This window comes from Aulostomus chinensis, chromosome 1 (genome assembly GCF_037954235.1).
Source record: "Aulostomus chinensis isolate RoL2024-O1b breed Wild chromosome 1, RoL_Achi_v1.0, whole genome shotgun sequence".
Classification (NCBI taxonomy): domain Eukaryota; kingdom Metazoa; phylum Chordata; class Actinopteri; order Syngnathiformes; family Aulostomidae; genus Aulostomus; species Aulostomus chinensis.
This window is the reverse complement of record NC_141320.1, coordinates 49,360,562-49,432,650: the sequence shown is the minus strand read 5'-3', so window position 1 is coordinate 49,432,650 and position 72,089 is coordinate 49,360,562. Positions and strand designations below refer to the sequence as shown.

Genomic DNA, 72,089 nt, shown 5'->3' with positions numbered 1-72,089 from the left:
CAACGCGATGCTGAGGCAGGATTTTTTGGAGGCGCGTGTCAGGCTACGGCGGAGGTATGAATACTACTAATGAATACTACTCGACGCAGAAGCATAAATCAGGCTTTATAGTCCAACAGGAAGTTAGTATGTCAGGGATGAGACACCCTTATCGTCCAACAGGAAGTTAGCATGTCAGGGATGAGACACCCGCTAAACGTCATGTGAGCGGACCAATCATAGTCCGTTGACGTTCACGTCACTACGCGTCGACGCGACACGTAGTCAGGATTTTTTGGAGGTGCACGTCGGGCTATGGCGTAGGGGTCTGCGTTGACGGCGTAGGTACGGCGTAGGTACGGCGTAGGTACGGCGTAGGTACGGCGTCGCCACGACGCAGACGCATAAATCAGGCTTAATTCAGGCTTTATAGTCCAACAGGAAGTTAGCATGTCAGGGATGAGACACCCTCATAGTCCAACAGGTAGTTAGCATGTCAGGGATGAGACACCCTTATCGTCCAACAGGAAGTTAGCATGTCAGGGATGAGACACCCTTATCGTCCAGCAGGAAGTTAGCATGTCAGGGATGAGACTCCCTTATAGTCCAACAGGAAGTTAGCATGTCAGGGATGAGACACCCTTATCGTCCAACAGGAAGTTAGCATGTCAGGGATGAGACACCCTGATAGTCCAACAGGAAGTTAGCATGTCAGGGATGAGACATCCTGATAGTCCAACAGGAAGTTAGCATGTCAAGGATGAGACACTCTTAGAATCCAACAGGAAGTTTGCATGTCAAGGATGAGAAACCCTTATAGTCCAACAGGAAGTTAGCATTTCAGGGATGAGACACCCTGATAGTCCAACAGGAAGTTAGCATGTCAGGGATGAGACACCCTGATAGTCCAACAGGAAGTTAGCATCTCCATGGTTCCCTTGACCAGAAGCCAGTGGGATCATTCCATTCTGACATCTTGATTGACATTTGTCCTTCTCTTAGCTAAATAGCTGGCAATCATTTGAAAAAAACCTTGATTTACTTTTTGTATTTTGATCTTCAGCTCATTTGCATACTTTTGTTAAAATTCTCCCCTTTTTGTTTTGTTTTTTTTATTTTTTTTTTCCTGCTGTTTTTAGCACAAAGTCCACCTGGTGCCTAAAGACCAGTTCAGCATGGACTACGTTGAACCTTCAGTCCGCTGCATCAGCACCCATGGACGGTTCCCCCCTGACAGGTGGATTCTGGTGAGGAACATTAGTGGGACAGCGCTCTTGTTAGAACGGTTCTGATCCACCTTCCCTCCCCCTGTAGCTCCTCCTGTGTCCCCTCAGCGCTCTTGTTAGAACGGTTCTGATCCACCTTCCCTCCCCCTGTAGCTCCTCCTGTGTCCCCTCAGCGCTCTTGTTAGAACGGTTCTGATCCACCTTCCCTCCCCCTATAGCTCCTCCTGTGTCCTCTCAGCGCTCTTGTTAGAACGGTTCTGATCCACCTTCCCTCCCCCTGTAGCTCCTCCTGTGTCCCCTCAGCGCTCTTGTTAGAACAGTTCTGATCCACCTTCCCTCCCCCTGTAACTCCTCCTGTGTCCCCTCAGCGCTTTTGTTAGAACGGTTCTGATCCACCTTCCCTCCCCCTGTAGCTCCTCCTGTGTCCCCTCAGCGCTCTTGTTGGAACGGTTCTGATCCACCTTCCCTCCCCCTTTAGCTCCTCCTGTGTCCCCTCAGCGCTCTTGTTAGAACGGTTCTGATCCACCTCCCCTCCCCCTGTAGCTCCTCCTGTGTCCCCTCAGCGCTCTTGTTAGAACAGTTCGGATCCACCTTCCCTCCCCCTGTAGCTCCTCCTGTGTCCCCTCAGCGCTCTTGTTAGAACGGTTCGGATCCACCTTCCCTCCCCCTGTAGCTCCTCCTGTGTCCCCTCAGCGCTCTTGTTAGAACGGTTCGGATCCACCTTCCCTCCCCCTGTAGCTCCTCCTGTGACCCCTCAGCGCTCTTGTTAGAAGGGTTCTGATCCACCTTCCCTCCCCCTGTTGCTCCTCCTGTGTCCCCTCAGGTTTCCAAACTCCCTCCAACTGGCTGGTGTTGAAGGAGGGCCAGAGCTCCTCCTACAGGAGCCCATCCTGGCCTCCCCCGCTGATGCTCCTCCACTGCCCTCCCACCAGAGAGATGAGCCCCCTGGTTCAGAGGTGACAGACCACCTCTGGGAGCAGACAACAGAGACCACATCAGGCTGGACTCCGTGCAGGTACGGAGGCTGACGGCTGCTGAGTGAGTGAGTTTACGACGCTCCCACCACTGCTGCTGGATTGATTTAACACATCTGGAATATTTAGATTTATTCTGGGTCAACATCTGCATCTGTTGAAGTCCTCAGTTTCCATGCAGGTGGTGTTGTTCCAGATAAAAGGTCTCAATAACAGCATCACTCCAGGTGAAACCATTCCAAAGAAGGCTCAGTGGAGCTGGCATATCAGCCACCAATGGAAGCCTGCTGCTGCTGCCAAGCTCTCCATGTCATCATGGAAAAGTTGATTGTTCAACTCAATGTTTTTCCCATTGGGAGGAGATTTGTTGTTCCACCATGAAGTCTTTTCTTGGGATGAGTTTGTGTGTTGTAGTAGCATGAAGATATCTTGTTATCATGATCAACTCATCTGGCCTGGTGGAAGAACGCTGCTGTGTTTGGATTCAGACGAGTCAAATCTGAACCAGGGACTAGTAGTTTTATCCTTGGTCCCCGGACTCATAAAATGGAGACCGGCCCAGTTTGACACTTTTGAACTCCTCCATGAGGTTCAAATCTCATGACTGAGATTCGTGATTGGAAACATCGGCGGTTCAGGAAAGAAAACATGTACCATTGAACATCGCTCTCATCCTTCTACTCAGAACGCTGCGATGGACTCCACCGTGTCCAGGCTTTGGGCAGATACGTCTTCATCCTCCACCACCACCAGCCGCTCCACTCCACCCACCCTGTGCAGGTCTACATTACCAGGGTCGGATCTGGCAGGGTGGAGGATCTTTGATTCATCTTAGCTTTCCTGCTCCGGCTGTTTGAGAAACATTCAAATCTTTCAGGCCACGCCAACGCCTCCTTCTGTCCCCACGCTTACGGCTGCCGAAACGTGCCGGTGTCTGAAAACCAGATCATTCTGGATGAGCCGGACCACCAGGTCCTCCTCACCTGCAGGTTCCTGCAGGCAGAGCCCTGTGGTGGTAGGTTTCCTGCTCCTCTGCTGGACTGATACCCTCTCCCTCTCCCGACACGTATCTGCTGTTTCTACTCTGTGCCTCCTTCTCCTCTGTCAGGCCTGGACTTCTTCCTTCTGTCTCTCCAGGATTACGTCCTGGTGGTGCCTGAGAGCAGCTCCAGCTCCAGCTCCCTGAACCAAGAACCACTGGAGAAATCTGACCACTTCATCAGCAACTGTGGCCTCAACAGCTTTCATGTCAAGTCGGTGTCTCTCAGCCTGAGTCGGTCCCTGTTCTGTATCCCTGAATGTTCTAGAGGAACTAAACTGGGCCTGACTGGGACGCTTCTGTCTGCTCAGATTTGGGTTGTGAATGCATTCAGATGTCATTTACAAGCATTGGAACTAAAGACCTGAGCCTCAAGAATATTTAGTTCTTGATTTACTTTCTCTTGCAGGGTTTCATTTTGTGCTAATTTTCTTTTGAAGATCTTTGTTTTTTTGTTGTCCTTCCATTTAGCAAGTTTGGCTAGCAACTCTTACTACATGACTGTCAGCATCACTTTGAGGTTATTCGAAACTTTCACCACATTACTGTTAGCATCATCTTGAGTTCATTAGCAATTCTTACGACATCACTGTCCCATCAGTTTGAGATCATTACCAATTCTTCTGACATCACTGTCGCATTATTTTGAGGTTCGAAGCAACTCTTACTACTTTACCGTTGCATTTTTTAAGGTTCGTAGCAACCATTACTACATGACTGTCAGCATCACTTTGAGGTTGTTCGAAACTCTTACTACATTACTGTAAGCATCACTGATTTTATTAGCAAGTATCACTACATTACTGTTAGTATCATTTTGAGGTCAGAAGCAACTGTTACTACATGACTGTCAGCATCACATTGAAGTTGTTCGAAACACTTACTACATTACTGTAAGCATCACTGAGTTGATTAGCAACTATCACTACATTACTGTTAGCATCATTTTTAGTTCATTAGCAATTCTTCCGACATCACTGTCGCAATATTTTGAGGTTCGTCGCAACTTTTACTACATTACTGTCGCATTATTTTGAGGTTCGTAGCAACTCTTAGTACATGACTGTCAGCATCACTTTGAGGTTATTCGAAACGTTCACTCCATTACTGTTAGCATCATTTTGAGTTTATTAGCAATTCTTACGACATCACTGTAGCATTAAATTTAGTTCATTAGCAACTCTTACCACATGACTGTCAGCATCACTTTGAAGTTGTTCGAAACACTTACTACATGACTGTCAGCATCACTTTGAGGTTGTTCGAAACTCTTCCTACATTACTGTAAGCATCACTGAGTTAATTAGCAACTACCACTACATTACTGTTAGCATCATTTTGAGTTCATTCGAAATTCTTCCGACATCACTGTCGCAATATTTTGAGGTTTGTAGCAATTCTTACTACAAGACTGTCAGCATCACTTTGAGGTTATTCCAAACACTTACTACATTACTGTAAGCATCACTGAGTTGATTAGCAACTATCACTACATTACTGTTAGCATCATTTTGAGTTCATTAGCAATTCTTCCGACATCACTGTCGCAATATTTTGAGGTTCGTAGCAACTTTTACTACATTCCTGTCGCATTATTTTGAGGTTCATAGCAACTCTTAGTACATTACTGTCAGCATTACTTTGAGGTTATTCGAAACGTTCACTCCATTACTGTTAGCATCATTTTGAGTTTATTAGCAATTCTTACGACATCACTGTAGCATTAAATTTAGTTCATTAGCAACTCTTACTACATTACTGTCAGCATTACTTTGAAGTTGTTCGAAACACTTACTACATTACTGTAAGCCTCACTGAGTTAATTAGCAACTACCACTACATTACTGTTAGCATCATTTTGAGTTCATTAGAAATTCTTCCGACATCACTGTCGCAATATTTTGAGGTTCGTAGCAACACTTACTACATGACTGTAAGCATCACTTTGAGGTTATTCAAAGCTTTCACGACATTACTGTTAGCATCATTTTGAGTTCATTCGCAATTCTTACTACATTACTGTCGCATTATTTTTAGATTCGTAGCAACTCTTAGTACATGACTGTCAGCATTACTTTGAGGTTATTCGAAACGTTCACTCCATTACTCTTAGCATCATTTTGAGTTCATTAGCAATTCTTACTACATCACTGTCGCAATATTTTGAGGTTCGTAGCAACATTTACTACATTACTGTCGCATTATTTTTAGGGTCGTAGCAACTCTTAGTACATGACTGTCAGCATTACTTTGAGGTTATTCGAAACGTTCACTCCATTACTTTTAGCATAATTTTGAGTTCATTAGCAATTCTTACTCAATCACTGTCGCATCATTTTGAGATCATTAGCAATTCTTCTGACATCACTGTCGCATTATTTTGAGGTTCGTAGCAACTCTTACTCCATTATTTTTGCATTATTTTAAGGTTCGTAGCAACTCTTACTACATTACTGTCAGCATCACTTTGAGTTTATTAGCAACTATCACTACATTACTGTTAGCATCATTTTGAGTTGTTGAGCAATTCTCACGACATCACTGTAGCATTAAATTGAGGTCATTAGCAACTCTTACTAAATGACTGTCAGCATCACTTTGAGGTTGTTCGAAACTCTTACTACATTACTGTAAGCATCACTGAGTTTCTTAGCAACTATCACTACATTACTGTTAGCATCATCTTGAGTTCATTAGCAATTCTTCCGACGTCACTGTCGCAATATTTTGAGGTTCGTAGCAACTTTTACTACATTACTTTCGCATTATTTTGAGGTTTGTAGCAACACTTACTACATGACTGTCAGCATCACTTTGAGGTTATTCGAAAGTTTCACTTCATTACTGTTAGCATCATTTTGAGTTCATTAGCAATTCTTATTACATCACTGTCGCATAATTTTGAGATCATTAGCAATTCTTCCGACATCACTGTCGCATTATTTTGAGGTTCGTAGCAACTCTTCCTACATGACTGTCAGCATCACTTTGAGGTTATTCGAAACACTTACTACATTACTGTAAGCATCACTGAGTTTCTGAGCAACTATCACTACATTACTGTTAGCATCATTTTGAGTTCATTAGCGATTCTTCCGACATCACTGTCGCAATATTTTGAGGTTCGTAGCAAATTTTACTACATCACTGTCACGGTTTTTCGAAAGTTTCACTCCAATACTGTTAGCATCATTTTGAGTTCATTAGCAATTCTTCCGACATCACCGTCGCAATATTTTGAGGTTCGTAGCAACTTTTAGTACATGACTGTCAGCATCACTTTGAGGTAATTCGAAAGTTTCACTCCATTACTGTTAGCATTATTTTGAGTTCATTAGCAATTCTTACTACATTACTGTCGCATTATTTTTAGATTCGTAGCAACTCTTAGTACATGACTGTCAGCATCACTTTGAGGTTATTCGAAACGTTCACTCCATTACTCTTAGCATCATTTTGAGTTCATTAGCGATTCTTCCGACATCACTGTCGCAATATTTTGAGGTTCGTAGCAAATTTTACTACATCACTGTCACGGTTTTTCGAAAGTTTCACTCCAATACTGTTAGCATCATTTTGAGTTCATTAGCAATTCTTCCGACATCACCGTCGCAATATTTTGAGGTTCGTAGCAACTTTTAGTACATGACTGTCAGCATCACTTTGAGGTAATTCGAAAGTTTCACTCCATTACTGTTAGCATTATTTTGAGTTCATTAGCAATTCTTACTACATTACTGTCGCATTATTTTTAGATTCGTAGCAACTCTTAGTACATGACTGTCAGCATCACTTTGAGGTTATTCGAAACGTTCACTCCATTACTCTTAGCATCATTTTGAGTTCATTAGCAATTCTTACTACATCACTGTCGCAATATTTTGCGATCATTAGCAATTCTTCTGACATCACTGTCGCATTATTTTGATGTTCGTAGCAACTCTTACTATAAGACTGTCAGCATCACTTTGAGGTTGTTCGAAACGTTCACTCCATTACTGTTCGCATCATTTTGAGTTCATTAGCAATTCTTCGGACATAACTGTTGCATTATTTTGAGGTTCGTAGCAACTCATACTAAATGACTGTCAGCATCACTTTGAGATTATTCGAAACGTTCACTCCATTACTGTTATCATCATTTTGAGTTCATGAGCAATTCTCACGACATCACTGTAGCATTAAATTGAGTTCATTAGCAACTCTTACTAAATAACTGTCAGCATAACTTTGAGGTTGTTCGAAACACTTACTACATTACTGTAAGCATCACTGAGTTTCTTAGCAACTATCACTATATTACTGTTAGCATCATCTTGAGTTCATTAGCAATTCTTCCGACATCACTGTCGCAATATTTTGAGGTACGTAGCAATTTTTACTACATTACTGTCGCATTATTTTGAGGTTCGTAGCAACACTTACTACATGACTGTCAGCATCACTTTGAGGTTATTCGAAAGTTTCACTCTATTACTGTTAGCATCATTTTGAGTTCATTACAATTATTACTACGTCACTGTCGCATCATTTTGAGTTCATTAGCAATTCTTCTGACATAACTGTTGCATTATTTTGAGGTTCGTAGCAACTCTTACTACATGACTGTCAGCATCACTTTGAGGTTGTTCGAAACGTTCACTCCATTACTTTTAGCATCATTTTGAGTTCATTAGCAATTCTTTCTAAATCACTGTCGCATCATTTTGAGTTCATTCGCAATTCTTCTGACATCACTGTCGCATTATTTTGAGGTTCGTAGCAACTCTTACTACATGACTGTCAGAATCACTTTGAGGTTGTTTGAAACACTTACTACATTACTGTCAGCATCACTTTAAGTTCATTAGCAACTATCACTATATTACTATTAAAATCGTTTTGAGTTATATAGCAATTCTTACGATATCTATACGATACGATATATATGACTGTCAGCATCATTTTTAATGTACTCACGACTCAAACCACATGACTTTCAGCATCACTTTGAGGGTATTCGAAACTTTCACTCCATTACTGTTAGCATCATTTTGAGTTCATTAGCAATTCTTCTGACATAACTGTCGCATTATTTTGAGGTTCGTAGCAACTCATACTAAATGACTGTCAGCATCACTTTGAGGTTATTCAAAAGTTTCACTCTATTACTGTTAGCATCATTTTGAGTTCATTACAATTATTACTACGTCATTGTCGCATCATTTTGAGTTCATTAGCAATTCTTCTGACATAACTGTTGCATTATTTTGAGGTTCGTAGCAACTCTTACTACATTATTGTTGCATTATTTTAAGGTTCCTAGCAACTCTTACGACATGACTGTCAGCATCACTTTGAGTTTATAAGCAACTATCACTACATTACTGTTAGCATCATTTTGAGTTTATGAGCAATTCTCACTACATCACTGTAGGATTGAATTGAGTTCATTAGCAACTCTTACTAAATGACTGTCAGCATCACTTTGAGGTTTTTCGAAACTCTTACTACATTACTGTAAGCATCACTGAGTTTCTTAGCAACTATCACTACATTACTGTTAGCGTCATCTTGAGTTCATTAGCAATTCTTCCGACATCACTGTCGCAATATTTTGAGGTTCGGAGCAACTTTTACTACATTGCTGTCGCATTATTTTGAGGTTTGTAGCAACACTTTCTACATGACTGTCAGCATCACTTTGAGGTTATTCGAAAGTTTCACTCCATTACTATTCGCATCATTTTGAGTTCATTAGCAATTCTTACGACATCACTGTCGCATCATTTTGAGATCATTAGCAATTCTTCCGACATCACTGTCGCATTATTTTGAGGTTCGTAGCAACTTTTACTACATTACTGTCGCATTATTTTGAGATTCGTAGCAACTCTTACTACATGACTGTCAGCATCACTTTGAGGTTATTCGAAACGTTCACTACATTACTGTTAGCGTCACTTTGAGATCATTACCAATTCTTCTGACATCATTGTCGCATCATTTTGAGATCTTTAGCAATTCTTCCGACATCACTGTCGCATTATTTTGAGGTTCGTAGCAACTCTTCCTACATGACTGTCAGCATCACTTTGAGGTTATTCGAAACACTTTCTATATTACTTTAAGCATCACTGAGTTGATTAGCAACTACCACTACATTACTGTTAGCATCATTTTGAGTTCATTAGCAATTCTTCCGACATCACTTTCGCAATATTTTGAGGTTCGTAGCGATTTTTACTACATTACTGTCGCATTATATTGAGGTTCGTAGCAACTCTTACTACATGACTGTCAGCATCACTTTGAGGTTATTCGAAACACTTACTACATTACTGTAAGCATCACTGAGTTGATTAGCAAGTATCACTACATTAGTTTTAGCATCATTTTGAGTTCATTAGCAATTCTTACTAAATCACTGTCGCATCATTTTTAGATCATTAGCAATTCTCCTGACATCACTGTCACATTATTTTGAGGTTCGTAGCAACTCTTACTACATTATTGTTGCATTATTTTAAGGTTTGTAGCAACTCTTACTACATTTTGTCAGCATCACTTTGAGTTTATTAGCAACTATCACTACATTACTGTTAGCATCATTTTGAGTTTATGAGCAATTCTCACGACATCACTGTAGCATTGAATTGAGTTCATTAGCAACTCTTACTAAATGACTGTCAGCATCACTTTGAGGTTGTTCGAAACTCTTACTACATTACTGTAAGCATAACTGAGTTTCTTAGCAACTATCACTACATTACTGTTAGCATCATCTTGAGTTCATTAGCAATTCTTCCGACATCACTGTCGCATTATTTTGAGGTCCGTAGCAACTCTTAGGACAAGACTGACAGCATCACTTTGAGGTTATTCGAAACATTCACTCCATTACTGTTAGCATCATTTTGAGTTTATGAGCAATTCTTACTAAATCACTGTCGCATCATTTTGAGATCTTTAGCAATTCTTCTGACATCACTGTCGCATTATTTTGAGGTTCGTAGCAGCTCTTCCTACATGACTGTCACCATCACTTTGAGGTTATTCGAAACACTTACTATATTACTTTAAGCATCACTGAGTTGATTAGCAACTACCACGACATTACTGTTAGCATCATTTTGAGTTCATTAGCAATTCTTCCGACATCACTTTGGCAATATTTTGAGGTTCGTAGCGACTTTTACTACATTACTGTCGCATTATATTGAGGTTTGTAGCAACACTTACTACATGACTGTAAGCATCACTTTGAGGTTATTCGAAACACTTACTACATTACTGTAAGCATCACTGAGTTGATTAGCAACTATCACTACATTACTGTTAGCATCATTTTGAGTTCATTAGCAATTCTTCTGACATCACTGTCGCAATATTTTGAGGTTCGTAGCAACTTTTACTACATTACTGTCGCATTATTTTGAGGTTTGTAGCAACTCTTAGTACATGACTGTCAGCATCAATTTGAGGTTATTCGAAACGTTCACTCCATTACTGTTAGCATCATTTTGAGTTCATTAGCAATTCTTCTGACATCACTGTCACATTATTTTGAGGTTCGTAGCAACTCTTCCTAATGACTGTCACCATCACTTTGAGGTTATTCGAAACGTTCACTCCATTACTGTTAGCATCATTTTGAGTTCATTAGCAATTCTTACTAAATCACTGTCGCATCATTTTGAGATCATTAGCAATTCTTATGTCATCACTGTAGCATTGAATTGAGTTCATTAGCAACTCTTCCTAATGACTGTCACCATCACTTTGAGGTTATTCGAAACACTTACTACATTACTGTAAGCATCACTGAGTTGATTAGCAACTATCACTACATTACTGTTAGCATCATTTTAAGTTCATTAGCAATTCTTCCGACATCACTTTCGCAATATTTTGAGGTTCGTAGCGACTTTTACTACATTACTGTCGCATTATATTGAGGTTCGTAGCAACTCTTACGACATGGCTGTCAGCATCACTTTGAGGTTATTCGAAACACTTACTACATTACTGTAAGCATCACTGATTTGGTTAGCAACTATCACTACATTACTGTTAGCATCATTTTGAGTTCATTAGCAATTCTTCCGACATCACTGTCGCAATATTTTGAGGTTCGTAGCAACTTTTACGACATCACTGTCACATTATTTTGAGGTTCGTATTAACTCTTACTACATTACTGTCAGCATCACTTTGAGGATATTCGAAAGTTTCACTCCATTACTGTTAGCATCATTTTGAGTTTATTAGCAACTATCACTACATTACTGTTAGCATCATTTTGAGTTCATTAGCAATTCTTCTGACATCACTGTCGCAATATTTTGAGATCTTTAGTAATTCTTCAAACATCACTTTCGCATTATTTTAAGGTTCGTAGCAACTCTTAGTACATGACTGTCAGCATCACTTTGAGATTATTCGAAACGTTCACTCCATTACTGTTAGCATCATTTTGAGTTCAAGAGCAATTCTTACTAAATCACTGTCGCATCATTTTGAGATTTTTACCAATTCTTCTGACATCACTGTCGCATTATTTTGAGGTTCGTAGCAACTCTTCCTAATGACTGTCACCATCACTTTGAGGTTATTCGAAACACTTACTACATTACTGTAAGCATCACTGAGTTGATTAGCAACTATCACTACATTACTCTTAGCATCATTTTGAGTTATTTAGCAATTCTTCAGACATCATTGTCGCAATATTTTGAGGTTCGTAGCAACTCTTACTACAATACTGTTGCATTATTTTGAGGTTCGTAGCAACTCTTAGTACATGACTGTCAGCATCACTTTGAGGTTATTCGAAACATTCACTCCATTACTGTTAGCAACATTTTGAGTTCATGAGCAATTCTCACGACATCACTGTAGCATTAAATTGAGTTCATTAGCAACTCTTACTAAATGACTATCAGCATCACTTTGAGGTTGTTCGAAACTCTTACTACATTACTGTTAGCATCACTGAGTTTCTTAGCAACTATCACTACATTACTGTTAGCATCATCTTGAGTTCATTAGCAATTCTTCCGACATCACTGTCGCAATATTTTGACGTTCGTAGCAACTTTTACAACATTACTGTCGCATTATTTTGAGGTTCGTAGCAACTCTTACTACATGACTGTCAGCATCACTTTGAGGTTATTCGAAACTTTCACTCCATTACTGTTCGCATCATCTTGAGTTCATTAGCAATTCTTCCGACATCACTGTTGCAATATTTTGACGTTCGTAGCAACTTTTACTACATTACTGTCCTAATATTTTGACGTTCGTAGCAACTTTTACGACGTTACTGTCGCATTATTTTGAGGTTCATAGCAACTCTTACTACATGACTGTCAGCATCACTTTGAGGTTATTCGAAATTTTCACTCCATTACTGTTAGCATCATTTTGAGTTCATTAGCAATTCTTACGACATCACTGTCGCATCATTTTGAGATCATTAGCAATTCTTCTGACATCACTGTCACATTATTTTTTAGGTTCGTAGCAACTCTTAGTACATTACTGTCAGCATCACTTTGAGTTTTTCAGCAACTATCACTACATTACTGTTCGCATCATTTTGAGTTTATGAGCAATTCTCACGACATCACTGTAGCATCATTTTGAGTTCATTAGCAATTCTTACGACATCACTGTCGCATCATTTTGAGATCATTAGCAATTCTTACGACATCACTGTCGCATTATATTGAGGTTCGTAGCAACTCTTACGACACAACTGTCAGCATCACTTTGAGTTTATTCGAAACATTTACTACATTACTGTAAGCATCACTGACTTGATTAGCAACTATCACGACATTACTTTTTGCATCATTTTGAGTTTATTAGCAATTCTTCCGACATCACTGTCGCAATATTTTGAGGTTCGTAGCAATTTTTACTACATTACTGTCGCATTATTTTGAGGTTCGTAGCAACTCTTACCTCATGACTGTCAGCATCACTTTGAGGTTATTCGAAACTTTCACTCCATTACTGTTAGCATCATCTTGAGTTCATTAGCAATTCTTCTGACATCACTGATGCATTATTCTGAGGTTCGTAGCAACTCTTAGTACATGACTGTCAGCATCACTTTGAGGTTATTCGAAACTTTCACTCCATTACTGTTAGCATCATTTTGAGTTCATTAGCAATTCTTCCGACATCACTGTCGCAATATTTTGAGGTTCGTAGCAACTTTTACTACATCACTGTCACATTATTTTGAGGTTCGTATTAACTCTTACTACATTACTGTCAGCATCACTTTGAGGATATTCGAAAGTTTCACTCCATTACTGTTAGCATCATTTTGAGTTCATTAACAATTCTTACTAAATCACTGTCGCATCATTTTGAGATCATTAGCAATTCTTCCGACATCACCGTCGCAATATTTTGAGGTTCGTAGCAACTCTTACTACATTATATTTGCATTATTTTAAGGTTCGTAGCAACTCTTACTACATTACTGTCAGCATCACTTTGAGTTTATTAGCAACTATCACTACATTACTGTTAGCATCATTTTGAGTTCAAGAGCAATTCTTCTGACATCACTGTCGCAATATTTTGAGATCTTTAGTAATTCTTCAAACATCACTTTCGCATTATTTTAAGGTTCGTAGCAACTCTTAGTACATGACTGTCAGCATCACTTTGAGATTATTCGAAACGTTCACTCCATTACTGTTAGCATCATTTTGAGTTCAAGAGCAATTCTTACTAAATCACTGTCGCATCATTTTGAGATTTTTACCAATTCTTCTGACATCACTGTCGCATTATTTTGAGGTTCGTAGCAACTCTTCCTAATGACTGTCACCATCACTTTGAGGTTATTCGAAACACTTACTACATTACTGTAAGCATCACTGAGTTGATTAGCAACTATCACTACATTACTCTTAGCATCATTTTGAGTTATTTAGCAATTCTTCAGACATCATTGTCGCAATATTTTGAGGTTCGTAGCAACTTTTACGACATCACTGTCACAATATTTTGAGGTTCGTAGCAACTCTTACTACAATACTGTTGCATTATTTTGAGGTTCGTAGCAACTCTTAGTACATGACTGTCAGCATCACTTTGAGGTTATTCGAAACATTCACTCCATTACTGTTAGCAACATTTTGAGTTCATGAGCAATTCTCACGACATCACTGTAGCATCAAATTGAGTTCATTAGCAACTCTTACTAAATGACTATCAGCATCACTTTGAGGTTGTTCGAAACTCTTACTACATTACTGTTAGCATCACTGAGTTTCTTAGCAACTATCACTACATTACTGTTAGCATCATCTTGAGTTCATTAGCAATTCTTCCGACATCACTGTCGCAATATTTTGACGTTCGTAGCAACTTTTACAACATTACTGTCGCATTATTTTGAGGTTCGTAGCAACTCTTACTACATGACTGTCAGCATCACTTTGAGGTTATTCGAAACTTTCACTCCATTACTGTTAGCATCATCTTGAGTTCATTAGCAATTCTTCCGACATCACTGTTGCAATATTTTGACGTTCGTAGCAACTTTTACTACATTACTGTCCTAATATTTTGACGTTCGTAGCAACTTTTACGACGTTACTGTCGCATTATTTTGAGGTTCATAGCAACTCTTACTACATGACTGTCAGCATCACTTTGAGGTTATTCGAAATTTATACTCCATTACTGTTAGCATCATTTTGAGTTCATTAGCAATTCTTACTACATCACTGTCGCATCATTTTGAGATCATTAGCAATTCTTCTGACATCACTGTCACATTATTTTTTAGGTTCGTAGCAACTCTTAGTACATTACTGTCAGCATCACTTTGAGTTTTTTAGCAACTATCACTACATTACTGTTAGCATCATTTTGAGTTCATTTGCAATTCTTACGACATCACTGTCGCATCATTTTGAGATCATTAGCAATTCTTACGACATCACTGTCGCATTATATTGAGGTTCGTAGCAACTCTTACGACACAACTGTCAGCATCACTTTGAGTTTATTCGAAACATTTACTACATTACTGTAAGCATCACTGACTCGATTAGCAACTATCACGACATTACTTTTTGCATCATTTTGAGTTTATTAGCAATTCTTCCGACATCACTGTCGCAATATTTTGAGGTTCGTAGCAATTTTTACTACATTACTGTCGCATTATTTTGAGGTTCGTAGCAACTCTTACCTCATGACTGTCAGCATCACTTTGAGGTTATTCGAAACTTTCACTCCATTACTGTTAGCATCATCTTGAGTTCATTAGCAATTCTTCTGACATCACTGATGCATTATTCTGAGGTTCGTAGCAACTCTTAGTACATGACTGTCAGCATCACTTTGAGGTTATTCGAAACGTTCACTCCATTACAGTTAGCATCATTTTGAGTTCATTAGCAATTCTTCTGACATCACTGTCGCATTATTTTGAGGTTCGTAGCAACTCTTCCGACATGACTGTCAGCATCACTTTGAGGTTAATCGAAACACTTACTACATTACTGTAAGCATCACTGACTTGATTAGGAACTATCACTACATTACTGTTCGCATCATTTTGAGTTCATTAGCAATTCTTCCGACATCACTGTCGCAATATTTTGAGGTTCGTAGCAACTTTTACTACATTACTGTCGCATTATTTTGAGGTTCGTAGCAACTCTTACTACATGACTGTCAGCATCACTTTGAGGTTATTCGAAACTTTCACTCCATAACTGTTAGCATCATTTTGAGTTCATAAGCAATTCTTACTACATCACTGTCGCATCATTTTGAAATCATTAGCAATTCTTCTGACATCACTGTCACATTATTTTGAGGTTCGTAGCAACTCTTACTACATTATTGTTGCATTATTTTAAGGTTCGTAGCAACTCTTACTACATTACTGTCAGCATCACTTTGAGTTTTTTAGCAACTATCACTACATTACTGTTAGCATCATTTTGAGTTGTTGAGCAATTCTCACGACATCACTGTAGCATCATTTTGAGTTCATTAGCAATTCTTCCGACATCACTGTCGCAATATTTTGAGGTTCATAGCAACTTTTACTACATTACTGTCGCATTATTTTGAGGTTCGTAGCAACTCTTACTACATTACTGTCAGCATCACTTTGAGGTTATTCGAAACTTTCACTCCATTACTGTTAGCATCATTTTGAGTTCAATAGCAATTCTTACTACATCACTGTCGCATCATTTTGAGATCATTAGCAATTCTTCTGATATCACTGTCACATTATTTTGAGGTTCGTAGCAACTCTTACTACATTACTGTCAGCATCACTTTGAGTTTTTTAGCAACTATCACTACATTACTGTTAGCATCATTTTGAGTTCATTAGCAATTCTTCCGACATCACTGTCGCAATATTTTGAGGTTCGTAGCAACTTTTACTACATTACTGTCGCATTATTTTGAGTTTCGAAGCAACTCTTACTAAATGACTGTCAGCATCACTTTGAGGTTGTTCGAAACTTTTACTACATTACTGTAAGCATCACTGAGTTTCTTAGCAACTATCACTACATTACTGTTCGCATCATCTTGAGTTCATTAGCAATTCTTCCGACATCACTGTCGCAATATTTTGAGGTTCGTAGCAACTTTTACGACATTACTGTCGCATTATTTTGAGGTTCGTAGCAACACTTACTACATGACTGTCAGCATCACTTTGAGGTTATTAGAAAGTTTCACTCCATTACTGTTAGCATCATTTTGAGTTGTTGAGCAATTCTCACGACATCACTGTAGCATTAAATTGAGTTCATTAGCAACTCTTACTAAATTACTGACAGCATCACTTTTAGGTTGTTCGAAACACTTACTACATTACTTTAAGCATCACTGATTTTCTTAGCAACTATCACTACATTACTGTTAGCATCATCTTGAGTTCATTAGCAATTCTTCCTACATCACTGTCGCAATATTTTGACGTTCGTAGCAACTTTTACTACATTACTCTCGCATTATTTTGGGGTTCGTAGCATCTCTTACTACATGACTGTCAGCATCACTTTGAGGTTATTCGAAACTTTCACTCCATTACTGTTAGCATCATCTTGAGTTCATTAGCAATTCTTCCGACATCACTGTCGCAATATTTTGACGTTCGTAGCAACTTTTACTACATTACTGTCGCAATATTTTGACGTTCGTTGCAACTTTTACTACATGACTGTCGCATTATTTTGAGGTTCGTAGCAACTCTTACTACATGACTGTCAGCATCACTTTGAGGTTATTCGAAATTTTCACTCCATTACTGTGAGCATCATTTTGAGTTCATTAGCAATTGTTACGACATCACTGTCGCATTATTTTGAGGTTCGTAGCAACTCTTAGTACATTACTGTCAGCATCACTTTGAGTTTTTTAGCAACTATCACTACATTACTGTTCGCATCATTTTGAGATTATGAGCAATTCTTCCGACATCACTGTAGCAATATTTTGAGGTTCGTAGCAACTTTTACTACATTACTGTCGCATTATTTTGAGGTTCGTAGCAACTCTTACTACATGACTGTCAGCATCACTTTGAGGTTATTCGAAATTTTCACTCCATTACTGTTAGCATCATTTTGAGTTCATTAGCAATTCTTACTACATCACTGTCGCATTAAATTGAGTTCATTAGCAACTCTTACTAAATGACCGTCAGCATCACTTTGAGGTTGTTCGAAACTCTGACTACATTACTTTTAGCATCACTGAGTTTCTTAGCAACTATCACTACATTACTGTTAGCATCATTTTGAGTTCATTAGCAATTCTTCCGACATCACTGTCGCAATATATTGAGGTTCGTAGCAACTTTTACTACATTACTGTCGCATTATTTTGAGGTTCGTAGCAACTCTTACTACATGACTGTCAGCATCACTTTGAGGTTATTCGAAATTTTCACTCCATTACTGTTAGCATCATTTTGAGTTCATTAGCAATTCTTACTACATCACTGTCGCATCATTTTGAGATCATTAGCAATTCTTCTGACATCACTGTCACATTATTTTGAGGTTCGTAGCAACTCTTACTACATTATTGTTGCATTATTTTCAGGTTCGTAGCAACTCTTACTACATTACTGTCAGCATCACTTTGAGTTTTTTCGCAACTATCACTAGATTACTGTTCGCATCATTTTGAGTTATTGAGCAATTCTCATGACATCACTGTAGCATTAAATTGAGTTCATTAGCAACTCTCACTAAATGACTGACAGCATCACTTTTAGGTTGTTCGAAACACTTACTACATGACTTTAAGCATCACTGAGTTAATTAGCAACTATCACCACATTACTGTTAGCATCATTTTGAGTTCATTAGCAATTCTTCCGACATCATTGTCGCAATATTTTGAGGTTCGTAGCAACTTTTACTACACTACTGTCGCATTATTTTGAGTTTCGTAGCAACTCTTACTACATGACTGTCAGCATCACTTTGAGGTTATTTGAAACTTTCACTCCATTACTCTTAGCATCATTTTGAGTTCATTAGCAATTCTTACTACATCACTGTCGCATCATTTTGAGATCATTAGCAATTCTTCTGACATCACTGTCACATTATTTTGAGGTTCGTAGCAACTCTTACTACATTACTGTCAGCATCACTTTGAGTTTTTTAGCAACTATCACTACATTACTGTTAGCATCATTTTGAGTTCATTTGCAATTCTTCCGACATCACTGTCGCAATATTTTGAGGTTCGTAGCAACTTTTACTACATTACTGTCGCATTATTTTGAGTTTCGTAGCAACTCTTACTAAATGACTGTCAGCATCACTTTGAGGTTGTTTGAAACTCTTACTACATTACTGTAAGCATCACTGAGTTTCTTAGCAACTATCACTACATTACTTTTTGCATCATTTTGAGTTCATTAGCAATTCTTCCGACATCACTGTCACAATATTTTGAGGTTCGTAGCAACACTTTCCACATGACTGTCAGCATCACTTTGAGGTTATTAGAAAGTTTCACTCCATTACTGTTAGCATTATTTTGAGTTGTTGAGCAATTCTCACGACATCACTGTAGCATTAAATTGAGTTCATTAGCAACTCTTACTAAATGACTGACAGCATCACTTTTAGGTTGTTCGAAACACTTACTACATTACTTTAAGCATCACTGAGTTTCTTAGCAACTATCACTACATTACTGTTAGCATCATCTTGAGTTCATTAGCAATTCTTCCGACATCACTGTCGCAATATTTTGACGTTCGTAGCAACTTTTACTACATTACTGTCGCATTATTTTGAGGTTCGTAGCATCTCTTACTACATGACTGTCAGCATCACTTTGAGGTTATTCGAAACTTTCACTCCATTACTGTTAGCATCATCTTGAGTTCATTAGCAATTCTTCCGACATCACTGTCGCAATATTTTGACGTTCGTAGCAACTTTTACTACATTACTGTCGCAATATTTTGACATTCGTAGCAACTTTTACTACATTACTGTCGCATTATTTTGAGGTTCGTAGCAACTCTTACTACATTACTGTCAGCATCACTTTGAGGTTATTCGAAACTTTCACTCCATTACTGTTAGCATCATTTTGAGTTCATTAGCAATTCTTACTACATCACTGTCGCATCATTTTGAGATCATTAGCAATTCTTCTGACATCACTGTCGCATTATTTTGAGGTTCGTAGCAACTTTTACTACATTACTGTCGCATTATTTTGAGGTTCGTAGCAACTCTTACTACATGACTGTCAGCATCACTTTGAGGTTATTCGAAATTTTCACTCCATTACTGTTAGCATCATTTTGAGTTCATTAGCAATTCTTACTACATCACTGTCGCATTAAATTGAGTTCATTAGCAACTCTTACTAAATGACTGTCAGCATCACTTTGAGGTTGTTCGAACCTCTGACTACATTACTTTTAGCATCACTGAGTTTCTTAGCAACTATCACTACATTACTGTTACCATCATCTTGAGTTCAGTAGCAATTCTTCCGACATCACTGTCGCAATATATTGAGGTTCGTAGCAACTTTTACTACATTACTGTCGCATTATTTTGAGGTTCGTAGCAACTCTTACTACATGACTGTCAGCATCACTTTGAGGTTATTCGAAATTTTCACTCCATTACTGTTAGCATCATTTTGAGTTCATTAGCAATTCTTACTACATCACTGTCGCATCATTTTGAGATCATTAGCAATTCTTCTGACATCACTGTCACATTATTTTGAGGTTCGTAGCAACTCTTACTACATTATTGTTGCATTATTTTCAGATTCGTAGCAACTCTTACTCCATTACTGTCAGCATCACTTTGAGTTTTTTAGCAACTATCACTAGATTACTGTTCGCATCATTTTGAGTTATTGAGCAATTCTCATGACATCACTGTAGCATTAAATTGAGTTCATTAGCAACTCTCACTAAATGACTGACAGCATCACTTTTAGGTTGTTCGAAACACTTACTACATGACTTTAAGCATCACTGAGTTAATTAGCAACTATCACCACATTACTGTTAGCAAAATTTTGAGTTCATTAGCAATTCTTCCGACATCACTGTCGCAATATTTTGAGGTTCGTAGCAACTTTTACTACATTACTGTCGCATTATTTTGAGTTTCGTAGCAACTCTTACTACATGACTGTCAGCATCACTTTGAGGTTATTCGAAACTTTCACTCCATTACTGTTAGCATCATTTTGAGTTCATTAGCAATTCTTACTACATCACTGTCACATTATTTTGAGGTTCGTAGCAACTCTTACTACATTATTGTTGCATTATTTTAAGGTTCGTAGCAACTCTTACTACATTACTGTCAGCATCACTTTGAGTTTTTTAGCAACTATCACTACATTACTGTTAGCATCATTTTGATTTGTCGAGCAATTCTCATGACATCACTGTAGCATTAAATTGAGTTCATTAGCAACTCTTACTAAATGACTGACAGCATCACTTTTAGGTTGTTCGAAACACTTACTACATGACTGTAAGCATCACTGAGTTAATTAGCAACTATCACTACATTACTGTTAGCATCATTTTGAGTTCATTAGCAATTCTTCCGACATCACTGTCGCAATATTTTGAGGTTCGTAGCAACTTTTACTACATTACTGTCGCATTATTTTGAGTTTCGTAGCAACTCTTACTAAATGACTGTCAGCATCACTTTGAGGTTATTAGAAAGTTTCACTCCATTACTGTTAGCATTATTTTGAGTTGTTGAGCAATTCTCACGACATCACTGTAGCATTAAATTGAGTTCATTAGCAACTCTTACTAAATGACTGACAGCATCACTTTTAGGTTGTTCGAAACACTTACTACATTACTTTAAGCATCACTGAGTTTCTTAGCAACTATCACTACATTACTGTTGGCATCATCTTGAGATCATTAGCAATTCTTCCGACATCACTGTCGCATTATTTTGAGGTTCGTAGCAACTTTTACTACATTACTGTCGCATTATTTTGAGGTTCGTAGCAACTCTTACTACATGACTGTCAGCATCACTTTGAGGTTATTCGAAATTTTCACTCCATTACTGTTAGCATCATTTTGAGTTCATTAGCAATTCTTACTACATCACTGTCACATTATTTTGAGGTTCGTAGCAACTCTTACTACATTATTGTTGCATTATTTTAAGGTTCGTAGCAACTTTTACTACATTACTGTCGCAATATTTTGACGTTCGTAGCAACTTTTACTACATTACTGTCGCATTATTTTGAGGTTCGTAGCAACTCTTACTACATGACTGTCAGCATCACTTTGAGGTTATTCGAAATTTTCACTCCATTACTGTTAGCATCATTTTGAGTTCATTAGCAATTCTTACTACATCAATGTCGCATCATTTTGAGATCATTAGCAATTCTTCTGACATCACTGTCGCATTATTTTGAGGTTCGTAGCAACTCTTAGTACATTACTGTCTGCATCACTTTGAGTTTTTTAGCAACTATCACTGCATTACTGTTCGCATCCTTTTGAGTTAATGAGCAATTCTCACGACATCACTGTAGCATCATTTTGAGTTCATTAGCAATTCTTACGACATCACTGTCGCATCATTTTGAGATCATTAGCAATTCTTCCGACATCACTCTCGCATTTTATTGAGGTTCGTAGCAACTCTTACGACACAACTGTCAGCATCACTTTGAGGTTATTCGAAACACTTACTACATTACTGTAAGCATCACTGACTTGATTAGCAACTATCACTACATTACTTTTTGCATCATTTTGAGTTCATTAGCAATTCTTCCGACATCACTGTCGCAATATTTTGAGGTTCGTAGCAACTCTCACTTCATCACTTTCAGCATCATTTTGAGGATAGTAGCAACTCTCACGACATCACTGTAAGCATCATTTTTAGGTTAGTAGCAACTCTCACGACATCACTCTTGCATCATTTTGAGGTCGGTCACAACTCTCACCACATCACTGTAGCATCATTTCTTAGGTACATAGCAACTTTCACAACATCACTTTAGCATCATTTTGAGATTAGTAGCAACTCTCACCACATCACTCTAGCATCATTTTGAGGTCGGTAACAATTCTCACCACATCACTGTAGCATCATTTCTTAGGTACATAGCAACTGTCACAACATCACTTTAGCATCATTTTGAGATTAGTAGCAACTCTCACTACATCACAGTGGCATCATTTCTTAGGTTTGTAGCGACTCTCACCACATCACTGTAGCATCATTTTGAGGTTCGTAGAAACTCTCACGACATCACTTTCAGCATCATTTTGAGATTAGTAGCAACTCTCACCATATAACTTTAGCATCATTTTGAGGATAGTAGCAACTCTCACGACATTACTGGAGCCTCATTTTTAGGTTTTTAGCAACTATCACTACATCACTGTGGCATCATTTCTTAGGTTTGTAGCAACTCTCATTACATCACTGTAGCATCATTTTGAGGTTCGAAGAAACTCTCACGACATCACTGTCAGTATCATTTTAAGGTTAGCAGCAAGTCTCACTACATGACTGTCACCATCATTTTGAGGTTAGTAGCAACTCTCACCACATCACTGTAGCATCATTTCTTAGGTTAGTAGCAACTCTCATTACATCACTTTAGCATCATTTTGAGATTAGTAGCAACTCTCACCCCATCACTGTGGCATCATTTCTTAGGTTAGGAGCAACTCTCATTACATCACTGTCAGCATCATTTTGAGGTTTTTAGCAACTCTCACTACATGACTGTAGCATCATTTTTTAGGTTAGTAGCAACTCTCACCACATCACTGTGGCATCATTTTAAGGTTTTAAGCAACTCTTACTGCATCACTGGAGGATCATTTTGAGATTTGAAGCAACTCTCAACACATCACTTTAGCATCATTTCTTAGATTAGTAGCAACTCTCACTACATAACTGCAGCATCATTTTGAGGTTTTTAGCAACTCTTCCTACATCACTGTAGCATCATTTTGAGGATAGTAGCAAATCTCACTTCATGACTGTCAGCATCATTTTGAGGTTCGTAGCAACTCTTACTACATCACTGGAGCATCATTTTGAGTTTTTTGAAACTATTACCACATCACTGTCACATCATTTTGAGATTTTTAGCAACTGTCACGACATCACTGTAGCATCATTTGGAGGATAGTAGCAACTGTCACTACATGACTGTCAGCATCATTTTTAAAGGTTTTAAGCAACTCTTACTGCATCACTGGAGCATCATTTTGAGGTTTTTAGTCAACCGAATACATTACTGTAGCATCATTTTGAGGATCGTAGCAACTCTCACTACATCACTGTCGCATCATTTTGAGGTTTTTAGCAACCTAATACATTACTGTAGCATCATTTTGAGGATCATAGCAACTCTCTCTACATCACTGTAGAATCATTTTGAGGTTCGTAGCAACTCTCACCACATCACTGTAGCATCATTTCTTAAGTAAGTAGCAACTCTCATTACATCACTTTGGCATGATTTTGAAATTACTATCAACTCTCACCACATCACTGTAGCATCATTTTGAGGTTCTTAACAACTCTCACTACATTACTGTCAGCATCATTTTGAGGTTTTAAGCAACTCTTACTGCATCACTGGAGCATCATTTTGAGGTCCGTAGCAACTCTCACTACATCACTGTAGCATCATTTGAGATTTTAAGCAACTCTTACTACATCACTGTAGCATCATTTGGAGGATAGAAGCAACTCTCACCACATCACTGGAGCATCATTTTGAGGTTCGTAGCAACTCTCACCACATTACTGTCAGCATCATTTTGAGGTCTTTTGCAACTCTCACAACATCACTGTCGCATCATTTTAAGATTTTAAGAAACTCTCACCACATCACTGTAGCATCATTTTGAGATTTGAAGCAACTCTCACTACATCACTTTAGCATCATTTCTTCGATGAGTAGCAACTCTCACTGTATCACTGTAGCATCATTTTGAGGTTTTTAGCAACTCTCACTACATCACTGTAGCATCATTTTGAGGGTCGTAGCAACTCTCACTACATTACTGACAGCATCATTTTGATTTTTTTTTTCAACTCTCACCACATCACTTTAGCATCATTTTGAGATTTTTAGCAACTCTTACCACATTACTGTCGCATCATTTTTAGGTTCGGAGCAACTCTCACTACATTACTGGTGCATCATTTTGAGGTTCGTGGCAACTCTCACTACATCACTGTAGCATCATTTTGAGGATTTTAGCAACTCTCACCACATCACTTTAGCATCATTTTGAGATTTTTAGCAACACTTACAACATTACTGTAGCATTATTGAGGTTCGTAGCAAGTCTCACTTCATTACTTACAGCATCATTTTGAGATTTTTAGCAACTCTTACCACATCACTGGAGCATCATTTTGACGTTCGTAGCAACTCTCACTACATCACTGTAGCATCATTTTGAGGTTTTAGCAACCTAATACATTACTGTAGCATCATTTTGAGGATCGTAGCAACTCTCTCTACATCACTGTTGCATCATTTGAGATTTTAAGCAACTCTCACTACATCACTGTAGCATCATTTGGAGGATAGTAGCAACTCTCACCACATCACTGGAGCATCATTTTGAGGTTCGTAGCAACTCTCACTATATCACTTTAGCATCATTTTGAGATTTTTAGCAACTCTCACCACATTACTGTCAGCATCATTTTGAGGTCTTTCGCAAGTCTTACCACATCACTGTCGCATCATTTTGAGATTTTAAGAAACTCTCACCACATCACTGTAGAATCATTTTGAGGTTTTAAGCAACTCTTACTGCATCACTGGAGCATCATTTTCAGGTCCGTAGCAACTCTCACTACATCACTGTAGCATCATTTTGAGGTTTTAAGCAACTCTCACCACATTACTGTTGCATCATTTTGAGCTTCGTAGCAACTCTCACTACATTACTGTAGCATCATTTTGAGGTTCGTGGCAACTCTCACTACATCCTGTAGCATCATTTTGAGGATTTTAGCAACTCTCCCCCCATCACTTTCACATCATTTTTAGATTTTTAGTAACTCCTACTACATTACTGTAGCATCATTTTGAGGTTCGTAGCAACTCTCACTACATCACTGGAGCATCATTTTGAGGTTCGTAGCAACTCTCACTACATTACTGACAGCATCATTTGAGGTTTTGAGCAACTCTCATCACATCACTTTCGCATCATTATGAGATTTTTAGCAATTCTCACCACATCACTGTAGCATCATTTTGAGGATAGTAGCAAATCTCACTTCATGACTGTCAGCATCATTTTGAGGTTCGTAGCAACTCTGACTACATCACTGGAGCATCATTTTGAGTTTTTTGAAACTATTACCACATCACTGTCACATCATTTTGAGATTTTAAGCAACTCTCACTACATCATTGTAGCATCATTTGAAGGATAGTAGCAACTCTCACCACATCACTGTCGCATCATTTTGAGATTTTAAGCAACTCTCACTACATGACTGTCAGCATCATTTTAAGGTTTTAAGCAAATCTTACTGCATCACTTTAGCATCATTTTGAGATTAGTAGCAACTCTCACCCCATCACTGTGGCATCATTTCTTAGGTTAGTAGCAACTCTCATTGCATCACTGTCAGCATCATTTTGAGGTTTTTAGCAACTCTCACTACATGACTGTAGCATCATTTTTTAGGTTAGTAGCAACTCTCACCACATCACTGTGGCATCATTTTAAGGTTTTAAGCAACTCTTACTGCATCACTGGAGCATCACTTTGAGGTTTTTAGTCAACCTAATACATTACTGTAGCATCATTTTGAGGATCGTAGCAACTCTCACTCCATCACTGTAGCATCATTTTGAGGTTTTTAGCAACCTAATACATTACTGTAGCATCATTTTGAGGTTCGTAGCAACTCTCACCACATCACTGTAGCATCATTTCTTAAGTAAGTAGCCACTCTCATTACATCACTTTGGCATGATTTTGAAATTACTATCAACTCTCACCACATCACTGTAGCATCATTTTGATGTCATGAGCAACTCTTACTACATCACTGTAGCATCATTTTGAGGTTTTTAGCAACTCTCATTACATCACTTTAGCATCATTTTGACATTAGTTGCAACTCTCACTACAACACTGTAGCATCATTTCTTAGGTTCGTAGCATCTCTCATTACATCACTTGATTATCATTTCTTATGTGAGAAGAAACTCTCACTACATCACTGTAGCTTTATTTTCAGTTAAGAAGAAACTCTCACTACATCACTGTAGCTTTATTTTCAGTTAAGAAGAAACTCTCACTACATAACTGTAGCTTTATTTTCAGTTAAGAAGAAACTCTCACTACATTACTGTAAGCATCAATTTGAGGATAGTGTCAACTCTTACTTCATCACTGCATCATTTTGAGGTTCGTAGCAACTCTCACTCCATGACTTTAGCATCAATTTTTAGGTTTTAAGCAACTCTCACTACATTACTGTCAGCATCATTTTGAGCATCCTAGTAACTCTCACTACATCACTGTCGCATCATTTCTTAGGTTCGGAGCAACTCTCATTACATCACTTTAGCATCATTTTTAAATTAGTAGCAACTGTCATTACATCACTTGAGCATCATTTTGAGGTTCGTAGAACTCTCACCACATCAGTGTAACATCATTTTGAGGTTAGTAGCAACTCTCACTACATCACTGAAGAATCATTTTGAGAATAGTTGAAACTCTCACTACATCACTGTAGCCTTATTTTGAGTTTAGCAGAAACTCTCACTACATTACTGTCAGCATCATTTTGAGGTTTTTAGCAACTCTCACCACATCACTGGAGCATCATTTCTTAGGGTAGTAGCAACTCTTACTACATCACTGAAGCATCATTTTGAGGATAGTAGTAACTCTTACTACACCACTGTCGAATCATTTAAAGGTTCGTAGCAATTCTCACTACATTACTGTCAGCATCATTTTGAGGTTCGTAGAACTCTCACCACATCACTGTAGCATCCTTTCTTAGGTTAGTAGCAAGTCTCATTACATCACTTCAGCATCATTTTGAGGTTCGTAGCAACTCTCATGACATCACTATCAGCATCATTTTGAGGTTAGTCGCAACTCTCACTACATTATTGTGGCATCATTTTGAGGTTTTTCGCAACTCTCACTACATCACTGTAGCATCATTTGTTTGGTTAGTGGCAATTCTTATTACATCACTGTAGCATCATTTGAGCATCGTAGCAACTCTCACGACATTACTGTTGCATCATCTTGCGGTTTTTAGCAACTCTCACCACATCACTGCAGCATCATTTCTTAGGTTTTTAGCAACTCTCACTACATCACTGTAGCATCATTTTTAGGTGAGTTGCAACTCTCAATACATTACTGTAATCATCATTTTGAGGTTTTTAGCAACTCTCACCACATCACAGTGGCATCATTTCTTAGGTTAGTAGCAACTCTCATTACATCACTGTCAGCATCATTTTGAGATTAGTAGCAACTCTCACTACATCACTGTAGCATCATTTTGAGGATTTTTGAAACTCCCACTTCATGAGTGTCAGCATCATTTTGAGATTAGTAGCAACTCTCACTACATCACTGTAGCATCAGTTTGAGGTTTTTAGCAACTCTCACTATATCACTATCAGCATCATTTTGAGGTTGGTAGCAACTCTCACTACATCACTGTAGCATTATTTTGAGTTAACAGAAACTCACACTACATTACTGTCAGTATCATTTTTAGGTTTTTAGCAACTCTCACTAAATGACTTTAGCATCATTTTGAGGTTCGTAGCAGCTCTCATGACATCACTTTGGCATCATTTTGAGGTTTGTAGCAACTCTCACTACATTACTGTAGCTTTATTTTGAGTTAAGCAGAAACTGTCACTACACTACTGTCAGTGTCATTTTTAGGGTTTTAGCAACTCTCACTACATCACTGTAGCATTATTTTGAGATAAGTAGCAACTCTCACTACATCACTGAAGCATCATTTTGAGATTTTTAGCAACTCTCACCACATCACTGTAGCATCATTCATAGATTTTAAGCAACTCTCACTACATAACTGTAGCATCATTTTGAGGATAGTAGCAACTCTCACTACATCACTGTAGCATCATTTGGAGGATAGTAGCAACTCTCACTACATCACTGTAGCATCATTTGGAGGATAGTAGCAACTCTCACTAAATGACTGTCAGCATCATTTTAAGGTTTCAAGCAACTTTTACTGCATCACTGGAGCATGATTTTGAGGTTAGTAGCAACTCTCACTACATCACTGTAGCATCATTTTGAGGTTTTTAGCAACTCTCACTACATTACTGTAGCATCATTTTGAGGTTTTTCGCAACTCTCACCACATCACTGTAGCATCATTTTGAGGTTCGTAGCAACTCTCACTACATTACTGTTAGCATCATTTTGAGGTTCGTAGCAACTCTCACTACATTACTGTAGCATCATTTTGAGGTTCGTAGCAACTCTCACCACATCACTGTAGCATCATTTTGAGGTTCGTAGCAACTCTTACTACATCACTGAAGCATCATTTTGAGGATAGTAGTAACTCTTACTACACCACTGTCGAATCATTTAAAGGTTCGTAGCAATTCTCACTACATTACTGTCAGCATCATTTTGAGGTTCGTAGAACTCTCACCACATCACTGTAGCATCCTTTCTTAGGTTAGTAGCAAGTCTCATTACATCACTTCAGCATCATTTTGAGGTTCGTAGCAACTCTCATGACATCACTATCAGCATCATTTTGAGGTTAGTCGCAACTCTCACTACATTATTGTGGCATCATTTTGAGGTTTTTCGCAACTCTCACTACATCACTGTAGCATCATTTGTTTGGTTAGTGGCAATTCTTATTACATCACTGTAGCATCATTTGAGCATCGTAGCAACTCTCACGACATTACTGTTGCATCATCTTGCGGTTTTTAGCAACTCTCACCACATCACTGCAGCATCATTTCTTAGGTTTTTAGCAACTCTCACTACATCACTGTAGCATCATTTTTAGGTGAGTTGCAACTCTCAATACATTACTGTAATCATCATTTTGAGGTTTTTAGCAACTCTCACCACATCACAGTGGCATCATTTCTTAGGTTAGTAGCAACTCTCATTACATCACTGTCAGCATCATTTTGAGATTAGTAGCAACTCTCACTACATCACTGTAGCATCATTTTGAGGATTTTTGAAACTCCCACTTCATGAGTGTCAGCATCATTTTGAGATTAGTAGCAACTCTCACTACATCACTGTAGCATCAGTTTGAGGTTTTTAGCAACTCTCACTATATCACTATCAGCATCATTTTGAGGTTGGTAGCAACTCTCACTACATCACTGTAGCATTATTTTGAGTTAACAGAAACTCACACTACATTACTGTCAGTATCATTTTTAGGTTTTTAGCAACTCTCACTAAATGACTTTAGCATCATTTTGAGGTTCGTAGCAGCTCTCATGACATCACTTTGGCATCATTTTGAGGTTTGTAGCAACTCTCACTACATTACTGTAGCTTTATTTTGAGTTAAGCAGAAACTGTCACTACACTACTGTCAGTGTCATTTTTAGGGTTTTAGCAACTCTCACTACATCACTGTAGCATTATTTTGAGATAAGTAGCAACTCTCACTACATCACTGAAGCATCATTTTGAGATTTTTAGCAACTCTCACCACATCACTGTAGCATCATTCATAGATTTTAAGCAACTCTCACTACATAACTGTAGCATCATTTTGAGGATAGTAGCAACTCTCACTACATCACTGTAGCATCATTTGGAGGATAGTAGCAACTCTCACTACATCACTGTAGCATCATTTGGAGGATAGTAGCAACTCTCACTAAATGACTGTCAGCATCATTTTAAGGTTTCAAGCAACTTTTACTGCATCACTGGAGCATGATTTTGAGGTTAGTAGCAACTCTCACTACATCACTGTAGCATCATTTTGAGGTTTTTAGCAACTCTCACTACATTACTGTAGCATCATTTTGAGGTTTTTCGCAACTCTCACCACATCACTGTAGCATCATTTTGAGGTTCGTAGCAACTCTCACTACATTACTGTTAGCATCATTTTGAGGTTCGTAGCAACTCTCACTACATTACTGTAGCATCATTTTGAGGTTCGTAGCAACTCTCACCACATCACTGTAGCATCATTTTGAGGTTCGTAGCAACTCTCACTACATTACTGACAGCATCATTTTGAGGTTTTTAGCAATTCTCACTACATTACTGTAGCATCATTTTGAGGTTTTAAGTAACTCTCACTACATTGCTGTAGCATCATTTTGAGGTTTTTAGCAACTCTCACCACATCACTGAAGAATCATTTTGAGATTTTTAGCAACTCTTACTATTTCACTGTAGCATCATTTTGAGGAAAGTAGCAACTCTCACTTCATGACTGTCAGCATCATTTTAAGGTTTGAAGCAACTCTCACTACATCACTGGAGCATCATTTTGAGGTTTTTAGCAACTCTCACAACATCACTGAAGCATCATTTTGAGATTTTTAGCAACTCTTACGATATCACTGTAGCATCATTTTGAGCTTCGTAGCAACTCTCACTACATCACTGTAGCATCATTTTGAGGTTTTAAGCAACTCTCACTAAATCACTGTTGCATCATTTCTTAGGTTTGTAGCAATTCTTTTTACATCACTGGAGCATCATGTCTTAGATTAGTAGCAACTCTCACTACATTACTGGAGCATCATATTGAGGTTCGTAGTGTCACGTCCCCATGGTCACGGGCATGGGGGCGTTGCATTATTTTTGACTTCCTTCCCTTCTCAGGTTCGAGCTTCATGGGGCGGAGCTGCTGACTAATTGGGAGCACCTGGGCCCGGCGTCTCCCAGCTATAAAGCAGGCGATCAACCTGGCCGGTTGTCTCTCGCTCACTCCTCCTGGCCCACGTCGGAGCGATGGTTGTGTTTCTTGAGTTATGTCTTGTTTAGTTCTCTGCATCCATCACACCGCACACATACACCCCCTGTACACTCATGCACACACTCGCACTCACCACTGACACTACTGATAACCACACTCCACTGTACGTTATGGTTTGCCTTGTGTTGATTTTGCGTTACTAATAATAAATTATTAGTTGTGTTTCACGTTTAGTCTGCGTCTCCCTCCTTCGATGTCACGATTTCTGAGCCGGGTCGTGACAGAAGCAACTCTCACCACATCACTGTCGCAATATTTTGAGATTTTAAGCAACTCTCAGTACATCACTGGAGCATCATTTTGAGGTTCATCGAAACTCTCACTACATAACTGTAGCATCATTTGGAGGATAGTAGCAACTCTCACTACATGACTGTCAGCATCATTTTAAGGTTTTAAGCAACTCTCAGTACATCACTGGAGCATCATTTTGAGGTTCATCGAAACTCTCACTACATCACTGTAGCATCATTTTGAGGATAGTAGCAACTCTCACCACATCACTTTCGCATCATTTATTAGGTTAGAAGCAACTCTCATGACATCACTTTCGCATCTTTTTGAAATTAGTAGATACTCTCATTACATCACTGTCAGCATCATTTTGAGTTCATTATTATCATTGAGGTTATTCGAATCTTTCACTGCATTACTGTTAGCATTATTTTGATTTCATTAGCAATTCTTACGACATCTCTGTCGCATTATTTTGAGGTTATTAGCAACTCTTCCTACATCCCTGTAGCATTGTTTTTGAGGTCGTTAGCAACTCTTCCTACATCACTGTAGCATTTTTTGAGGTTATTCGCAAATCTTACGACATCACTCTCAGCATCATTTTGAGATCATTAGTAACTTTAATTACATCACTGTAGCATCGTTTTGAGGTTCGTAGCAAATATTACTAATTACTATTACTAAGACTGTCAGCATCACTTTGAGGTTATTCGAAACTTTCACTACATTACTGTCAGCATCACTTTCAGTTTGTTAGCAATCCTTAGAACATCACGGTAGCATCATTTTGAGGTTCGTCGCAACTATTTCTACAATAATGTCAGTATTATTTTGAGTTTATTAGCAATTCTTACGACATCAGTTTCGCATTATTTTGAGTTTTTTAGCAACTCTTACTAGATTACCGTCAGCATCATTTTGAGTTCATTAGCAATTCTTACAACATCACTGTCGCATCATTTTGAGTTCATTAGCAATTCTTACGACATCACTGTCGCATCATTTTGAGGTTATTAGCAACTATTACTACATTACTGTCAGCATCACTGAGTTTATTAGCATCTATCACCACGTGACTGTTAGCATCGTTTTGAGTTCAATAGCAATTCTTACGACATCACTGTCATCATCATTTTTAGGTTACTCGCAGCTCTAACCACATGACTGTCAGCATCACTTTGAGGTTATTCGAAACTTTCACTACATTACTGTTAGTATCATTTTGAGTTTATTAGCAATTCTTACGACATCACAGTAGCATTATTTTGAGTTTCGTAGCAACTCTTACTACATGACTGTCAGCATCACTTTGAGGTTATTCGAAACACTTACTACATTGCTGTAAGCATCACTGAGTTGATTAGCAACTATCACTACATTACAGTTAGCATCATTTTAAGTTCATTAGCAATTCTTCCGACATCACTTTCAGCATCATTTTGAGGTTATTACCAATTCTTCTGACATCACTGTCGCATTATTTTGAGGTTGTTAGCAACTCTTACTACATTACTGTTGCATTATTTTAAGCAACTCTTTCTAACTGACTGTCAGCATCACTTTGAGGTTGTTCGAAACACTGACTACATTACTTTAAGCATCACTGAGTTAATTAGCAACTATCACTACATTACTGTTAACATCATTTTGAGTTCATTAGCAATTCTTCCGACATCACTGTCGCAATATTTTGAGGTTCGTAGCAACTTTTACTACATTACTATCAGCATCACTTTTAGGTTATTCAAAACTTTCACTCCATTACTGTTAGCATCATTTTGAGTTCATTAGCAATTCTTACTACATCACTGTCGCATCATTTTGAGATCATTAGCAATTCTTCCGACATCACTATCGCATTATTTTGAGGTTCGTAGCAACTCTTTCTACTTTACTGTTGCATTATTTTGACGTTATTAGCAGCTCTCACTACATTACTGTCAGAATCATTTTGAGGTTATTAGCAGCTCTCACTAGATTACTGTCAGCATCATTTTGAGTTCATTAGCAATTCTTACTACATTACTGTTGCATTATTTTGAGGTTAGTAGCAACTCTTACTACATGACTGTCAGCATCACTTTGAGGTTGTTTGAAACACTTACTACATTACTGTAAGCATCACTGAGTTTATTAGCAACTATCACGACATTACTGTTAGCATCATTTTGAGTTTATTAGCAATTCTTACGACATCACTGTATTATCAATTTGAGGTTAGTTTCAACTTTTCCAAAATTACCGTCAGCATCATTTTGAGTTCATTAGCAATTCTTCCGACATCACTGTCGCATTATTTTGAGATTATTAGCAATTCTTCCGACATCATTGTCGCATTATTTTGAAGTTCATAGAAACTCTTACTACATGACTGTCGGCATTACTTTGAGGTTATTCGAAACTTTCACAACATTACTTTTAGCATCATTTTGAGTTCATTAGCAATTCTAATGCGGCTCGAGGCCACGCTGGTTCATCGAGCGACAAGGTGAGCCTTGAAAACGGCATCGGCCGAGCTTCCCGGGCTTTGGATACCCTGGTGAATTCCCCAAATGTGGGAGTCTCAACTGCATAATTTCTGACAGTGGGGGACTGCGTCCGCGCAGTGTTTCCAGGAGTGGTGTAATGCCCTGCATTTCTCGTCGGAAATAAAACAAGCCTCCGCCAGGCACTCGCTCACCTGCTCCACCCAAAGCCGGACCAGGGTTCTCCTCCTGCACTGCAGCTTTTCCTCAGCCTGCGGCCGCAATGGCCTTCCAGGAACGGTGCGGGCCCCTCCCCTTTAGTCAGGAGCAAATCCCGTGCTCTTCAGGCCAACTCTCGAGTTCTGCACATGAGGCCGGGGCTGGATTTCCGCCCGCGCTGCCGCTGGGCGTCAAGTTGTGGCTCCGTTTGCACTCCAGATAAGGATGGAGGTCCGCTGACGGCACTGCTCTCGGAGCCTTTCCCAAAAGGCTTTGGAATGCACTCTGAAAGACCTGAACCTTCAATGTGCCTGAGCTTCCCGGGCTTGGGATATCCGACATCCGGCATCGTTGTGAGAAACAAAGGGGGCTGCGCACGCGGCAGATTGGCACAAGGTAGGAAAGATCAGGCGCTGTGTCGGCCTCCCTGCCTGTCAGTCAGAAGGCTGTGTCCCTGGAGCTCATGTCTGTTCCTAAGCTCAGCGAGTCATACTTACCTGGCAGGGGAGATACCATGATCAGCAAGGTGGTTCTCCCCGGGTGAGGCTCAGCCATTGCACTGGGGCTGTGCTGACCCTGGTGAATTCCCCAAATGTGGGAATCTCAACTGCATAATTTCTGACAGTGGGGGACTGCGTCCGCGCTCTCCCCTGTGATCGTGTGAAAAAAGGAAAGAAAGAAAGAAAGGCCGACCACGGCGGCAACAACAACTACGGTGACCGCCTGTCCCGGCCAGTTGGCGGTCTCCTCTTGTGCTGGCCAGCCTGAGGAGACCGCGGAGGACGTAGCCTCGATGAGCTCCCAGTATCTCTCACACCTTCCAGCCCTGAATGAAGAGGGCAGGGTTTCTGCCACATTTAGTTGAGGGTCATGGTATCTGACAAGCCCTGAGCTCAGGACAATACATCCACGGCTCGTCTTCGCAGTAAGTGGAATGATACCAGAGAATTCATGCGTGGGAGGAGATCAACTTGGAAAACCCCGACTCCAGGATGAGTCGCTGGCTTGTGGCTTTGAACACCGCTTTGTTTTTCTTTGAGTCGCCCCACTAGCATAGCAGGGTGAAGGCACCGATTGCCTTTGCTTTGGATAGCAGTGGGGACAACCAGTGTGCCAGATGTAGTGTTTATGGCACTGCATTTTGTGTCGCCACCCAAAATGTTGCAGTTCCTGCCCACAGCCGCGGCCGGGATTGGCTGTACCGGGGGTGCTGACTCTCACGTCGGGTGGCTGACGGGCATCGCTTCTCGGCCTTTTGGCTAAGATAAAATGTAGTATCTGTTCTTATCAGTTTAATATCTGGTACGTTCCCTATCCGGGAACCATATATTAAATTGCTTTTTGGAACAGGGAGATGGCTCGGGAGCTTGCTCCGTCCTTTCCACGCATCAACCTGGTATTGCAGTGTTTCCAGGAGTGGTGCAATGCCCCGCATTTCTCGTCGGAAATAAAACAAGCCTCCGCCAGGCACTCGCTCACCTGCTCCACCCAAAGCCGGACCAGGGTTCTCCTCCTGCACTGCAGCTTTTCCTCAGCCTGCGGCCGCAATGGCCTTCCAGGAATAGTGCGGGCCCCTCCCCTTTTGTCAGGAGCAAATCCCGTGCTCTTCAGGCCAACTCTCGAGTGCTGCACATGAGGCCGGGGCTGGATTTCCGCCCGCGCTGCCGCTGGGCGTCAAGTTGTGGCTCCGTTTGCACTCCAGATAAGGATGGAGGTCCGCTGACGGCACTGCTCTCGGAGCCTTTCCCAAAAGGCTTTGGAATGCACTCTGAAAGACCTGAACCTTCAATGTGCCTGAGCTTCCCGGGCTTGGGATATCCGACATCCGGCATCGTTGTGAGAAACAAAGGGGGCTGCGCACGCGGCAGATTGGCACAAGGTAGGAAAGATCAGGCGCTGTGTCGGCCTCCCTGCCTGTCAGTCAGAAGGCTGTGTCCCTGGAGCTCATGTCTGTTCCTAAGCTCAGCGAGTCATACTTACCTGGCAGGGGAGATACCATGATCAGCAAGGTGGTTCTCCCCGGGTGAGGCTCAGCCATTGCACTGGGGCTGTGCTGACCCTGGTGAATTCCCCAAATGTGGGAATCTCAACTGCATAATTTCTGACAGTGGGGGACTGCGTCCGCGCTCTCCCCTGTGATCGTGTGAAAAAAGGAAAGAAAGAAAGAAAGGCCGACCACGGCGGCAACAACAACAACGGTGACCGCCTGTCCCGGCCAGTTGGCGGTCTCCTCTTGTGCTGGCCAGCCTGAGGAGACCGCGGAGGACGTAGCCTCGATGAGCTCCCAGTATCTCTCACACCTTCCAGCCCTAAATGAAGAGGGCAGGGTTTCTGCCACATTTAGTTGAGGGTCATGGTATCTGACAAGCCCTGAGCTCAGGACAATACATCCACGGCTCGTCTTCGCAGTAAGTGGAATGATACCAGAGAATTCATGCGTGGGAGGAGATCAACTTGGAAAACCCCGACTCCAGGATGAGTCGCTGGCTTGTGGCTTTGAACACCGCTTTGTTTTACTTTGAGTCGCCCCACTAGCATAGCAGGGTGAAGGCACCGATTGCCTTTGCTTTGGATAGCAGTGGGGACAACCAGTGTGCCAGATGTAGTGTTTATGGCACTGCATTTTGTGTCGCCACCCAAAATGTTGCAGTTCCTGCCCACAGCCGCGGCCGGGATTGGCTGTACCGGGGGTGCTGGCTCTCACGTCGGGTGGCTGACAGGCATCGCTTCTCGGCCTTTTGGCTAAGATCAAGTGTAGTATCTGTTCTTATCAGTTTAATATCTGGTACGTTCCCTATCCGGGAACCATATATTAAATATCTTTTTGGAACAGGGAGATGGAGCGGGAGCTTGCTCCGTCCTTTCCACGCATCAACCTGGTATTGCAGTGTTTCCAGGAGTGGTGCAATGCCCCGCATTTCTCTTCGGAAATAAAACAAGCCTCCCCCAGGCACTCGCTCACCTGCTCCACCCAAAGCCGGACCAGGGTTCTCCTCCTGCACTGCAGCTTTTCCTCAGCCTGCGGCCGCAATGGCCTTCCAGGAACAGTGCGGGCCCCTCCCCTTTTGTCAGGAGCAAATCCCGTGCTCTTCAGGCCAACTCTCGAGTGCTGCACATGAGGCCGGGGCTGGATTTCCGCCCGCGCTGCCGCTGGGCGTCAAGTTGTGGCTCCGTTTGCACTCCAGATAAGGATGGAGGTCCGCTGACGGCACTGCTCTCGGAGCCTTTCCCAAAAGGCTTTGGAATGCACTCTGAAAGACCTGAACCTTCAATGTGCCTGTTTTGCCCAGAGATGGGTTGTGAACTTGATGTTGAAATGTGAAACCCCAGCTTGCTGCCTTCAGTCTTTCGGAATTGGGCCGCTTGCGTTGACAGCTCTCATGGTCGCGACGCTCCATCCAAGGGTGAAAGCGGACGGAGATTGTTTTTTTTACTGCGAGGCACGATGCGTGCGGTTAGAGGCCACGCTGGTGCCCCCAGCGAGAAGGTGAGCCTTGAAAACGGCATCGGTCGAGCTTCCCGGGCTTGGGATATCCGACATCCGACATCGTTGTGAGAAACAAAGGGGGCTGCGCACGCGGCAGATTGGCACAAGGTAGGAAAGATCAGGCGCTGTGTCGGCCTCCCTGCCTGTCAGTCAGAAGGCTGTGTCCCTGGAGCTCATGTCTGTTCCTAAGCTCAGCGAGTCATACTTACCTGGCAGGGGAGATACCATGATCAGCAAGGTGGTTCTCCCCGGGTGAGGCTCAGCCATTGCACTGGGGCTGTGCTGACCCTGGTGAATTCCCCAAATGTGGGAATCTCAACTGCATAATTTCTGACAGTGGGGGACTGCATCCGCGCTCTCCCCTGTGATCGTGTGAAAAAAAGAAAGAAAGAAAGAAAGGCCGACCACGGCGGCAACAACAACAACGGTGACCGCCTGTCCCGGCCAGTTGGCGGTCTCCTCTTGTGCTGGCATGCCTGAGGAGACCGTGGAGGACGTAGCCTCGATGAGCTCCCAGTGTCTCTCACACCTTCCAGCCCTAAATGAAGAGGGCAGGGTTTCTGCCACATTTAGTTGAGGGTCATGGTAGCTGACAAGCCCTGGGCTCAGGACAATACATCCACGGCTCGTCTTCGCAGTAAGTGGAAGGATACCAGAGAGAATTCATGCGTGGGAGGAGATCAACTTGGAAAACCCCGACTCTCAATTCTGACGACATCACTGTCGCATCATTTTGAGATCATTAGCAATTCTTCTTACATCACTGTCGCATTATTTTTAGTTTCATAGCAACTCTTACTACATTACTGTGTCATTATTTTAAGGTTTTTAGCAACTCTTCATAAATTACTGTCAGCATCACTTTGAGTTTATTAGCAACTATCACTACATTACTGTCAGCATCATTCTTGAATTCATTAGCAATTCTTCCGGCATCACTGTAGCATAATTTTGAGATCATTAGCAAGTCTTACTACATCACTGTCACATCATGTTGATATCATTAGCAATTCTTACGACATCACCGTAGTATTATTTTGAGGTTCGTAGCAACTCTTACTACATGACTGTCAGCATCACTTTGAGTTCATTAACAATTCTTCCGACATCACTGTAGCATTATTTTGAGGTTATTAGCAACTCTGACTACATTACTCTCCACATCATTTTTAGGTTACTCGCAACTCTAACCAGGTGACTGTCAGCATCACTTTGAGGTTATTCGAAACTTTCACTACATCACTGTCGCATCATTTTGAGATCATTAGCAATTCTTCTGACATCACTGTCGCATTATTTTGAGGTTCGTAGCAACTCTTACTGCATGACTGTCAGCATCACTTTGAGGTTATTCGAAACTTTCACTACATTACAGTTAGCATCATTTTGAGTTCCTTAGCAGTTCTTACGACATCACTGTCGCATTATTTTGAGGTTCGTAGCAACTCTAACTACATGACTGTCAGCATCACTTTGAGGTAGTTCGAAACACTTACGACATTACTGTAAGCATCACTGAGTTTATTAGCAACTATCGCTACATTACTGTTGGCATTATTTTGAGTTCATTAGCAATTCTTACTACATGACCGTCACATCATTTTGATATCATTAGCAATTCTTACAACATCACTGTAGCATCATTTTGAGATCATTAGCAATTCTTCCGACATCGCTGTCGCATTATTTTGAGTTTTGTAGCAACTCTTACTATATGACTGTCAGCATCACTTTGAGGCCATTCGAAACTTTCATTCCATAACAGTTAGCATCATTTTGAGTTCATTAGCAATTCTTGCTACATCACTGTCGCATCATTTTGAGACCATTAGCAATTCTTCCAACATCACTGTCGCATTATTTTGAGGTTCGAAGCAACTCTGACTACATGACTGTCAGCATCACTTTGAGGTAGTTCGAAACACTTACTACATTACTGTTAGCATCATTTTGAGTTTATTAGCAATTCTTATGACAACAGTGTAGCATCATTTTAACGTTAGTTTCAACTCTTCCTACATTACCGTCAGCATCATTTTTAGTTTTTTAGCATCTCTTACTACATCACTGTAGCATCATTTTGAGTTCATTAGCAACTCTTCCGACGTCACTGTCGCATTATTTTGAGTTTAGTAGCAACTCTTACTACATGACTGTCAGCGTCATTTTGAGGGAGTTTGAAACTCTTACTACATTATTGTAAGTATCACTGAGTTTATGAGCAACTATCACTACGTTACTGTTAGCATCATTTTGAATTTATTAGCAGCTCTTACTAGATTACCGTCGCATCATTTTGAGATCATGAGCAATTCTTCCGACATCACAGTCGCATTATTTTGTGGTTTTTAGCAACTCTTACTACATGACTGTAAGCATCACTGAGTTTATTAGCAACTATCAATACATTACTGTTTGCATCGTTTTGAGTTTATTAGCAATTCTTACGACATCACTGTCGCATCATTTTAGATCATTAGCAATTCTTCTGAAATCACTGTCGCATTACTTTGAGGTTCGAAGCAACTCTTACTACATTACTGTCAGCATCACTTTGAGGTTAATCGAAACTCTAACCACATGACTGTCAGCATCACTTAGTTTATTAGCAACTATCACTACATTACTGTTAGCATCATTTTGAGTTCATTAGCAATGTGGGGCTTTGATTGGGAATTGTAAGAAAAATCCCTGAATGAACAACACAAACACAGACTGTGTCTGAAATTCCACACCTGCACCCGAAACCAGTGTGGAATCAATTGTATCCACTATCCATACTGATTCTGGAGAAATTTCTTTGTGTGTTTTGATGGACGCGAGCCAAGCAGAAATTTCCCACAATGCAATAGGGCGGCGTTTGGTCAGTGTTGAGCAGGCGTCAGTCTGACAATGATGTCATATTATTGTGTCATCACTTGACCAGACCCAAAAGTAGGCTCAGGTATCAGGTTCTTCTCAATGCTAATGTCTGCTAGCTTAGTCTGCTACTTTGATGGCTCTGCCTGCTCAAAGGTCCAGACCCAAAAGTAGGCTCAGGTATCAGTTTCTTCTCAATGCTAATGTCTGCTAGCTTAGTCTGCTACTTTGATGGCTCTGCCTGCTCAAAGGTCCAGACCCCTGGATGTGGTGGTTCCTACCTGAATGTAGATTCTGTCAGCTCATGTTGTTAAATCAACTCACCAGGAACACCAGTAGATTTCAATGGACTGACAATGAGTCTCATTGAATGGGTGTCTTGTCCAATGAGAAACAATCAGTCTCAGGTTGAAGCTCATCAATGAGGTCTTGTGGATCAGTGGCTTGCATGAATGAATGAGTTGGAAGACTTCTTGGAAATTAAAGAGGATTTAATACAATTAAGAAAACACTTAAGACAGAGTGATAATTCCAGCAGAGTAATTAAGGCCCATATTGAGTAGCAGGTATGAATTAGCCTGGATTTATCTGAGCTTCAAGTAGACGGCTAAGAGGCAGGTGGAAAGGTGTGTAGGATGAACGATGGTGACCTCCAACCAAATGAAGAGGACTGAGTGGAGGCTGACCAGCTCTACGGAGTCAGGCGGAGTTTGGCAGCGAGACAGGAGTCCAGGCCTGAATCGGTGAAAACCAACGTAACCGGCTTACGTTCTCAGCTGGATTCTCCCATCGATGTACGACGCCTCTCCAACGAACTGGTGGGAGGACGGCCTCCAAAGCCTCCACCTCGTCGACCGTGGCTCTCGCTGAGATTCGCTCGATGAAGAAGGGAAGCGCGTTGATTGGCTACCCTCTGGTCTCAGGCTGCTGGCTGCCTGGACTAAGCTGCTCTTCTCCAACACAAAGGTGGCTTCTCTCTCTTCAAGGCTCACAGGAGGTCAAGAGTGTAGCGACCGTGAGCCGAGATCGATGATGAATTACAAAAATAGAAAATCAAAAAATAAATTAGAGGAATAGAAAAGGGGGGGGGGGGCGGACCAGCTGCTCTAGGAGCTCACACACAAAGGGCAGAAACAAGAAGCACTGAAGAGAGCGCCAGCAGTGGATGGTGCCACCACTGTTACAGTAAACTGGTCCGCCTCAGAGCAGTGACCTTTGACCTGTGAGGGGTTGTTGGCCAATCAGCACACTTTGCTGTCTTCAGTCCTTCTCAGATATCAACAAATGAAGCTGGTTGAACAGACAGCAATCATCATCACTCAGAGACATCACCTGGAGAGGAAGACTGCTCCGAGTTCTGACAATGACAGTGAAGAGGCAAGGAGAGCTGGACAACCACAGACAGTGAAACATTCGGAACATCATGTTGATGCACGTGTGTGTGTGTGTGTGTGTGTGTGTGTGTGTGTCAGAATCGGAATCAGAATCTTTTATTTTCGTTGTAGGGGGGGGGGTACAGTGACAATAGTTAGAGCGCTCTTCCAGAGCCACCGTGCACCACAGAATGCAGATACAAAGAAAAGATAGAAAAGATAAAAGCAAGATAAAAGACACTGTTAGAACAGAAAGATCCATCAACCCACCAACCAGAGGTGTGTCTGGTACAGATGTGGAATTATTGGCTCACACAATGTTGAGGACACTGGAAGAAGACAAACAAAAAAGGCTGGTGTGATCCAGACCTTCATCAAAAATGGTCCTGGAGAACTGTTCAATGTGTCAGGACTTCTGTCCATTGTCTTCTGCTTATCCTGTTCAGGGTCATGAGGGGGTGGAGCCTATCCCAGCAGCTTTTGGGCGACAGGCCGTGTTCACCCTGGACAGGTCACCAGTCCATCACAGGGCCAACACATCCACAGACAAACATTCCAAGCCAGACTCAGGAGGATCTCTCCACCCTACAGACTGTAAAGGAACCATCAAAGATGGCAGTTGGAGTTCTGTGGATATGTGCTGGATTCCTCGTCCTCACGGACCAGAAGTCTGTCTGAAATACTGCACTGATTGATGATCTTTTCATGAATCTGGAAAAGCTTCTAAAATGAAAGGAAAACAATCCTATCTTCTTCATGCCTCAAGCCAAATCAAACCAAGAGTTCTTTTATCATATTTTTTTAACCGGACGTCTGCTTTGACTGGTTGGTTGTTGAAAGAGAGCAGGACAGGACAGACAGCAGAAGACAAATATAGAGAAGGAAAGACAAAAGACAGAGAGAAAGGAGGGAGAGAATGACAAAAAGATGGGAACAAGATGAGGGTGAAAGACAAGCAGAGAGAAAGACAGAGGGACAGGGGGATGGAAGACAGACACACAACCAACAACAGCAGCAGCAATAATAGTAAACTAGCTGCCAATGATAACATCTCCTGGTCGCTGAAGCAATCAACTTCATAATAGGAGGATTGAAGAGCCAGGAAATAAAATATTAGCACAATACTGATGTGAATGTTCGTGCAATACTGAGAACACTGATATGTAGACGACTAGTAGGGGCGGCACGGTGGTGCAAGAAGACAAACAAAAAAGGCTGGTGTGATTCAGACATCCATCAAAAATGGTCCTGGAGAACTGTTCAATGTGTCAGGACTTCAGAAGCTCCAATCCTCTCTAAGGTCCAGTGAGAGTGGAAGAGATTATAAATGAGAGAAGCAGGGCCCTCACTCAGAACTGAACCAGCTCAGTTGGGAGAGCCTTAGACTGAAGATCTAAAGGTCCCTGGTCCGATCCCAGCTTTCAGCAGAGGAGCAGCATTGACTTTACTTTCCAGTGGAGGAACTGCAGACATGAAGGAAACTAACATCTTGTCCTGTGCATTCTTGTGACATTCAGGACATTTTTGGAGCCTCTTGATGGATTTTGCCACAGAGAATCAGAGTCAATCAAAAGCATGGTGGACTTCAACATGGAGGACTGAACAAGTCAAGAAAGCATCAGTTTGACCTTCACAGGTGTTTCTGTTCCTGTCTCAATGCTGTAGAAAGAGCCTGAGGAGCTCAGACGGTAGAGCATCAGACTTTTAATCTGAGGGTCCAGGGTTCAAGTCCTTGTTCAGGTGCTGTGGAGGTTCCAGTGTTTGACAACATGGTACTGGATGAAGTTTAGTGTTGAACAAACTGTCATCATCAAAAGTAGAAGTGTTCTTGTCTTGCCACTGTGAGACTGTTGCTAGGAAACTGACCAATAATAATTTCATGTGGCATGCAATTAACAAAACACCTACATTGATGGTCGAGGGGGGTGGAGCCTATCCCAGCATCTACGGGCCAGAGGCGGGGTTCACCCTGGACAGGTCACCAGTCCATCACAGGGTCAACATACAGAGACGAACAACCATTCACACTCACATTCATACCTACGGTCAATTTAGAGTGTCCAATCAGCCTCGTCCCCAATTACATGTCTTTGGACAGTGGGAAGGAGCCGGAGCACCAGAGAGAACCCACGCATTCATGGGGAGAACATGCAGGCTCTACACAGAAAGATTCCCCACCCGAGCCTGGACTCAAACCAGAACCTTCTTGCTGTGAGGCCACAGTGCTCACCACTGCACCATCATGCTACCATGCTCTCTTCTACTTTCCTCAATTGTGTTTCTTTCATGTCCTCCTGAGATCAAAGACAGAATTCTAGCTACTGTCAAAGCCCTGATGACATCATCAGGAATTCTGACTTTGATCTGGAGACTCTTGCTTTAATCTGAATTTGACCTGACTAATGTTTAAGTTTAGGTTGCATGATACCGACCACCTCATTTCTCCTGATGGACTGGTGACCTGCCCAGGGTGAACCCTGCCTCTTGAACAACGTCACCTGGGATCGCCCCCCCCCATGACCCCATACCCCCTTCCCTCATGTGACTCTTTCATGCGGGCCTCTCAAAACAAAAACATGGCGGCCGCTCCTGTCATTTTCGGAGGAAAGTGCCTTCTTCCAAGATAATTTTGATTCAATAAAGCATTCTGATGACATTTCTAGAGAGAAATATGCATTTTGTCATCATCTTCGCTCAGTTCTTGTGTTTAATCTTTGGTTTGTTCGTTATTACGATGAATCTTTCACCTCTCGGAAGAGAGTCGTGACAGTGTCACATTTCTACTGTTGCTATGTTGGTTGCTAAGGATGCCATTACGGACGAGTGTCATTTCAAGATAGGTTTGATTTTTAAAAAGCATTTTAAGGACATTTCTGGCGAGAAATATAAATTTTATTTCCATAATATTCGCTGTTCAATAAAGAATAATATGAAATGGATTTTAGTGCCCCAGGAATTACAAACATCTGCTTCCGTGGAAGTCGGCCCCGTTCTTCTGTGAGAAAATCCGGTAGTTGTCGCTCACTCCGAGGAAAAAAAACAAATATTTTGAATACTTCATCTTTTGATTAATAAGACAATCTACAAATTCATTTAATTTCTGCATGTTTATTCTACCTACGAAGTCCATTTGTCACCATTATAGATCGACCAATCAGCATTAAGAATATAAACAATGACTCAAACTAATGGCGGTCTGCTGACGTCACATCCGTCACAGAGGCTCACTCCTGCACTCAGAGGTGGCCTTTTAGTTCCATCACTTCACGCTGTATTTACAGATTTATTATTGAGGGGAACAAACCACTCTGATGTCTGGGTTCATCAAGGATATCATTAAAGAAATCCTAACTATCTGGCCAGTTAAATTGATCCTAACTGTTCTTCAGATGTTGTGCTGGTAATGTCATGTAGTTTCTTTTCCAATGTAACTTTGTCGTTCTGATGTGTGTATTTTTACTGCTCCAACAAAGCTGTTCCTCTTCTGGGGAAATCAATCATTCAGGCAATCAATAACTGAGTGTCTCTGATGCTGTACTGTAGTATTGCAGTACAACAACACTCTGATCCTTCCTTTTCAAATGTTTTTATTGTGTTTCTCTCATCAGGTGTTCAAAATGATGACAATAAAAATCAATAATTGATATTCAGCTTTGTTTCAACAATAATAACTGATCAGAAATGAGGCCTGATGGCTGCAATAGCAGCTTTGTGCTGTTCAGTGACTCCTGCTATAAAAAGGAGTCAAGGCGGTCTTAAAGATGTGAAAATGTTCCAAAGATCCTTCTTCATGTTGGTCCTGAACAAGATTGGTGTCAGGCCTTTTTTCAAAGGAGCTCCAAAAGGCTCACTTAACCCTTTGAGGCCTGGCTGAGACATGAGGCCTGTTGACCTTTGACCCTGTTGCTCTTTTGCTCTCATTGGCCTCTCCAGTGGGTACAGACCTGAAACTTTATGAAATCCTAATCTGGTGGAATAATTCTAGAACCCCCTCCCAAACAGGAAGTGGCTTCAGGAAGGAGGTGGGGCTTCAAAATTTTAAATATTGGTTTCTGGCAGAGGTGTGAACTCCTCCCAGAAAGCTCATCTCATTTGGAGCAACTTTGACCAGTTATGATGCTTCATTGATAGACTTTACTGGACTTTGCCACGCCCTTTACGGACAGCAGAAAGGACTTAGGGGGGTCAAACCAGCACAGATGCGATCCTTCAAGAACAGAACAACACACTCAAATTTCAACTTCCTAGGTTCAAAGAGAAAAAACTATCCCTTTGTGAAACTGGGCAAAATCAGGGTCTGGGACTTCTGCACTCCGAGAGCCTTTTGGAGCAGAATTGAGGATCAAATCTGGGTTCTGGTGTTTGTACTTGGGCTACATCCACCAAACTTTACACACATAGTGTGATGCCCCAGAGTAGCATGTGCTGGGAATTTCAGCCATCTAGGTGCTAAGGGGCCCAAGCACGGTCCGGGGGCATCCACTAACCCTCAGGGGCTCCTCAAAGTCTGGCCCCTCTTCCCTGGTTTCATTTGAGCTGAAGCCACCAAAAGTCACACCAATGGTTGATGTCAGTGAGAGGACTGATTCTGACATTTTCAGCCATCCAGAAGTTACAGAGCTGAAACACAAGACCCCAAAGCCCCTTCCATGTTTGTTGCCAGAGATATCGTAGTCATGACTGTGCACCTCCTTTATGAAGAAAAACAAAACAACTACTGCTTTGGGGCTTGTGTTCAGGGTTATTATATTATATTATTATATTATATTATGTGTGTAAAGTTTGGTGGATGGAGCCGGATGGGCCGGTGTGAGCAGGCATTTCAAAATATATATTTCTGGTAAAAACGCAGAAACAGCGGTTAGTTTGTTTTTGTGTTAAAATGAGAAACAGACCCATCCAGTTGTAGTGCCACCACTCAGCGGCCGCCTTGCAGTCAGAAGCCATGAAGAATGTTGCCCAGTAAGAGGAAGGAGAAAGGAGGAGCCGAAAAAGAGAGACACTCACGAGAAGAAAAGCAGACGAATTTCCAAAACTCGACGCGTTCTTTCCAGGGCTGGACTGGGAAGAAGAGACGTCAGGTGTTGGAACGTGTAGTGGAAGAAGAAGGTCTCTGAGTAGTGAAAGAGTATCACTCTTTTAACATGGTTACTGTCTTCCATGTAGAATACTGCACTTTATTTTAATTTTTGAAACTTCAAAATGTGCGCATACATCCTCTGGTATGGCGTGTGCTTACACATATCGTGTAAATAACCATGGAGGGCTGCCAGGGATGAAAAATGCCAGGGCCATTTTTTGGTCCCAGTCCAGCCCTGCTTCTTAACCTGCTCACGGTGTCCTGTCAGCTGTCTTCCCTCAAGGAGGTGGCCAGTCTTGCTCTGGAGCAGTTTCAAAAATAGGCCTCAGCACACTGCCTCTGTGCCATGCCTCTCTCATGCTCCTCTACTCTTTGGTGCACATGCCTCCAGTCTGTCAGGCCTCTAATGAAGACACTTGGATCACTGGGCTTGCTAAAAGCAGGGCAAACAAAACAAAACAAAGCATGACGTTGACCACAATAAGTCAGCCATTTCCACGTCGTGTCGTCCGTTCTAACGAAGAGCCTCTGGACGACAGGGTTTATGGAATCTTGTTGAGGATGAAACTTTAAAAAATCAGTCCTCTGTGTGGAAGAAGGGCGACTAAAATAGTCTCCAACTGTCTGATCTGACTCCTCCACTTCCATTGCAACAGCATGGCTTGACTAAGAGAAAGAGAGAGAGCTGAGAGATTTCATTGGACGAGCCCAATGTCCTTCCAGGAAATCAACCAATGGGCCGCGTTTCGCGTCTCCGATACCGTTACTGTCGATTAAAAACTATACACTTTTGAAAAAAAAATTATGACAGTTATGGGCCGGCCCAAAGATGTGCATCGGCCAGGTGGCCAGTCCAGCCCTGGGTTCACCCTTGATGGGTCACCAGTCCATCCCAGGACCAACACACACAGACAGACAACCATTCACACTCACAGTCATTTAGAGTGTCCAGGTAACCACTACCCTCTTGATGTCTTTGGACTGTGGGAGGAAGCTGGAGTACCAGAGAGAACCCACACAGAGACAGGGAGAACCTGCAGGAGGGGTGGAGATCGATGAGTCCTGGAGACGTTCAATAATGTCCACAACTTTGGCACCAGGAAGACAGCAGGTGATGGCACCTGGGAGTTCAACAGACCTGATGATTGAACCACCAATCACAAGGATTTCAGCCTCCATTGTAAACAGAGAGTTTAGATGAGAGAGAACCTGCTGTCAGCCTCACCAGTCAGGGCAGTGGCAGAGGCAGCAGAGTTGAATGAAGCAGGACCACCTGGCAGGTCTCAGCTGGAGGTGATGACATCACTGGCCTCAGTCCTCACCAGTGCTCTGCCTAGCAACAGGGACGATGGGGAGAAACCAGTAGAAGCGCTCTGAGAGTTGGAGACAGCAGGAGAGAGACCACGACAGTGTCACCCATGGGAAACTGTTGGATCCACTCAGGACAGGCTGGACAGACACAGATCAAAGACAGAATTGATGATGATGTCATCAGGAGGCTTTGATAGTGTTTTTATTTGTACCTAGAATTCTGTCTTTGATGTCAGGAGGACATGAAAGAAACCCAATTGAGGAAAGTAGAGGGGAACATTCAGCTTCATTAGAAACACTTGAACTGTTGAACAGTAGAATTTGTTTGAAACAGTTTACAACACAGTGACAGGATTGAAGAGGGAAGGTTTTTGTGTTTTCAGTTTAATTCTAACTTAAAACTGGGCATGAACATTTTTAGTCGTTCATATTCTAACATACAGAGGAAGTCATGACATTCCCTTTTTTTTAACCTGTCCTGTTCAGGAAATGGAAATGGAAATTTAGCTGCTATGTTGAATCAGAAAAACCTTTTGAAGTCTACTTTTGCTTCAGTCAGAAAGTGGACTGTTGTTAACTCTCACAATGGTTGGTGATTGTGGAGGAAGGAAGAATCCTTATGAACCTCTTTTTAACAGACACACATTTCTAAAGATGAAGGTTCATTTTATTTTGTTCTTTTAGCAGAGGATGGTTTCGATCCATCGACCTCTGGGTTCTGGGCCCAGCACGCTTCCTCTGCACCACTCTGCTCTACCATTGATGGTGCCAGGAGGCCTAAAAACACAAAACACCAATTCAATCCAGGACCTTGGAGCCTAAACTGAAACTCCATCACCCGGTGGCTCTGCTGGGGCTCCCACAGGTGAGTGAGGCTGAGCTCCAGTCTGCTCTGAGGAGGCAGCAGACATCTGCACCACTCAGAGGTTTGGTTGGTGTCTTTGACAAAATCCCAACAAACTAAAATCCTGTTGAAGCAGGAAGTTCTAGTTGAACTCTCATCCACGTCACATGACCAAGAAAACCTCCTCTTTCATTCAGACCAGAACAGACAAACATAGAAACATTGTTTCAGCTTCTGATCAAACAATAACATGTTCTTGTTTGTTTGTCATGTTCTATTAATCAGACTGATGATCTCTGGATGTTCTAGGAGGGGGGTCTGTTTCTGATGAAGCCTGTTTGGTCTGGGGGGGTTAAGATGGTGGGGCTGTTTCAGTTCTAGTGCTGAAGGCTTTCACCATGACAGTCAGACTCTCCTCTGTCCTTCATGGTCCCTCAAATGTGCAGTGTGGACCTCACACACTGAATTTAGCCTGAAAACTCTTCATGAAAAGCAGTGACTCAGAGTCTCTGTGGCGCAATCGGTCAGCGCGCTCGGCTGTTAACCGAGAGGCTGGTGGTTCGAGCCCACCCAGGGACGATGAACAGGCTCTACTGGTGCTTAGGAGTCGCTGTGTTAATGATCTGAATGTGGACGGACAGATTGACCCTCCACAGCAGACTCATGTGACAGATCTCTGGATGAGACGCTTCAGTGTTAAATTTAGTTGTCGTGTGTCATGCAGTGTTGAGGAGGCCTGCTGGCTGTGGGTAAAGTGGGGGCTCAGAGTTTGTGGAGTCGGCTCTGGAATGAAGGGGGTCACTGTTTGGTTCTCAGATGCTCCAGCTCAGGTTAGCGAGGTGGTGGAGAAACCAGTGAGAGCTCTGCCAGCTGGAGCCTCTTGGGTCCTGGGAGGCTTCACTCCTGGAGGTGGAAATGATGAGGAGTTTTAAAATCTGCTCCTCTTTCACGCTGACTTGTTTTCTTGGGTTCCCTCTTTTATTCATGTGTGATTTTAGTCTCAGCTCTCTAAACCTGAATGGAGCCAGAACCCATTTTAAAAGAGCTGCTCTTTTAAACTCCTGGAGATCAAGAGGATCCTGCCATGTTTGTCCAGGAGACCCACAGCACAACAGTCAGTGAATGGGGATGCAGGCAGGCTTTTAATGGGGGTCATTTGAAGTCCCAAGTCCAGTTGGAGCAGAGGGTGGAGTTTGATTCTCCAGGAGTTTTTGTTGTTGTTTTTTTCACCAGTTTCTTTTGATTTGGAGGAAATCATTCCAGGTGTTTGAAAGAAGGTGAGAGCAACTTTGGAAAATGTTCAACTGGTGTTTTTAAATGTCTTTGCACCAACAAATGGTGGACAGGACAGCTTTTGAGACATTTTAATGCCACCGTTTAACAGTGAATCTGCTGGTTTCCTGTTTTTAGGAGCTGATGGGAGCTGCACAGAGAAGCTCTTTGAGACAGGAAGCATTCAGAGCTCCACCCTGCTTCTTCCAGCAGGATCCACAGATCCACCAACACACCAGCTGTTTGATGAGTGGAGGCTTTTGACCAGGATTCCTAGACAGCACAGCTGGACTCACGCAACAGCTAACTTGTTAGCACCGACTAGACAGGAGCGCTTCTATGGTTTTACTCAGTGGTTCAATATTTTTAAGAGATGTCCCATTCAGCCTGTGGGTTTGAGTGATCACTCTTCAGTCTCCTGTTCTGTTTTATTAAAATATTCATTTAAAAGCTCCTGAGAGAGAGAGAGGGAGAGGGAGGGAGAGAGAGAGAGGGAGAGAGAGAGATAGAGGGAGGGAGAGAGAGAGGGAGAGAGAGAGAGGGCGGGAGGGAGGGAGAGAGAGAGGGAGAGAGAGAGAGAGAGAGAGAGAGAGGATCAAACTGATCTCAAACTTGACTTCAAAATTCTGATTATAATCATTTTTACTCCTTGATAGATTCATCACTGCAGTGTCATAGAGGGTCCATTACTATTGCAGTATATTAAAGAATATAAGAACGAGGTTACCATCCATGTAAATATAGTATTTCATGTATTGCAGTATATTTTCAAAGATATAACACTTTAATTTTTTTTAATAAGAGAGGCTTTAATGTCTGTCTTTGATGTCTAAACTCTGACTCTGATGTCATTGGTGGTGACTGAATTCTACCCCCTGACAGACTGGGAAGGCTCCTATTGGTGATGTCATCATAAATACATGAAGGTCTTGTTTCAATGTTTTAACATTAAAGCTCATCTTGGTAAAACAATCAAGTTACCTGAACTAAGTTCTTGAAAAAAATGACTGTCACTGACTTAAATAAATCAAATCTACTTCAAAGTTCCTTCTGTTGTCATAAGTCGGCCATTTTAAGTGTACTTGTAGTTCCAGAACATTCCAAGAGGAGATGATATGAATCATGTTGTTAGATGAACTCTGTTCCTCTGCTTTGATGTTGGTGGACTGAGGGGAGTTTGCCTGAACCTGCTTGGACCTGCTGGCTCCTGCTCAGTCCCTCACTCAGCCTCACTCAGCCTCAGCAGCACGGCTCCACTGAGGACTGATTCAGGTTCCTTGCAACCAAATAGGAGGAGAGCTGAACCTTCTTGCTGGGAGGCCACAGTGCTGACCACTGCACTATTGTGTCCCCTGAAAATGCCACCACCTTGTTGGGCTTTTCTGTAACAGCAAGCACACATGAACATAGCAGCTTCTTCACAGGGCTGGTGGCGCAATGGATAACGCGTCTGACTACGGATCAGAAGATTCTCGGTTCAACTCCTGGCCAGCTCGCTTTGAACTTTATACTGAGAAGATGAAGTGAGAACCACTGATCAAAGTCAGTGAAGTCCTCCCAGGTTCCCTCCTTGTCTGCTGGAAACATGAACACATGAATGATCCTGCTACCTCTCATGTTAAGCTGCACTTGACAGTGACAGCAGGAGAACAAAAATCCCAGTGTGTCATCAACATTTCCTGTCAAATCAATGATAGAAGCTGTTGAATTTCTGGATCAGAACAAGGAGAAACCCACCCCTAGCAGCCAGAAAAGCAATCTGCATCTGACAGCGTATACCAGTGAGGCCTGCACGGATCTCTACATAGGGGAAACCAAACAGCCCCTCAACAAGCGCATGGCCCAACATAGAAGAGCCAACTCTGGAGGACAGGACTCAGCGGTTTTCCTCCACCTCAAGGAGGAAAGCCACTCCTTCCAGGACGACCATGTCCAAATACTCGACAGAGAGGACAGATGGTTTGAAAGAGGAGTTAAAGAAGCCATCCACGTCAGGATAGAGAAACCATCTTTGAACAGAGGAGGTGGACTGCGACATTTCCTTTCACCTATTTCCAACCAAGTCCTTTCAAAACTTCCCCAAAGAGCTCAGCTGAAAGACCCATGTGGAACGGCTGATGCCAGCACGGCCCATTAGCATCTGAGTGGTCGGTGAAACTCCCTAATGACCACCCCTGAAACTCCCTGACACCTCACAACGACTGTCGTTTGGGGAGGCCAGGTGAGTCTCGGGAGGGTCGTTTCCACCACAATAGCACTGACCACTACCACATAGGTTTATAAGCTGGAGCTTCCACACTCTCCACTAGAACTGATGAAGCCTCTCGGATGAGAGGTGAAACGTCTTCAAGATAACTTACGTCCAGTTGACCAGATTTTACTTCGCTTCGATCTACGATGACCTGGATGAATGAGAAACTACACATACATTACTGTCAGCATCACTTTGAGTTTATTAGCAACTATCACTACATTACTGTTAGCATCATTTTGAGTTTATTAGCAATTCTTACGACATCACTGTAGCATTAAATTGAGTTCATTAGCAACTCTTACTAAATGACTGCCAGCATCACTGTGAGGTTGTTCGAAACACTTACTACATTACTGTAAGCATCACTGAGTTGATTCGCAACTATCACTACATTACTGTTAGCATCATCTTGAGTTCATTAGCAATTCTTCCGACATCACTGTCCCATCAGTTTGAGATCATTACCAATTCTTCTGACATCACTGTCGCATTATTTTGAGGTTCAAAGCAACTCTTACTACATTACTGTAAGCATCACTGAGTTAATTAGCAACTATCACTACATTACTGTTAGCATCATTTTGAGTTCATTAGCAATTCTTCCGACATCACTGTAGCAATATTTTGAGGTTCGTAGCAACTTTTACTACATTACTGTCGCATTATTTTGAGGTTCGTAGCAACTCTTACTACATTACTGTTGCATTATTTAAAGGTTCGTAGCAACTCTTACTACATGACTGTCAGCATCACTTTGAGGTTATTCGAAACTTTCACTCCATTACTGTTAGCATCATTTTGAGTTCATTAGCAATTCTTACTACATCACTGTCGCATCATTTTGAGATCATTAGCAATTCTTCTGACATCACTGTCACATTATTTTGAGGTTCGTAGCAACTCTTACTACATTACTGTAAGCATCACTGAGTTAATTAGCAACTATCACTACATTACTGTTAGCATTTTTTTGAGTTCATTAGCAATTCTTACGACATCACTGTCCCATCAGTTTGAGATCATTACCAATTCTTCTGACATCACTGTCGCATTATTTTGAGGTTCGAAGCAACTTTTACTACTTTACTGTTGCATTATTTTGAGGTTCATAGCAACTCCTACTACATGACTGTCAGCATCACTGAGTTTATTAGAAACTATCACTACAATACTGTTAGCATCATTTTGAGGTTAGAAGCAACTGTCACTACATGAGTGTCAGCATCACTTTGAGGTTGTTCGAAACTCTTACTACGAATCTAACAGTAATGGAGTGAAACTTTCGAATAACCTCAAAGTGATGCTGACAGTCATGTACTAAGAGTTGCTACAAACCTCAAAATAATGAGACAGTAATGTAGTACAAGTTGCGTCGAACCTCAAAATATTGCGACAGTGATGTCGGAAGAATTGCTAATGAACTCAAGATGATGCTAACAGTAATGTAGTGATAGTTGCTAATCAACTCAGTGATGCTTACAGTAATGTAGTAAGTGTTTTGAATAACCTCAAAGTGATGCTGACAGTCATGTAGTAAGAGTTGCTACGAACCTCAAAATAATGCGACAGTAATGTAGTAAAAGTTGCTACGAACCTCAAAATATTGCGACAGTGATGTCGGAAGAATTGCTAATGAACTCAAAATGATGCTAACAGTAATGTAGTGATAGTTGCTAATCAAGTCAGTGATGCTTACAGTAATGTAGTAAGTGTTCCGAATAACCTCAAAGTGATGCTGACAGTCATGTAGTAAGAGTTGCTACGAACCTTAAAATAATGCGACAGTAATGTAGTAAAAGTTGCTCCGAACCTCAAAATATTGCGACAGTGATGTCGGAAGAATTGCTAATGAACTCAAAATGAGGCTAACAGTAATGTAGTGATAGTTACGAATCAACTCGGTGATGCTTAATGTAATGTAGTAAGTGTTTCAAATAACCTCAAGTGATGGTGACAGTCATGTAGTAAGAGTTTCTACGAACCTCAAAATAATGCGACAGTGATGTCAGAAGAATTGCTAAAGATCTCAAAATGATGCGACAGTGATGTCGTGAGAATTGCTCATAAACTCAAATAATGCAAACACTAATGTAGTGATAGTTGCTAATAAACTCAAAGTGATGCTGAAAGTAATGTAGTAAGAGTTGCTACGAACCTCAAAATAATGTGACAGTGATGTCAGAAGAATTGCTAATGATCTCAAAATGATTCGAAAGTGATTTAGTAAGAATTGCTAATGAACTCAAAATGATGCTAACAGTAATGGAGTGAACGTTTCGAATAACCTCAAAGTGATGCTGACAGTCATGTTGTAAGAGTTGCTACGAACCTCAAAATAATGCGACAGTAATGTAGTAAAAGATGCTACGAACCTCAAAATATTGCGACAGTGATGTCGGAAGAATTGCTAATGAACTCAAAATGATGCTAACAGTAATGTAGTGAAAGTTGCTAATCAAGTCAGTGATGCTTACAGTAATGTAGTAAGTGTTCCGAATAACCTCAAAGTGATGCTGAAAGTCATGTAGTAAGAGTTGCTACGAACCTTAAAATAATGCGACAGTAATGTAGTAAAAGTTGCTACGAACCTCAAAATATTGCGACAGTGATGTCGGAAGAATTGCTAATGAACTCAAAATGAGGCTAACAGTAATGTAGTGATAGTTACTAATCAACTCGGTGATGCTTAATGTAATGTAGTAAGTGTTTCAAATAACCTCAAAGTGATGGTGACAGTCATGGAGTAAGAGTTTCTACGAACCTCAAAATAATGCGACAGTGATGTCAGAAGAATTGCTAAAGATCTCAAAATGATGCGACAGTGATTTAGTAAGAATTGCTCATGAACTCAAAATGATGCTAATAGTAATGGAGTGAACGTTTCGAATAACCTCAAAGTGATGCTGACAGTCTTGTACTAAGAGTTGCTATGAACCTCAAAATAATGCGACAGTGATGTCGGAAGAATTGCTAATGATCTCAAAATGATGCGACAGTAATGTAGTGATAGTTGCTAAGAAACTCAGTGATGCTTACAGTAATGTAGTAAGAGTTTCGAACAACCTCAAAGTGATGCTGACAGTCATTTAGTAAGAGTTGCTCATGAACTCAATTTAATGCTACAGTGATGTCGTGAGAATTGCTCAACAACTCAAAATGATGCTAACAGTAATGTAGTGATAGTTGCTAATAAACTCAAAGTGATGCTGAAAGTCATGTAGTAAAAGTTGCTACGAACCTCAAAATATTGCGACAGTGATGTCGGAGGAATTGCGAATGAACTCAAAATGATGCTAACAGTAATGTAGTGATAGTTGCTAATAAACTCAAAGTGATGCTGACAGTCATGTAGTAAAAGTTGCTACGAACCTCAAAATATTGCGACAGTGATGTCGGAGGAATTGCGAATGAACTCAAAATGATGCTAACAGTAATGTAGTGATAGTTGCTAATAAACTCAAAGTGATGCTGACAGTCATGTAGTAAGAGTTGCTACGAACCTCAAAATATTGCGACAGTGATGTCGGAAGAATTGCTAATGATCTCAAAATGATGCGACAGTGATGTAGTAAGAATTGCTAATGAACTCAAAATGATGCTAAAAGTAATGGAGTGAAACTTTCGAATAACCTCAAAGTGATGCTGACAGTCATGTAGTAAGTGTTGCTACGAACCTCAAAATTGCAACAGTAATGTAGTAAAGGTTGCTACGAACCTCAAAATATTGCGACAGTGATGTCGGAAGAATTGCTAATGAACTCAAAATGATGCTACAGTGATGTCGTGAGACTTGCTCAACAACTCAAAATGATGCTAACAGTAATGTAGTGATAGTTGCTAATAAACTCAAAGTGATGCTGAAAGTCATGTAGTAAAAGTTGTTACGAACCTCAAAATATTGCGACAGTGATGTCGGAGGAATTGCGAATGAACTCAAAATGATGCTAACAGTAATGTAGTGATAGTTGCTAATAAACTCAAAGTGATGCTGACAGTCATGTAGTAAGAGTTGCTACGAACCTCAAAATATTGCGACAGTGATGTCGGAAGAATTGCTAATGATCTCAAAATGATGCGACAGTGATGTAGTAAGAATTGCTAATGAACTCAAAATGATGCTAAAAATAATGGAGTGAAACTTTCGAATAACCTCAAAGTGATGCTGACAGTCATGTAGTAAGTGTTGCTACGAACCTCAAAATTGCAACAGTAATGTAGTAAAGGTTGCTACGAACCTCAAAATATTGCGACAGTGATGTCGTGAGACTTGCTCATAAACTCAAATAATGCAAACACTAATGTAGTGATAGTTCTAATAAACTCAAAGTGATGCTGACAGTAATGTAGTAAGAGTTGCTATGAACCTTAAAATAATGCAACAATAATGTAGTAAGAGTTGCTACGAACCTCAAAATAATGTGACAGTGATGTCAGAAGAATTGCTAATGATCTCAAAATGATTCGAAAGTGATTTAGTAAGAATTGCTGATAAACTCAAAATGATGCTAACAGTAATGGAGTGAACGTTTCGAATAACCTCAAAGTGATGCTGACAGTCATGTACTAAGAGTTGCTACAAACCTCAAAATAATGCGACAGTAATGGAGTAAAAGATGCTACGAACCTCAAAATATTGCGACAGTGATGTCGGAAGAATTGCTAATGAACTCAAGATGATGCTAACAGTAATGTAGTGATAGTTGCTAAGAAACTAAGTGATGCTTCCAGTAATTTAGTGATACTTGCTCATAAAATCAACGTGATGCTGACAGTAATGTAGTAAGAGTTGCTACGAACCTTAAAATAATGCGACAGTAATGTAGTAAAAGTTGCTACGAAACTCAAAATATTGCGACAGTGATGTCGGAAGAATTACTAATGAACTCAAAATGATGCTAACAGTAATGTAGTGATAGTTGCTAATCAACTCAGTGATGCTTACAGTAATGTAGTAAGTGTTTCGAATAACCTCAAAGTGATGCTGACAGTCATGTAGTAAGAGTTGCTAAGAACCTCAAAATGATGCGACAGTGATTTAGTAAGAATTGCTCATGAACTCAAAATGATGCTAACAGTAATGGAGTGAACGTTTCGAATAACCTCAAAGTGATGCTGACAGTCTTGTACTAAGAGTTGCTATGAACCTCAAAATAATGCGACAGTGATGTCGGAAGAATTGCTAATGATCTCAAAATGATGCGACAGTGATGTAGTAAGAATTGCTAATGAACTCAAAATGATGCTACAGTGATGTCGTGAGAATCGCTCATGAACTCAAATAATGCAAACACTAATGTAGTGATAGTTGCTAATAAATTCAAAGTGATGCTGACAGTAATGCAGTAAGAGTTGCTACTAACCTTAAAATAATGCAACAATAATGTAGTAAGAGTTGCTACGAACCTCAAAATAATGTGACAGTGATGTCAGAAGAATTGCTAATGATCTCAAAATGATTCGAAAGTGATTTAGTAAGAATTGCTAATGAACTCAAAATGATGCTAACAGTAATGGAGTGAACGTTTCGAATAACCTCAAAGTGATGCTGACAGTCATGTACTAAGAGTTGCTACAAACCTCAAAATAATGCGACAGTAATGGAGTAAAAGATGCTACGAACCTCAAAATATTGCGACAGTGATGTCGGAAGAATTGCTAATGAACTCAAAATGATGCTAACAGTAATGTAGTGAAAGTTGCTAATCAAGTCAGTGATGCTTACAGTAATGTAGTAAGTGTTCCGAATAACCTCAAAGTGATGCTGAAAGTCATGTAGTAAGAGTTGCTACGAACCTTAAAATAATGCGACAGTAATGTAGTAAAAGTTGCTACGAACCTCAAAATATTGCGACAGTGATGTCGGAAGAATTGCTAATGAACTCAAAATGAGGCTAACAGTAATGTAGTGATAGTTACTAATCAACTCGGTGATGCTTAATGTAATGTAGTAAGTGTTTCAAATAACCTCAAAGTGATGGTGACAGTCATGGAGTAAGAGTTTCTACGAACCTCAAAATAATGCGACAGTGATGTCAGAAGAATTGCTAAAGATCTCAAAATGATGCGACAGTGATTTAGTAAGAATTGCTCATGAACTCAAAATGATGCTAATAGTAATGGAGTGAACGTTTCGAATAACCTCAAAGTGATGCTGACAGTCTTGTACTAAGAGTTGCTATGAACCTCAAAATAATGCGACAGTGATGTCGGAAGAATTGCTAATGATCTCAAAATGATGCGACAGTAATGGAGTAAAAGATGCTAAGAACCTCAAAATATTGCGACAGTGATGTCGGAAGAATTGCTAATGAACTCAACATAATGCTCACAGTAATGTAGTGATAGTTGCTAATAAACTCAAAGTGATGCTGAAAGTCATGTAGTAAAAGTTGCTACGAACCTCAAAATATTGCGACAGTGATGTCGGAGGAATTGCGAATGAACTCAAAATGATGCTAACAGTAATGTAGTGATAGTTGCTAATAAACTCAAAGTGATGCTGACAGTCATGTAGTAAGAGTTGCTACGAACCTCAAAATATTGCGACAGTGATGTCGGAAGAATTGCTAATGATCTCAAAATGATGCGACAGTGATGTAGTAAGAATTGCTAATGAACTCAAAATGATGCTAAAAGTAATGGAGTGAAACTTTCGAATAACCTCAAAGTGATGCTGACAGTCATGTAGTAAGTGTTGCTACGAACCTCAAAATTGCAACAGTAATGTAGTAAAGGTTGCTACGAACCTCAAAATATTGCGACAGTGATGTCGGAAGAATTGCTAATGAACTCAAAATGATGCTACAGTGATGTCGTGAGACTTGCTCATAAACTCAAATAATGCAAACACTAATGTAGTGATAGTTCTAATAAACTCAAAGTGATGCTGACAGTAATGTAGTAAGAGTTGCTATGAACCTTAAAATAATGCAACAATAATGTAGTAAGAGTTGCTACGAACCTCAAAATAATGTGACAGTGATGTCAGAAGAATTGCTAATGATCTCAAAATGATTCGAAAGTGATTTAGTAAGAATTGCTGATAAACTCAAAATGATGCTAACAGTAATGGAGTGAACGTTTCGAATAACCTCAAAGTGATGCTGACAGTCATGTACTAAGAGTTGCTACGAACCTCAAAATAATGCGACAGTAATGGAGTAAAAGATGCTACGAACCTCAAAATATTGCGACAGTGATGTCGGAAGAATTGCTAATGAACTCAAGATGATGCTAACAGTAATGTAGTGATAGTTGCTAAGAAACTAAGTGATGCTTCCAGTAATTTAGTGATACTTGCTAATAAAATCAACGTGATGCTGACAGTAATGTAGTAAGAGTTGCTACGAACCTTAAAATAATGCGACAGTAATGTAGTAAAAGTTGCTACGAAACTCAAAATATTGCGACAGTGATGTCGGAAGAATTACAAATGAACTCAAAATGATGCTAACAGTAATGTAGTGATAGTTGCTAATCAACTCAGTGATGCTTACAGTAATGTAGTAAGTGTTTCGAATAACCTCAAAGTGATGCTGACAGTCATGTAGTAAGAGTTGCTAAGAACCTCAAAATGATGCGACAGTGATTTAGTAAGAATTGCTCATGAACTCAAAATGATGCTAACAGTAATGGAGTGAACGTTTCGAATAACCTCAAAGTGATGCTGACAGTCTTGTACTAAGAGTTGCTATGAACCTCAAAATAATGCGACAGTGATGTCGGAAGAATTGCTAATGATCTCAAAATGATGCGACAGTGATGTAGTAAGAATTGCTAATGAACTCAAAATGATGCTACAGTGATGTCGTGAGAATCGCTCATAAACTCAAATAATGCAAACACTAATGTAGTGATAGTTGCTAATAAATTCAAAGTGATGCTGACAGTAATGCAGTAAGAGTTGCTACTAACCTTAAAATAATGCAACAATAATGTAGTAAGAGTTGCTACGAACCTCAAAATAATGTGACAGTGATGTCAGAAGAATTGCTAATGATCTCAAAATGATTCGAAAGTGATTTAGTAAGAATTGCTAATGAACTCAAAATGATGCTAACAGTAATGGAGTGAACGTTTCGAATAACCTCAAAGTGATGCTGACAGTCATGTACTAAGAGTTGCTACGAACCTCAAAATAATGCGACAGTGATGTCGGAAGAATTGCTAATGAACTCAAGATGATGCTAACAGTAATGTAGTGATAGTTGCTAAGAAACTCAGTGATGCTTACAGTAATGTAGTAAGAGTTTCGAACAACCTCAAAGTGATGCTGACAGTCATTTAGTAAGAGTTGCTAATGAACTCAATTTAATGCTACAGTGATGTCGTGAGAATTGCTCAACAACTCAAAATGATGCTAACAGTAATGTAGTGATAGTTGCTAATAAACTCAAAGTGATGCTGAAAGTCATGTAGTAAAAGTTGCTACGAACCTCAAAATATTGCGACAGTGATGTCGGAAGAATTGCTAATGAACTCAAAATGATGCTAACAGTAATGTAGTGATAGTTGCTAATCAACTCAGTGATGCTTACAGTAATGTAGTAAGTGTTTCGAATAACCTCAAAGTGATGCTGACAGTCATGTAGTAAGAGTTGCTACGAACCACAAAATATTGCGACAGTGATGTCGGAAGAATTGCTAATGATCTCAAAATGATGCGACAGTGATGTAGTAAGAATTGCTAATGAACTCAAAATGATGCTAAAAGTAATGGAGTGAAACTTTCGAATAACCTCAAAGTGATGCTGACAGTCATGTAGTAAGTGTTGCTACGAACCTCAAAATTGCAACAGTAATGTAGTAAAGGTTGCTACGAACCTCAAAATATTGCGACAGTGATGTCGGAGGAATTGCGAATGAACTCAAAATGATGCTAACAGTAATGTAGTGATAGTTGCTAATAAACTCAAAGTGATGCTGACAGTCATGTAGTAAGAGTTGCTACGAACCTCAAAATATTGCGACAGTGATGTCGGAAGAATTGCTAATGATCTCAAAATGATGCGACAGTGATGTAGTAAGAATTGCTAATGAACTCAAAATGATGCTAACAGTAATGGAGTGAACATTTCGAATAACCTCAAAGTGATGCTGACAGTCATGTTGTAAGAGTTGCTACGAACCTCAAAATAATGCGACAGTAATGTAGTAAAAGATGCTACGAACCTCAAAATATTGCGACAGTGATGTCGGAAGAATTGCTAATGAACTCAAAATGATGCTAACAGTAATGTAGTGAAAGTTGCTAATCAAGTCAGTGATGCTTACAGTAATGTAGTAAGTGTTCCGAATAACCTCAAAGTGATGCTGAAAGTCATGTAGTAAGAGTTGCTACGAACCTTAAAATAATGCGACAGTAATGTAGTAAAAGTTGCTACGAACCTCAAAATATTGCGACAGTGATGTCGGAAGAATTGCTAATGAACTCAAAATGAGGCTAACAGTAATGTAGTGATAGTTACTAATCAACTCGGTGATGCTTAATGTAATGTAGTAAGTGTTTCAAATAACCTCAAAGTGATGGTGACAGTCATGGAGTAAGAGTTTCTACGAACCTCAAAATAATGCGACAGTGATGTCAGAAGAATTGCTAAAGATCTCAAAATGATGCGACAGTGATTTAGGAAGAATTGCTCATGAACTCAAAATGATGCTAATAGTAATGGAGTGAACGTTTCGAATAACCTCAAAGTGATGCTGACAGTCTTGTACTAAGAGTTGCTATGAACCTCAAAATAATGCGACAGTGATGTCGGAAGAATTGCTAATGATCTCAAAATGATGCGACAGTAATGGAGTAAAAGATGCTAAGAACCTCAAAATATTGCGACAGTGATGTCGGAAGAATTGCTAATGAACTCAAGATAATGCTCACAGTAATGTAGTGATAGTTGCTAAGAAACTCAGTGATGCTTACAGTAATGTAGTAAGAGTTTCGAACAACCTCAAAGTGATGCTGACAGTCATTTAGTAAGAGTTGCTAATGAACTCAATTTAATGCTACAGTGATGTCGTGAGAATTGCTCAACAACTCAAAATGATGCTAACAGTAATGTAGTGATAGTTGCTAATAAACTCAAAGTGATGCTGAAAGTCATGTAGTAAAAGTTGCTACGAACCTCAAAATATTGCGACAGTGATGTCGGAGGAATTGCGAATGAACTCAAAATGATGCTAACAGTAATGTAGTGATAGTTGCTAATAAACTCAAAGTGATGCTGACAGTCATGTAGTAAGAGTTGCTACGAACCTCAAAATATTGCGACAGTGATGTCGGAAGAATTGCTAATGATCTCAAAATGATGCGACAGTGATGTAGTAAGAATTGCTAATGAACTCAAAATGATGCTAAAAGTAATGGAGTGAAACTTTCGAATAACCTCAAAGTGATGCTGACAGTCATGTAGTAAGTGTTGCTACGAACCTCAAAATTGCAACAGTAATGTAGTAAAGGTTGCTACGAACCTCAAAATATTGCGACAGTGATGTCGGAAGAATTGCTAATGAACTCAAAATGATGCTACAGTGATGTCGTGAGACTTGCTCAACAACTCAAAATGATGCTAACAGTAATGTAGTGATAGTTGCTAATAAACTCAAAGTGATGCTGAAAGTCATGTAGTAAAAGTTGCTACGAACCTCAAAATATTGCGACAGTGATGTCGGAGGAATTGTGAATGAACTCAAAATGATGCTAACAGTAATGTAGTGATAGTTGCTAATAAACTCAAAGTGATGCTGACAGTCATGTAGTAAGAGTTGCTACGAACCTCAAAATATTGCGACAGTGATGTCGGAAGAATTGCTAATGATCTCAAAATGATGCGACAGTGATGTAGTAAGAATTGCTAATGAACTCAAAATGATGCTAAAAGTAATGGAGTGAAACTTTCGAATAACCTCAAAGTGATGCTGACAGTCATGTAGTAAGTGTTGCTACGAACCTCAAAATTGCAACAGTAATGTAGTAAAGGTTGCTACGAACCTCAAAATATTGCGACAGTGATGTCGGAAGAATTGCTAATGAACTCAAAATGATGCTACAGTGATGTCGTGAGACTTGCTCATAAACTCAAATAATGCAAACACTAATGTAGTGATAGTTCTAATAAACTCAAAGTGATGCTGACAGTAATGTAGTAAGAGTTGCTATGAACCTTAAAATAATGCAACAATAATGTAGTAAGAGTTGCTACGAACCTCAAAATAATGTGACAGTGATGTCAGAAGAATTGCTAATGATCTCAAAATGATTCGAAAGTGATTTAGTAAGAATTGCTGATAAACTCAAAATGATGCTAACAGTAATGGAGTGAACGTTTCGAATAACCTCAAAGTGATGCTGACAGTCATGTACTAAGAGTTGCTACAAACCTCAAAATAATGCGACAGTAATGGAGTAAAAGATGCTACGAACCTCAAAATATTGCGACAGTGATGTCGGAAGAATTGCTAATGAACTCAAGATGATGCTAACAGTAATGTAGTGATAGTTGCTAAGAAACTAAGTGATGCTTCCAGTAATTTAGTGATACTTGCTAATAAAATCAACGTGATGCTGACAGTAATGTAGTAAGAGTTGCTACGAACCTTAAAATAATGCGACAGTAATGTAGTAAAAGTTGCTACGAAACTCAAAATATTGCGACAGTGATGTCGGAAGAATTACTAATGAACTCAAAATGATGCTAACAGTAATGTAGTGATAGTTGCTAATCAACTCAGTGATGCTTACAGTAATGTAGTAAGTGTTTCGAATAACCTCAAAGTGATGCTGACAGTCATGTAGTAAGAGTTGCTAAGAACCTCAAAATGATGCGACAGTGATTTAGTAAGAATTGCTCATGAACTCAAAATGATGCTAACAGTAATGGAGTGAGCGTTTCGAATAACCTCAAAGTGATGCTGACAGTCTTGTACTAAGAGTTGCTATGAACCTCAAAATAATGCGACAGTGATGTCGGAAGAATTGCTAATGATCTCAAAATGATGCGACAGTGATGTAGTAAGAATTGCTAATGAACTCAAAATGATGCTACAGTGATGTCGTGAGAATCGCTCATAAACTCAAATAATGCAAACACTAATGTAGTGATAGTTGCTAATAAATTCAAAGTGATGCTGACAGTAATGCAGTAAGAGTTGCTACTAACCTTAAAATAATGCAACAATAATGTAGTAAGAGTTGCTACGAACCTCAAAATAATGTGACAGTGATGTCAGAAGAATTGCTAATGATCTCAAAATGATTCGAAAGTGATTTAGTAAGAATTGCTAATGAACTCAAAATGATGCTAACAGTAATGGAGTGAACGTTTCGAATAACCTCAAAGTGATGCTGACAGTCATGTACTAAGAGTTGCTACGAACCTCAAAATAATGCGACAGTGATGTCGGAAGAATTGCTAATGAACTCAAGATGATGCTAACAGTAATGTAGTGATAGTTGCTAAGAAACTCAGTGATGCTTACAGTAATGTAGTAAGAGTTTCGAACAACCTCAAAGTGATGCTGACAGTCATTTAGTAAGAGTTGCTAATGAACTCAATTTAATGCTACAGTGATGTCGTGAGAATTGCTCAAAAACTCAAAATGATGCTAACAGTAATGTAGTGATAGTTGCTAATAAACTCAAAGTGATGCTGAAAGTCATGTAGTAAAAGTTGCTACGAACCTCAAAATATTGCGACAGTGATGTCGGAAGAATTGCTAATGAACTCAAAATGATGCTAACAGTAATGTAGTGATAGTTGCTAATCAACTCAGTGATGCTTACAGTAATGTAGTAAGTGTTTCGAATAACCTCAAAGTGATGCTGACAGTCATGTAGTAAGAGTTGCTACGAACCTCAAAATAATGCGACAGTGATGTCAGAAGAATTGCTAAAGATCTCAAAATGATGCGACAGTGATTTAGTAAGAATTGCTCATGAACTCAAAATGATGCTAACAGTAATGGAGTGAACGTTTCGAATAACCTCAAAGTGATGCTGACAGTCTTGCACTAAGAGTTGCTATGAACCTCAAAATAATGCGACAGTGATGTCGGAAGAATTGCTAATGATCTCAAAATGATGCGACAGTAATGGAGTAAAAGATGCTACGAACCTCAAAATATTGCGACAGTGATGTCGGAAGAATTGCTAATGAACTCAAGATGATGCTAACAGTAATGTAGTGATAGTTGCTAAGAAACTCAGTGATGCTTACAGTAATGTAGTAAGAGTTTCGAACAACCTCAAAGTGATGCTGACAGTCATTTAGTAAGAGTTACTTATGAACTCAATTTAATGCTACAGTGATGTCGTGAGAATTGCTCAACAACTCAAAATGATGCTAACAGTAATGTAGTGATAGTTGCTAATAAACTCAAAGTGATGCTGAAAGTCATGTAGTAAAAGTTGCTTCGAACCTCAAAATATTGCGACAGTGATGTCGGAGGAATTGCGAATGAAATCAAAATGATGCTAACAGTAATGTAGTGATAGTTGCTAATAAACTCAAAGTGATGCTGACAGTCATGTAGTAAGAGTTGCTACGAACCTCAAAATATTGCGACAGTGATGTCGGAAGAATTGCTAATGATCTCAAAATGATGCGACAGTGATGTAGTAAGAATTGCTAATGAACTCAAAATGATGCTAACAGTAATGGAGTGAAACTTTCGAATAACCTCAAAGTGATGCTGACAGTCATGTAGTAAGTGTTGCTACGAACCTCAAAATTGCAACAGTAATGTAGTAAAGGTTGCTACGAACCTCAAAATATTGCGACAGTGATGTCGGAAGAATTGCTAATGAACTCAAAATGATGCTAACAGTAATGTAGTAAGAGTTTCGAACACCCTCAAAGTGATGCTGACAGTCATTTAGTAAGAGTTGCTAATGAACTATATTCAATGCTACAGTGATGTCGTGAGAATTGCTCATAAACTCAAAATGATGCTAACAGTAATGTAGTGATAGTTGCTAAAAAACTCAATGTGATGCTGACAGTAATGTAGTAAGAGTTGCTACGAACCTCAAAATAATGTGACAGTGATGTCAGAAGAATTGCTAATGATCTCAAAATGATGTGACAGTGATTTAGTAAGAATTGCTAATGAACTCAAAATGATGCTAAAAGTAATGGAGTGAAACTTTCGAATAACCTCAAAGTGATGCTTACAGTCATGTAGTAAGTGTTGCTACGAACCTCAAAATAATGCGACAGTAATGTAGTAAAAGTTGCTACGAACCTCAAAATATTGCGACAGTGATGTCGGAAGAATTGCTAATGAACTCAAAATGATGCTAACAGTAATGTAGTGATAGTTGCTAATCAACTCAGTGTTGCTTACAGTAATGTAGTAAGTGTTTCGAATAACCTCAAAGTGATGCTGACAGTCATGTACTAAGAGTTGCTACGAACCTCAAAATAATGCGACAGTAATGTAGTAAAAGTTGCTACGAACCTCAAAATATTGCGACAGTGATGTCGGAAGAATTGCTCATGAACTTAAAATGATGCGAAAGTAATGTAGTGGTAGTTGCTAATCAAGTCAGTGATGCTTACAGTAATGTAGTAAGTGTTTCGACTAACCTCAAAGTGATGGTGACAGTCATGTAGGAAGATTTGCTACGAACCTCAAAATAATGCAACAGTAATGTAGTAAGAGTTGCTACGAACCTCAAAATAATGCGAAAGTAATGTAGTAAAACTTGCTACGAACCTCAAAATATTGCGACAGTGATGTCGGAAGAATTGCTAATGAACTCAAGATGATGCTAACAGTAATGTAGTGGTAGTTGCTAATCAAGTCAGTGAAGCTTACAGTAATGTAGTAAGTGTTTCGAACAACCTCAAAGTGATTCTTACAGTAATGTAGTAAGTGTTTCGAATAACCTCAAAGTGATGCTGAAAGTCATGTACTAATAGTTGCTACGAACCTCAAAATAATGCGACAGTAATGTAGTAAAAGTTGCTACGAACCTCAAAATATTGCGACAGTGATGTCGGAAGAATTGCTCATGAACTTAAAATGATGCGACAGTAATGTAGTGGTAGTTGCTAATCAAGTCAGTGATGCTTACAGTAATGTAGTATGTGTTTCGAATAACCTCAAAGTGATGGTGACAGTCATGTAGGAAGAGTTGCTACGAACCTCAAAATAATGTGACAGTAATGTAGTAAGAGTTGCTACGAACCTCAAAATAATGCGACAGTGATGTCAGAAGAATTGCTAATGAACTCAAAATGATGCTAACAGTAATGTAGTGGTAGTTGCTCATCAAGACAGTGATGCTTACAGTAATGTAGTCAGTGTTTCGAATAACCTCAAAGTGATGGTGACAGTCATGTAGGAAGAGTTGCTACGAACCTCAAAATAATGTGACAGTGATGTCAGAAGAATTGCTAATGATCTCAAAATGATGCGACAGTGATTTCGTAAGAATTGCTAATGAACTCAAAATGATGCTAACAGTAATGGAGTGAACCTTTCGAATAACCTCAAAGTGATGCTTACAGTCATGTAGCAAGTGTTGCTACGAACCTCAAAATAATGCGACAGTAATGTAGTAAAAGTTGCTACGAACCTCAAAATATTGCGACAGTGATGTCGGAAGAATTGCTAATGAACTCAAAATGATGCGACAGTCATGTAGTGGTAGTTGCTAATCAAGTCAGTGATGCTTACAGTAATGTAGTAAGTGTTTCGAATAACCTCAAAGTGATGGTGACAGTCATGTAGGAAGAGTTGCTACGAACCTCAAAATAATGCGACAGTAATGTAGTAAGAGTTGCTACGAACCTCAAAATAATGCGACAGTGATGTCAGAAGAATTGCTAAAGATCTCAAAATGATGCGACATTGATGTAGTAAGAATTGCTAATGAACTCAAAATGATGCTAACAGTAATGGAGTGAAACTTTCGAATAACCTCAAAGTGATGCTTACAGTCATGTAGAAAGTGTTGCTACGAACCTCAAAATAATGCGACAGTAATGTAGTAAATGTTGCTACGAACCTCAAAAATTGCGACAGTGATGTCGGAAGAATTGCTAAAGATCTCAAAATGATAGAACAGTGATTTAGTAAGAATTGCTCATGAACTCAAAATGATGCTAACAGTAATGTAGTAAGAGTTTCGAATAACCTCAAAGTGATGCTGACAGTAATGTAGTAAGTGTTGCTACGAACCTTAAAATAATTCAACAACAATGTAGTAAAAGTTGCTACGAACCTCAAAATATTGCGACAGCGATGTTGGAAGAATTGCTAATGAACTCAAGATGATGCTAACAGTAATGTAGTAAGAGTTTCGAACACCCTCAAAGTGATGCTGACAGTCATTTAGTAAGAGTTGCTAATGAACTCAATTCAATGCTACAGTGATGTCGTGAGAATTGCTCATAAACTCAAAATGATGCAAACAGCAATGTAGTGATAGTTGCTCAAAAACTCAAAGTGAGACTGACAGTAATGTAGTAAGAGTTGCTACGAACCTCAAAATAATGTGACAGTGATGTCAGAAGAATTGCTAATGATCTCAAAATGATGCGACAGTGATTTAGTAAGAATTGCTAATGAACTCAAAATGATGCTAACAGTAATGGAGTGAACATTTCGAATAACCTCAAAGTGATGCTGACAGTCATGTACTAAGAGTTGCTACGAACCTCAAAATAATGCGACAGTAATGTAGTAAAAGTTGCTACGAACCTCAAAATATTGCGACAGTGATGTCGGAAGAATTGCTCATGAACTTAAAATGATGCGACAGTAATGTAGGGGTAGTTGCTAATCAAGACAGTGATGCTTACAGTAATGTAGTCAGTGTTTCGAATAACCTCAAAGTGATGGTGACAGTCATGTAGGAAGAGTTGCTACGAACCTCAAAATAATGTGACAGTGATGTCAGAAGAATTGCTAATGATCTCAAAATGATGCGACAGTGATTTCGTAAGAATTGCTAATGAACTCAAAATGATGCTAACAGTAATGGAGTGAACGTTTCGAATAACCTCAAAGTGATGCTGACAGTCATGTACTAAGAGTTGCTACGAACCTTAAAATAATGCGACAGTAATGTCAGAAGAATTGCTAATGATCTCAAAATGATGCGACAGTGATGTAGTAAGAATTGCTAATGAACTCAAAATGATGCTAACAGTAATGGAGTGAACCTTTCGAATAACCTCAAAGTGATGCTTACAGTCATGTAGCAAGTGTTGCTACGAACCTCAAAATAATGCGACAGTAATGTAGTAAAAGTTGCTACGAACCTCAAAATATTGCGACAGTGATGTCGGAAGAATTGCTAATGAACTCAAAATGATGCTAACAGTAATGTAGTGACAGTTGCTAATCAACTCAGTGATGCTTACAGTAATGTAGTAAGTGTTTCGAACAACCTCAAAGTGATGCTGACAGTCATGTACTAAGAGTTGCTACAAACCTCAAAATAATGCGACAGTAATGTAGTAAAAGTTGCTACGAACCTCAAAATATTGCGACAGTGATGTCGGAAGAATTGCTCATGAACTTAAAATGATGCGACAGTAATGTAGTGGTAGTTGCTAATCAAGTCAGTGATGCTTACAGTAATGTAGTAAGTGTTTCGAATAACCTCAAAGTGATGGTGACAGTCATGTAGGAAGAGTTGCTACGAACCTCAAAATAATGCGACAGTAATGTAGTAAGAGTTGCTACGAACCTCAAAATAATGCGACAGTGATGTCAGAAGAATTGCTAAAGATCTCAAAATGATGCGACAGTGATGTAGTAAGAATTGCTAATGAACTCAAAATGATGCTAACAGTAATGGAGTGAAACTTTCGAATAACCTCAAAGTGATGCTTACAGTCATGTAGAAAGTGTTGCTACGAACCTCAAAATAATGCGACAGTAATGTAGTAAATGTTGCTACGAACCTCAAAATATTGCGACAGTGATGTCGGAAGAATTGCTAAAGATCTCAAAATGATAGAACAGTGATTTAGTAAGAATTGCTCATGAACTCAAAATGATGCTAACAGTAATGTAGTAAGAGTTTCGAATAACCTCAAAGTGATGCTGACAGTAATGTAGTAAGTGTTGCTACAAACCTTAAAATAATGCAACAACAATGTAGTAAGAGTTGCTACAAACCTCAAAATAATGCGAAAGTAATGTAGTAAAAGTTGCTACGAACCTCAAAATATTGCGACAGCGATGTTGGAAGAATTGCTAATGAACTCAAGATGATGCTAACAATAATGTAGTAAGAGTTTCGAACACCCTCAAAGTGATGCTGACAGTCATTTAGTAAGAGTTGCTAATGAACTCAATTCAATGCTACAGTGATGTCGTGAGAATTGCTCATAAACTCAAAATGATGCTAACAGCAATGTAGTGATAGTTGCTCAAAAACTCAAAGTGAGACTCACAGTAATGTAGTAAGAGTTGCTACGAACCTCAAAATAATGTGACAGTGATGTCAGAAGAATTGCTAATGATCTCAAAATGATGCGACAGTGATTTAGTAAGAATTGCTAATGAACTCAAAATGATGCTAACAGTAATGGAGTGAACGTTTCTAATAACCTCAAAGTGATGCTGACAGTCATGTACTAAGAGTTGCTACGAACCTCAAAATAATGCGACAGTAATGTAGTAAAAGTTGCTACGAACCTCAAAATATTGCGACAGTGATGTCGGAAGAATTGCTCATGAACTTAAAATGATGCGACAGTAATGTAGTAAGTGTTTCGAATAACCTCAAAGTGATGGTGACAGTCATGTAGGAAGAGTTGCTACGAACCTCAAAATAATGCGACAGTAATGTAGTAAGAGTTGCTACGAACCTCAAAATAATGCGACAGTGATGTCAGAAGAATTGCTAAAGATCTCAAAATGATGCGACAGTGATGTATTAA

General features: G+C 40.0%; 6 non-coding genes across 6 annotated transcripts; all 6 read left to right on the top strand.

Moving 5' to 3' along the window:
* The first annotated feature begins 35,196 nt into the window (after positions 1-35,196).
* LOC147272041 (U1 spliceosomal RNA) lies at positions 35,197-35,360 on the top strand. Its single transcript, XR_015116655.1, has one exon. It is a non-coding gene; the product is annotated as a U1 spliceosomal RNA (small nuclear RNA).
* Positions 35,361-35,946: 586 nt separating this feature from the next.
* Positions 35,947-36,137, top strand: LOC147272040 (U2 spliceosomal RNA). The gene has a single exon (XR_015116440.1). It is a non-coding gene; the product is annotated as a U2 spliceosomal RNA (small nuclear RNA).
* Positions 36,138-36,679: 542 nt separating this feature from the next.
* Positions 36,680-36,843, top strand: LOC147272039 (U1 spliceosomal RNA). The gene has a single exon (XR_015116654.1). It is a non-coding gene; the product is annotated as a U1 spliceosomal RNA (small nuclear RNA).
* A 586-nt stretch (positions 36,844-37,429) lies between these two features.
* LOC147272038 (U2 spliceosomal RNA) lies at positions 37,430-37,620 on the top strand. Its single transcript, XR_015117265.1, has one exon. It is a non-coding gene; the product is annotated as a U2 spliceosomal RNA (small nuclear RNA).
* Positions 37,621-38,395: 775 nt separating this feature from the next.
* Positions 38,396-38,559, top strand: LOC147272037 (U1 spliceosomal RNA). Its single transcript, XR_015116908.1, has one exon. It is a non-coding gene; the product is annotated as a U1 spliceosomal RNA (small nuclear RNA).
* An 11,607-nt stretch (positions 38,560-50,166) lies between these two features.
* On the top strand, positions 50,167-50,240 carry trnan-guu (transfer RNA asparagine (anticodon GUU)). Its single transcript has one exon. It is a non-coding gene; the product is annotated as a tRNA-Asn (tRNA).
* Positions 50,241-72,089: the final 21,849 nt, after the last annotated feature.